The sequence below is a fragment of the Mastacembelus armatus genome, chromosome 10, assembly GCF_900324485.2.
Source record: "Mastacembelus armatus chromosome 10, fMasArm1.2, whole genome shotgun sequence".
NCBI classification, from domain to species: domain Eukaryota; kingdom Metazoa; phylum Chordata; class Actinopteri; order Synbranchiformes; family Mastacembelidae; genus Mastacembelus; species Mastacembelus armatus.
In genome coordinates, this window is record NC_046642.1 from 8,537,937 (window position 1) to 8,610,025 (window position 72,089).

Consider the following 72,089-nt stretch of genomic DNA (forward strand, 5'->3'; position numbering starts at 1 on the left):
GATATAAATCTCACCATAATGAAGAATGACCATGACCACCATGAATCAGAAGTAATTAAATATACGTGGACAAGCACCGTTTTGAGGATTTACACATACGGTTTCTGCATTGCAAATAAGGTTAGACCCAGGGGAAACTGTTGATTTGAAAGACAAAGTTTTTAACATACACAGTAGGTTTAAAAGAATTAGTGCAAAATTGTACTACTAAGTCAGTATTTGAGGTTAATGATAAGGCAACTGATTTATCCAAATAGCTCTTCAAGTGCATACTCTGGCAGCAGAGCGAGAGTCAGGTTTGTTATGGAGACTTATGGGTTGAAAAGGCATGAGTAATTCGTATTAACTGGGCAGGGCTAGAATAGTTGCATTGCCCATGAGAAGAAAACTTCTCTGGAAGAAACAAGATCCTCCTTATAGACTAATGGATGTGTTAGCAAGTGCGCTTTCAGCCCAGCTTTCATGTTGGCTCCACCAGAGGGTGTAGAGGGAATGGCAAATTAATTATAGAAATGAAGCCAACCTCCCTTTCTTATCATAGTGGGCAGCTGTGTGGCAGCTCCCTGCATTTGTTTCCCTTCTTCTGTGTCTACAGCGCAAGAATGTGTCCTGTTCTACATCATTTCTCTGCTTCTCTTCATCAATCCATACAAACTTACTCAAGAGAAAGATCTGCTGTGTATGGGGGAGGTGCAAAGTGGAGCCGGTATTGAGTGAAACTGTAACAGAAATTGCTGCAGACTAGCAGAGAAAAAAAAAAGCCTCTCAGTCTTGTCTTTGAACTTATTTCAGAGCTTTTAGATGCTTCTACTCAAAGCCAACTAATAAATCAATATTTCAAGTGGGATCTGTGTTGTAATGACATCATACTGCTGTGCTGCTGTGAAAGAACATTAACCACCACCTGAATGTGAGTCTCAATGACAGGCTACATGGTCCTGATCACTGTCTGTATTGTGGTGTTTTGAGAGACATTTGAGGATGTTAAATGTCTCAAAAATGACATGTGCAACCCACTCTAGCAAATGAAAAGAGCACTACCATCAGAAATAGACACTAGCACACACTCACCTCACTTGTTGGACCAATCCCAAAGGTCTGCTTTGGAAATAATGGGAAAGAACAACAGTGAAAGCAGGGAATATTAATGCAGCGCCGGAGCCAGCCTCCACTCAAACTGTTAATTTCCATTTTATCATGGCAAATAGACCAGACATCACTTCAGGTGTTATCATGCTGTTTTCAAGAACAGCTCTCAAACATTCACATTAGATTAGATTGTTAATGTATTATATTGCAAGGTAAAATTTATTTCAAAATGGAAAACTTGGTTTCTACTGTTACAGCTCACATTCACATCCTTTTTCATACCTTTAAACTGATCAAGTTGATTATCATTGCATATTAAACACAGCTGTTAAAGTTGACCTGAAATTAAAGCCTGATTTTCTAAGAAATCAGTAAACATTCTTTGGTTGTTTATAACTGTAATTTCCAAAGGAAACAAATGTAAGCTTATTATTTTAACATTGCACTGCTTCCTACATTAATTACATTAGTAACCTGATTGGTATCAATTGACACTCTGATATTCCCATAAATTAGTCACAGTAGTCAAAGTAGCCCTAACACACGTGGTCTAAATCAACAGATTAAAACATCCTGGCCACCATGCTGTGGTCTTTTCTGTTTCTGTTAGTTGGGATCGTCTTTTCTCTAATTTTTGTAACTGCTAAATACAACAGATAGTAGACACCTTCTTAAATGTTTGCCTCACAATGAGACGACACAACTGACTAGATGTTAAATAATAAACGTGTTCACTGACATGAACAAAACTGATTGAACAACTTCCTTGTTGATTTTATCTCATGCGCCAAATTCAGAATTTTATGTGTAAATGTCATTAACTTTGTCAAAACAGAAAGACCCTAATACTTACGCATTTCAGTAGTCCCACATGGGCATCATGTGACGTGCGTCACGTCGCATCGCGATGTTTTGCCCTTTAGCGCTTTGTTCGCAGTTTGAAGTGTAGACTCAGTTCAGGACAAGACCAGTGATGTGTGTTATCTCACTTAAAAGAAACCAGATTATTTAATAGAATATAGTTAATTTCCTTTTGGGTAAATTGTAGAACTAGGTCTAAACGCTAACACAAAAGAAGAAGAAAGATTTCTCTCAACAGTTTTCTCTATGTCTGTTTATAATGGTTTGGTTTATGTAGGTTTGTTGTTGTTTTTAAATATATAAATAAATATATTTTAACTGGTATACATTCAGAGCATCTCTTGGCAAAGGCTGGACCCCTGAATTGTTCCCCCTATATTAAGCTGAGACCACATAACCACAGCATCAATGCACACAAAACACAAAACCTGAGGAGAATTTCAGTTCAATCTTAAAAGTAACTTCGGTCGAGAAAAGACAAGGAAACATGGCAGAGAACATTTAATAGTTTAATTATAAGCTGCTGTATACATTCAGTGATTATTCCGATTTTCATGTTGCCAGAAGCCATGGGTGAGACCAGCAAAACATTCAGCTACAAGATCTAGTTTGTTGTATGCAATTTGTCCATTTTCATTCATATGTTTCCACATTGTACATAGTTTACTGCAAAGCAACATAAAACCACATTGCTGATGTGCAACACGGTTCTTCTGAGGCCTTAGTTCGTTCAAACGTGATTCCACCCAGTCTGTTGTGTGGCGCTTGTAGGAAGGGAGAGCCTTGTATATAACACTCTGGTCTAAACCTCATCTTTAAGATCAACTGAACACAGATGGCACACGGTGACAGCTGTGCTGAGGAAAGCAAGCCGTCATGTCCGAGTGCCTTCAGCTGAATCTGAAAAAGTCTTCTTTAAACTTGATTGGGCTCAAAGGGAAAGCCAACTCATTAGACAGATAAAATAGGTGGAACCCTGTTACCAGCTTGAAGAACACTGGGAACAGTTCTTTCTCCTCCTTAGATACTAAGATTAAGCAACATCCTGCAATCTTTAAGGTTTTGTTTGCATCTTTTTTGGTTTCTTTTGCTATCTCACTCTAAGCTCATTGAACTGACACACACATGTTGGTGCTGAAATTGCTTTTTTTTTTTTTTTTGGTGGTTTTTTTGTTTTTGTTTTTTTTTTTTTTGTCTTTTACATTTTCTAGTAGCCCACACAGAAACTTGATGGCACAAGAACTGACCAATAAGAAACTCTTTACAACAAGGTAGACTGCAAGTCAACAGTTGCCAGGGGTCACACGGTAAACAAAAATAATCCAAGTTCATTTTGAAAATAAAAAAAAAAAACAAATTGGTTCAATATAAAAGCAAAGGACAAATGAACAAAAGCAAGTTAATTTCAAGTATAACTTACTCATAAAATAACTACACAGCATTAAATATTCTCATTATACATTTTTAAATTATTTATAAAATATATTTTGGCATATATGTTTTTTTTATTTTTGTGTTTGTGTAACAAACGCTACTGTAGCTTCAGTTGAACACCAATGTTTATTTGTTTTTTTCTCTTGAAACAAAACATTAAAGGGATTGTCACATAACAACAGGTTATTAAAAATGATAATAGTAAACCCTATACAGAGTTTCACATAGCAAGACATGAGTGACGATCCCTTCTATCCTAGCCCCATAGTCAAAAGTCAAAAAAAGTACAAGACCAGAACACAAAGTTCTAATTTGTGCTCCACTGGCTACAATCAAGGTTGGGCACAGGAGATTTCAAAAGCAGTAAGTCTCTTTTCATACAACTCAATATGAACACAAGGATCTGTCTGTCCCATTTCCAGTGTTCAGAGAGGCTGGGCAGATAGCGTGAGTTCATTTAGCTCCATCTGTGATAAAGTATAAATACTGTAAAGACCTCACAGTCTGATGACACTAGGATGTCCTCAGGGATACGCAGAGAAAGTTTCTCTTATTAGTCAGGGAGAGGGATGAATAAGGCCGAGAGGCCTCCCTTTCCTTCTCCAGAATGAACTAAAAAATTGATGGAGTAAGCTGAGCATGTTTCAGATGAATCCTGCGTATGTCTGCGTTGTGTCTCTGTCACTTATTATACATTTGGAGCTCCCTATACAAAGGAACAAAGAATGATTTTAGCAGTTGGAACAAACTGCAAAACCAAAGAAGGCAAACATCAGTTTGTGATAAAAAGTAGTTCAAAAGGCATAACTGTACTGATGAATTGGCACCTCAGGTGTCCAAACACATAGAGTCCTGCTTTGGCGAGAGGGCTGGAGAGCCCCACTGGCCACCATGTCCATGCAGTCAACAGCAACACACCTGTCCACTCATGGCAGACAGATAAGAAAAAAAAAAAAAAAAAACGAACAAAATGCAAACAAGGAAAAAGTACTGCGACTACAACAAAGCCACATCCACGATTTCAGCTTGACCACACAACTAACTGCAGCATACTACAGCTCATTATCATCAGCCCGAGCTGGTTCTTGAATAGTGTATACTGCAAATGGGTGTGTCTCTTCTACTTCCACAGCCTGACTTTCTTCTGTGTACACACTGCTATTGCGGGGTATATATATATGAGTTTACACTGTATGTGTGTATGCATGTGGGTGTGTATCATAGAGAAGCTTGCTAAAGCACAATGTCCTTCAGGCGCTTGCTGCTGGGGGATTCCTTGTCTCGGCCATCATGGAGAAGCGTGTTGATCTCCCTGACAGCAGGCTCACTGTCCTTCCCCTCTGGCTGCCGCAGCAGGCTGTGGTTGGCGATTCGCTCTGCGTCGCGGCATTTCAGTGTGTTGTAGGCAGATGATGGCTTGGACACCGGGCTCTTCAGGTGCACAGGGGAAGTGATGGGGCTGGCTGCCTCACGCCCGTTGCCAGCTTCACGGACCGCCCCACCATTGGCCTTGGGGCTGCACACCTGAGACTCCTGAGTCCGCTTTCCCTTTATCTCTCCTCGTTCCACATCCTCAGGCCCATCCTTGCCAAAGGTGGCAAAAGTTCTCTTGGTGGTGCCATCCTCATAGTGGGGCACATCCACTGTGGTGGCCTCGATAGACAAAGCGATGACATTACGAGTGTGCTCGGGTGACTTGGCACGTGCTGGGACTGGGACACGAGGCATCCAACAGCGGTCGGAGTGGCCTAGGATGCGACACTCGTCCTGGCAGTGAAAGCCCTCACTGGGATCTGTAGAGGCCAGAGAAAAAAACATGACTGTTAGCTTTGTCAGTAAATCCAGCTTGACTGGTCATGCAAAGTCTCCCACATGACATTCATTTGATTTTGGTATGACAAATCTGCCATGAAATAAATGAAAAACAACATTGCATTTGTGTTAATTCAAATGGCCCAAGTTAAATACAACTGAATGATCTGCTTTCATTTGTATTGCATTCCTGCATCTGCTCAGGACTACAGTCCTGTTTAACACTTCTGACTGATAACTAGAGCTGGATGTTTGGGGCACTTCTAATATGCCAATTAAATTATGTATTGTTAAATCAAAAGTCCATTTGCAGCTTTTGTATAATTGGGTTTTCTGTAGCAACACTAGATAAAAGGCAGGTTTAAACAGTGCAATCAGATATCTCACAAAGAGAGACACCAGACAAGTTGCGGTGTTGTTGCCTGGTTCATCTCTCTCTCTCTCTCTGTCTCTGTCATCTGGCGCCGAGTTATAAATATGTAATGATGTTTAACGCTGGAGTGAAAAAAAGATTTGTCTGAGTCTGTAGAACTGCACTCTTTCGTAGTTTGTTATGTTGGAGGGGAAAGGCTTTCAAGCCAATCTTTGCATCCTAACAACAGAAAAGTGCTCTCTTGCTCACACTGAAATGCTGTTATTTTGGATTTCCTGTTTGTTAGTAATTCACAAACACTTTAATTGCCCAAGCAGCCATAATTGTGTTAGAAATCTTTTAAATCTATACCTTATTACATTTGCCTTATATAGATTTGCTAAAAAAATATTTACACCCTTTCAAGATTTTTAAACTTTTGAAAATATATTTTCAAAATCTCTCTAGGACCCTGTTGTGTTATTTTCCACCAGCTCCAATCTTGAGGAAGAACCTGCCACACAGATACCTAATGACACATTTCTGTGCTCCCCTGCTGCTTGTTTAACTCATAGCAAGAGTCATCCTCTGTTTCAGAGGCCCAAGGTGACAAGAGCGAATTGTGAGAGGGATTGCTATCGACCCAAATGCATATGCTTACATCTGGCAATCGCAGCTTGACAGATCACCTAATTAAAATCACTAATGATCTGTTTTTCTCCCTTCTTTCTTGCACTCATGAGAGGGACCTCTGCTTACACCCTGGGGATCGATATTTAAAGATTGGAGACAGGCTTTTCAGTTCCAGATATGCCAGAGCTGTCTCTCATAAAGTATAATCTGATGAGACTGACAGATAACATGGTGATTAAATGAATGACTGAATGAACAAGTACAGGGTATCATGGGCTGTCTGAACCCAAATCCGGGAAGTGAAGCTCTGGAGTAATTATCTTGCTTGAGGGCAGAAAAAAATGATCAGCACCAAGAATGCAGTCACTGAGTGACCAATGTCAAGATGAATGCTTCATAGTGAAATAGAGAATACAGAAAATTATTATGCTAAACACACACACACAGACACTGACAGATATGGCATTTTATCCAATAAATGCAAATTTAGATATCATTTTTCTAACAGTAGAGCAACATGCATCTCAAATGTAGTCGCAACAGTCATGTTGCAACTAAATTTTACAGCATAATATTACAATATTACTACATACTATTATCCACATTAACTATAGAACAGCTTAAATAGGCAGCTTCATAAAACCTCTATGCATTTGATGATGGTGAAAAGTGAGAATGAGCAAATTACAGATTTTTCCATGAGTTGCACTTTCGAATGTATGTAACTTAGCATGAATGTTGATTAGTCAAAGGAACTGCACTGACGGCAATCACAGAGACAAAAGGAATGAGGCTCTTGGGTTTTGTTTAAATAGAAAGGATCCAATCAGAGTGTAATAATGTAATCACAACAGAAAGCCTTTGCCAGGTACCAGGAACATAATGCAGGGTGATGAATTAAAAAAAGACATCATGCCCACATACTAGATTACACTGTCCACTGCAACAGTACTTTAAAACTCTTTCAAATCCCATGTTCTTTTTAAATCCTATGTAACAGCTTTGTCTTCAACTGTATTTTATACAGACTCTTTAGGCTGTCAACATTTCAGTCATCATAGCAATGGAAATTAGATTTTTGACATATATTTTAATGTTTCTTGTCCCTGAAAAACTCAATGTGAAAAACTAGTAACATAAATGTCAAACTTGTACACATGTGCTAGACTTCAGCTCTATATTTAGCAACCTGAAATTTCTCCTCAAATCTTGGTTGACATGTTTGACAAAGTAGATCTTTTTCTCCACTGATTAAAGATTTACAAGCATCTTGGTAATGAATGCAATTTCCTCTAAATACTTTGGCTTTTTTTCTGTAGCCTGAAGCACTTTCTAAGGCATGAAAAGCCTCGAGGCACAAAGAAATATACACAAGTTGTATGCTCTCTACTTAGCAGTGCACGCATATGCAATGAATGCCATTTTCTCTCCTTTCCTTTAGGGGTCTATGGGAGAGCAACTGGGTTGTAAATGACATTGTTATAAAAGCCAAGTGCCATTAACACTCACACATCCTGCCTCTGCTTGGAGCTTCGTAAAACGCAGATGTGGCTCTAAAAGACCCACAAAAAATTGAGCAGACAAAAATTTAAATAAAGAAAGTGACAGCCATTGACCTCTAACAAAAAAAAAACTAATGGTGAGAGATGAATTAGTGGGTTTTACAGCAGTAGTTTGGTTTAGAAGTCAAGCACGTACAGAATAGAAGACAGAGAAGGCGCCTCCTGCTGTGAATGTGTATTCAAAGTCATCAGGAAAATAATCTTGCCAATCACCTCCAGGAACAAATTTAAAATACAGTACAGAGCACAGAGTACAGGATGTGATTGGGAACACTTCCTATCTACAATTAAATACCTATTAATTACTGAGGGAGCTCCATCGGGAGGTGGAGGTTGCCTGTATTTTTTAGTCTTCCACATTTAAAATACAAAGAGTTTAATGGTAGAGGAGGCAAGAAAAATGTGTCTGAAGTAGCACAGCACTACTATCAAATCTGACATACTGCACTTTAGTACTGACTCAAGGTTGAAAGTCTGGCAAAGGCACTGGGGAGCACTTTAAATATTTATGTACTGATACACATGACATTGGAAAACAATAAATATTGCTACCTCAAATCCTCCTGATAGTGCTGGCCATGTTTTTTTCTGGTTGTAGTTACTGGGAATAGCGTCACTTTGCATCAGCACGGGGAGAAAACCCACGTTTCTGTCATTCCATCTGATCTGCAGCCTGCCAGCCACTGATTTAGTCCTGTCGTCAGATAGAGGCGTCTTAACTTCAAGTTACAAAAGCCAGCTTGAGCAATGGGGGATCCCACACCCCGATAGGCTCATTGCTTGATTTAGCTTTGTACACTTCATATAATGATCTCTTCATGTCATACAGCTGGAGGCACTATTTGTTTGTTGCTAATGTAGCAAACAAGAAGAAATCAGCAAAAGATGAAAATCCCCTGACACCAAAGTTAAAGGGATGTGTTTACTGAAAGAGGCAACTCCCTGAAAAACTCCCTGAGCTTTCGCCAGCTATTTTGCGTCCTGTTTGGCTAATACATGAAGCCTGACTTGGAAAGCAGATACAGTTTTCACTCCAAAAGTAGTGCAGTAGTGGTCGAAAACAATGATGTAATCTTATAAAATGAGCATAAGCAGCCACAAGAAACAGAAAGCCAGTTTGGAGGGACAGATAATTTTGGTAGTTGATGTGAACCTAGATTTAAGTGACAAAAACTTAATTCTGTAATTCTGTGTTTCTTAGTTTAACCGCAGTCATGGGACAATGAGACTTACAGTATGACACAATTCAGTCAGTTGGGTTTTACAGCAAGAAAAACCCTAAAAAGAATTTGGAACAGCAGTGTGGCATGATAAGTCATTTTATAAAGAATGTCTGCCACTTTTGGCTTAAACCACTTTTTTTGTAGTTCCTCTGTATGCTGACATTTTTGTTGTAGCAGTAACAATAAATGTTCTGATTTTGTTTGTCCTACGAAATTAGATACTCCTGAACATACAGCCAGGCAGTATAATGTAGACTTATTGTGATGTGGCTGTTCTGAAAGAAAATAATTTAGAGCAATTTAAACCTGGTTATTTTTTTTTACTTGTGGCCAGCATAGATTTGACCAACTCCCTTTGATTTTGTTTGCTTTCCTGTTCTTTCCACACTATCTTTGTTATTAAAACCTCAAAATGCAACAAAGCTATCAAATATGCCCTGTTTTTTGTCTGAAAAGACAATTAATCAGCTTCAGTGATTGAGACACCCAGCAGTAACTGTGTCATTTTATTTTGTGTCTCTTTTCACTGTTGTGTAAGGGGACTGGAATAAAATCCAAATGAATTAAATCTTTTGAAAGTTAAATAAATTTGACCACAGCTCTGCTGACCCTTGCTGAGAACAGCCTTGAAGCCAACATTTCCTGCCATGTCTGAGTGGTGTACACAAGGCTTTCATTTGCTGCTAAACTGCCATCCACTTTTCTGCTCTCATCTAGATATTCCTGTGTATCTTTGACAGTGAGATGGCTGTTTTCTAATTGCGCTCCATATTAATTTTCCATTCTGGCAGTCACATGGCAAAGATTGATTAAATCTAAATTGTGACTACAGTCATGATAGAGCATGTGATGCAGAAGCTGATGAAAGAATCACAGGGGAGGAAAATTCTGAAAAGATGGCACCAGCAAAATAGAGAGTGACTAGTTGGTTGGTGCTCAAAGTCCAAAGTATGTTCGAGACCTAACAGGCTTGGCCCCACCTGAGTCTTATGCTGGGGATGGAGCTTAACATCTAGTCTGCCCTAACTATAGCAGAGGACAGTTCTGCAGCCAGCTGAGGCTGAGGCCTGGCCAAGCAGCCTCCTGCACTACTCACCAGGGAGAGTGTCCAAGCACTGCTGTCATCCCAGCCAGCCAATTCAGTCTGTGGGCCATAAATCAGCCTGGAGGCCTGGCTCCTGCGGGAGCGGCAAGATGGAGTGTGATGGTCTTGTTTTTACAAACAGTAGAGGGGCACCCTTACTACGCCGTGCAAGCCATCATTTTCTGCAGAGCACAGAGTCCTCCTCTTCTCCCCACAGCATCTGGTTCAGTCACATCAAGCCATCCCTCCCGATACTGCTAGACTCAACCCTCACAGCTTCCTGCACAAGACTATCTTTTATGCTTCTCCTCCTTCTGTCCTCTTTCAACTCATCAGTACTGCTGCATCATGTACATTGGTGTAATTAAATAAACCCTTCACCAAAAAATCTCCTCTTTTCATTTCTATCTAACCAGTATTCCTTCTATTCTTCCATTCAAATATTAGTCATGGAGGAAATTAGACTCAATGGGCAGCCTTGTTCGTACAGTTGCATGGTTCATGTGACCCTGGTTCTATTTCGGAGCATTAGTACCAGTCAATTTATAAAGAACAAATTCACTGTCTAATCCATCCAGCACTGCAGACAGTGTCTGACAGCTTGTCACTTCCACCAGGCCTGACTTTGTCCTCCTAAAAGCTGATGCAAAATGGCATGTTAACTTTATTTTGAATCTTTTGTTTATAAGCATTTGTCAATAGTTGCTTTAAAAGCCACAGTTCAAGCCAACTTCTTCAAATGTTTATTTCCACTGTCTCTTTTCCCTCCATCCCGCCCATCCTCTGCATTCCACTGCAGCTCCTGGTATAAAGAATGAATTTCCAAACTGGTGTTGACAAACAATGCACTAGCTTCTAAATTGGTACAAACAGCATCTGTTTAACAGCTGTGTAACAGCAGTGGGAGGATAAAAGCTATCGCTATGCTGCTTTATAAATCACTATGTCATCGCAGAGCACTGTTTTGTTCAAAAGCAGGACCACTAGCCAATGGACTGCATGATGTAGTGGAAATGATGTGAGCTGGTTGTCATGATGACATACGTGGGTGGACTGGTTTCAATGCCCAAGCAACAAATACTATTATGCTGCAGGGATTCTATCACCTTATTGTGCCCTGCTGCCACCATCACTGACTCCTAGAGGTTGCAGTGTCTCAGTAACGTTTCTGTAAGACACTACAAGTATTACCCTTGGCTCCTGCCATGACATATGCAATGCTTGAAGGGGCAGGATTTAGAGTGGTCAGCATTTATGCCATCTGGGGGTTTTTTAGAACAGTCAATATCATAATGCATGCCCTGGTGTTCATACATTACACTGGACACTGGCTGTTTAACTGCTGAACTTTCAGCAGACACTTAAAACTGGATTTAACCCAGGCAATAAGGCACAGAGAATTAGGCCTGGGTGGATAAAATATGGCTAAACAGATAAAAAAGGTTCTCAAGATGGGAAACACGTGTCTAAAAAATTCCACCATCTCAATGAAGGTTGGTATCATTTCTGCCTGAACAGTGCTCAGCTGTTCAACCACATTAACAATCCAACAACATCCAAAGACCGAGTAGAGAAAAGATTATTCTTCCTGTGTTTGTTTACTACTGACATGGAACTCCTGATCACTGTGTAACCACAGTCCACTCAATAGATTCTGTTCAGGTTTAACTATCTGTGTTAAATCAGCGCTCATGGAGCAACTAGTTATATTGCTGCATGAAATGTTTTGTACCATTCAACCCAGAAGGAGTTCGAGATTGTCATTGTTAAAAACTGATTATACAGGTTTATGGTGTGTGGCTATGCAGTTGAGTGTGTTTTGGCAGCAACAAAAAAAGCAGTTGGGCTGAAGTTATTGTAGTTACACCTTTTAGAGTCACATGTTCATAAATAACCAAAAACCTGTGAATGGTGTTGGAAAATAAATCCATGTTTTCCCTGCAACATGGATTGTAAAATGTAAGATTGTAAGATGTCAAATGGAGGAGAGTCTTTCCATCCATCCATTATCTATACCTGATTATTCCTATTTAGGATCACAGGGATCTGATGGAGCCTATCCCAGCTCTCTTTGGGTGGAAGGCAGGGGTACACTCTGGACAGGTCACCAGTCCATCACAGGGCCACATAGAGACAAACAACCACACACACCCACACTCACACTCACTCCTATGGGCAATTTAGAGTCACCAATCAACCTGACATACAGGTTTTTGGACCGTGGGAGAAACCTGGAGAAAACCCACGCAGGCACTGGGAGAACATGCAAACTCCACACAGAAAGGTCCCTACTGGGTTACAAACTTGGAACCTTCTTGCTGTGAGGAAACAGTGCCACTGTGCTGCTCAGTGGAGGGGGGGTCATTAAGTGTATTTTGGTTAAGGAGTTGGGTTCATGTACATGCAGTAATAATAACTGAAATATGTATATGCTTTTCTTTGCTACAAGATAATGATCCCAACCATATCACATGTCATTTAAACAAGAATATCTGCTTTGTGGTAGAAAATTGGATAATTTCATGGCCACATATAACATTTCCAAGAAACTCTCATCAGGGCTGTAATTCAGTGAGGAAATTCATCTTTGGGTTAGATGTATTTTAAAGAGATAATTATGTTAAAATTTGAAAGACAGGATGAAAAAATGCAATTAAAGTCAAAATTAAACTGCAACTTGAGCTCATCTTACTGACATAATTTGATGTAGCTAAAATAGCAAATTGTGGTGAAACATCATGCAGGGAGCAATCATTGAGAAGTGTCCAAAGGCAAATGTTAAGGGTAGTTTTACTTAATTGGGGGGGCATCTTTTGTTAAAACACCCATTTTGATACTTTATTATTGGTTGTAACCAATTTCCACACTTATAACACAAGCTGTAAAATTTTTAACTCAAGATTTTTAAACCTTTAGGGAATAATATGTACAGTTACAGTTGTTTTGGTGCTTTGCAAGCCTATTGAGCTCTTGAGCTTCAGAATCCTTTACTGCAATCGTTAGAGTGGAGTTCTACAGCTAACAGATAACACACATTAAGATAAGGCAATAATATACGAGAGGATCCAAACTCAGACTTCTATTTATTCCAGAAAAACCTTTTTCGACTTCATGATTTGAATAAACTAATTTTGAAGTACAGACTATATCAAAGTTCATAACTATAAAAAAGTTTAACCCTTTATAACCTACTATAGAAAAAGTCCACTAGAGCTTCTTTGACATTGACCTTGCTCTCTTATTTAATTGTACAGGCATTTAAAAATAGATATGCAAATGAGATTGCACGCAATTTAAAAGGGTGAGTTGGGAGCAGTCGTGGCCTAATGGATAGAGAGTTGGACTTATAACCCGAAAGTTGCGGGTTTGAGTCTCAGGCCTGGCAGGAATTGTCGGTGTGGCGGAGTGAATAGCCATTGCCCTGTCCACCTTCAACACCACAACTGAGGTCAGACCCTTGAGCAAGGCACCGAACCCCCAACTGCTTCCCGGGTGCTGCAGCAATGGCTGCCCACTGCTCTGGGTGTGTGTGTGCACTTTGGCTGGTATGCAATGCAATTTCCTAAATAAGGACTAATAAGGGTAACTTAAAGAGGATCTTAAGACTGTAAACAATTATTTACATGTAAACATTTATTCATTATTTAAAATGTGATACTGCGCCAACATTACACTTTCCAATTTTATTTTTAATTAGGAGTAGTTCAAGTATTGTGTAGTACTATGAAAAGATGTATTCTGATGAGATGTATGACACAGCAATTGCCACTCTTGTCCATTCACAGCATCTAAATTGCCCTTCTGATGATGGGCTTCAAATTAACCTGAGTTCTGGCTCTCAGGCCCACAATAACAGTACAATGCAGTCCCAAAACTCAGCACAGCAGGCTACTGGTGTCCCAGTGGCAGACCTGCCCACTCCGCCATGTGAGCCAGCCAGAGCACCGGTTTGCCTCGTTTCCTCTACAATGCATCGGTGGAGGACATCTTTAAATACACTGGAACAAATTCAGCATTTCTGTGTTTAAGCTTGACCGAGCTAGCAAGCTAATTTGCTCCTAAACCCTTGAGTCTGGGAGAAGCAAGGGGGACAGAAACAGACTTTTAAATTACATCTGTGAATGGGGTTGAGGGTAGATGAAAGCTATACTGGAAGGAGAAGTGGCATGAGAATGGCAGTGCTATGGACCATGATCAGTAATGTTAAAACTCTGCTTATGTCAGGTAAGTCACTGAGGTCACTTTATCTCATTCCTAAGTAAACCAAGAGTAACAAATAGATATTCCTAAATCGAATCTAAAGGTGTGTTATGAGCTGGAATAAATCCCTATTACACAAGTGTAAAGTTTTAGAGATTTTAATGGGCAGGGGAGAAAATACAAACTGCAAATGTCAGAGAAATATAATGCTGGTTGATTGGAAAACAATGCTTTGTGTGGCATGGAGCTTTCCTTAAATAGGTGCATAATAAATTAAATGTTTCACCAGCACCAAGATTTCTATTTGTGAATCTACGTTTGTATCCCCACAGTCACAAAATACAACAAATCAAGTGAGTGGAAATAGATTTATGATTTAATGGTTTTGAACAATCTATAACCCATAAACATCCTAGAGTAAGAAACCATTATAGTTTCACATTTGCCATAAAGAGATATTTCTCAGAGTTTTGTTTTTGATTTTTTTCCTTCCTCAAGAGCCATTTCTATTAGCCATCTGAAATAAACACAATACTTCAGTGCCTGTCAATGTGTCGAGGTCCAAACAACTGGGGATGGCGCACCCGGCAGCATACTAATATCCTAGGATTTCCTCTGTCTCTGTGAGCTTCTGCTTTGCCTCAAAAGAGTGGCCTTACATAATTAATATAATGTGGCTTCTCATTCAGTCATGTTCACTTTGTGTCAGCCAGGACTGTGTGTTTTATATTCCATTTTATCTTCTCACAGAAGCACCAGAATAGTTCAGATTCTCATTTTCTTCCTTTTTTTTTTTTTTTTTTTTTTTTTGTTCCTTTAAAAAAACATTCTTACTTGGCCCTTTTCCCAACAGTTTTAACAACCTCTGGAAGTAGGACAGTGTAACATGGTGAGTGTGATGGTATGTAGCGTGATGGGAAGGTTTAGTTCACCATGCAGAAACATATGCAGTCAGAGTGGGACCACTGATCGTGGCTAGAAAAGATGATCTCCCTGTTTGCAACTGAACCAGATTGACAGTGGCACTCAGAGACAAGTAGAAAATAAAAAAGAGAGGAAAACACATGGGGGGCCCTTGCTGTGTAGAGATGCATTAGATGTACACCTACTGGGGAGAGGAAAAGTAAGAGTGATCCCTTTCCACAGCTTTTCACTGTCACAAAGGCTATTCTGTTCGGCCTTTGGGAGGTATGCTGATTCCCAAGGTCTCCATTTTCCACCACAGTAAGGCCTGCACCATACCACTTAATATCAGACAGTCAGAACCAATGTCCGTAGCATTAGCCACCCACCAGCCAGTGCTACTCTATCTAGAGGATTGTCAGCAGTGAGGCAGTCCATGAAAAGAGCTGCAGCTTGTATCTAAGACACACAGATTGAAATGGAGGTGGAAGCTTGGTCTGAAGAAAAGAGAAGGAACTAATAGGCACATCTTTTCTGATTTGAGGAACATGACTATGGCATACATAAGGATGATGGCAGGGGTCTGACACAGCGGTAGTAATTGGATTTCTCAGCCCTGTGCCCACTCATAACATGCTGAGCTGTGACATGAAAAGTTCCTATACGTGGCAAAGGAGCAAGGTGCAGCAGAGTGGAAGTGACAGGTGTCAAAGATCCCATTCCCTCGCTCCTCTCGATCCTTCAGTTCCTTTTCTCTGGAGACAGCTGAGGAACAGGCTGCCTTGTGGTAAAGCCAAACACCAGGCTCGACATTCAATTGCAAATTTAGTCTAGTTAAACCTATGTGGAGTGCAGTGAAAGAGGAGGAGGAGGAGGAATAGGAAGGGTGGTGGGGGTGGTGTGGGCTTGAAGCACTGTGGATATAAGAGGTCATGGCCTGATTGCTGGCTTTATATATTTTGTGATGCTAATGTGAGCTGAATACAGAAGGAGCACATGATTTGTACGATGTGCTGGAGAACACACAAAGGAGGCTGGGACCCACACAGCCGATCTTATAGATGTTGGGGGGTAGTGCAGTGTCTGGCCACAGTACCCTCCCAGTCCTCTGCAGGCATTCTGGCCTCATCTTTAACGAGGACTGCACAAGAACAGGCACATCATTAAAAAGAGCCATTCTGAGACTTTCCTGTCTACCATTAAACTTAACAGCCAACCTCTCCCATTACATTTTATCCTCCCCTTTAAGGAGGTGGGGGACAGTGGGGTTTGAAAGTCACATTTGGCTGGAAACATGTATCCATTGAGTTAATTCTGTCCCTCAGTCAATTGTACATGGGAGGAAAACCAGCAAAACTTTCTGGAATGTACTGAAAGTAATTGTTTTGAATTCTACAGCCTTACTTCTATAGACAGGTAAATTAATGTAACAGCTACAGTAATAGTATACCGCGCTTTAACTTGATTCATCATAATATACTAATCTGATATGAAAATTACGTTAAAACTCAGAAAGACGCGCAGTAAGCTAAAGACATCATATTAGTAGCACCAGAAAAAAATGGAGGGACATTGGGAGTAATGTTTTTAATGCTGATGAATTTAGTTTAATTTGATTATCCACCACCGCCAGCTATGCCACGGTGCAGAAACACCACTCTGCATCGTGTTCAGCTCTTGACCTTTAGCACACATAAAAAGAGTCAAAACAGGCTGAGTTAGGACCATAGAGTGTGTATGGCACAGCAGTGCAGTTGGACTCGTGAACTCTAGTGTTTAGGTGATGCACTTCACAAATTTGATCTGACGCTATCACACTCAGTAGCAATACATGTTTCCTCAATCTGAATTACTGATGTGGATGTTAATTTGTTTAATAAGGAACAAATAGATCACAGACATCTACAAGACTGGGAGGTTCTTGAATAAAAAGATAGAGTAAAGGACAAATGCACACAGGGTCTAGTGTTGATTGATGGCCAAGAAAAGGTCAGGGGAGGCTGCCTCAGTTCAAATACACTGCATTGGTTCCCCCTCCCAGTTACTGTGCCTTCACTCACATCTATAGTTTATAATCTGGGTTACTAACAGCCACAATGATCCCACTATGGAGACCTACTGAAAATTTTGCACTATGGCAAAGTGAGCTCATTCCTGCAAGGTCATCAAGGATACAACAAGGGAACACTGACATTAATTGGCAAATGAAAGCTAGTAATGGTAGTGGTAGTTCAGATGACTTCTCTTTAACCTCTGTTTAACGTCTCATGAGCAAAGAGCACATTTGGCCATGCAGTGTTTGACAGTATATGCACGGCCTCTAAGAGAGAAATTCTGCATTTCAATGGCTATAAAATGTTAGAGAATAAATCATTCTCACTGAATATACATGAAGAGAGCAAAATATGGAAATATTATAGCAGTATGCCTGAGGTAGTAAACTTTTGTTGCCACAACTGAGGAGGGCTGACACAACTCTGTATTCTTCCTACATATTCCATCTGGGTTTTAATGTCCAGAGAAACAAGGTGATAAGAACTAAGTAGTACCAGTACCAGTAAAACCAGGATGGGGATGACAAAGGCATTGGGGGGCACAGTGAAAAAAAAAAGGAAAGACTGAACATATGAAATCTCAAAAGGATTAAAGAGGATGCCGGTATCATGTTTTTCCCACAGAAAGGAAGTAATAGGGTTTAAAAAAGAAATGCACATTGGTGCAGCACAGGAGACTGCCCCCCCTGCTCTCTTCCTCCCTTACCCCAGCTGCAGTGATAAATGTCTCTTTGTATTCTGGACAGAAAACTGCGGGCTACAATGTACTTGTCAGAAGACAGCTGATTTTCCCCTTAAACAGAGCAGAGTATATTCTTAATCTTTCCTTTCACAGAGGCAGAAGATAAAACAAATGCCTTGTGCCAAGACACATAATGCCCAGAAAATCTCTCCCCATTCACCTCACGTTTGTGTTGCATGTAGCTACCAGTGTGCTCCTGTGTGTATATTCTATGTCTTTGCAGCAGGTGTAGCTATAGCATGTGCAGCTACATGCTATTTGGACTTTTCCTAAATTTCACAGCATCCTTAATCCCTGCAGTATAAGCATGGTTCCACTATGAGGGCTCCTAAATGGGAGTCAGTACTACAGGTAATGGAGCTGATTATAGCTATCTGGGCTATGGGCCAGCTGCCAGACTCTGCCCTGCCTGGAGGGAGCACAGGCCGCCTGGTGTCTGATATCCTGGGATCCCTGTAATACAAGCCGTGCTTTGGCAGTCACTCTGTGACTATCCTGCCCACTTCCAGCCACACACAGAAGGTCCTTTGAGCTGGTCTATGTGTATAGTATGTCCTCATCAGGTTGTTTGCTACCAGTCTATAGTCATACCATTCCAACAAAAAGCCTGTGGTAAGTCATGCTTTTGTAAAGGAGTATTAAGCGACTCATGTTTTTGACAAAGGATGGGGTCTGAGATTATCCTATATGCCATTTTGTGTCCTCGGGGCAGAGTGGCCAACTTTACTTTATCAAACAAACACAAATTGCATTCTGATACTTCAGACAACAATGGCTAATCAGATGGGGATGCATTCCCCTGATTGTGCTATAATTTTTTTTCTCTCAGTTGACCTGCAGACATTAGAGTTAATACAGTAGTAGTACTTGTAGTCACGCGTTTCCATTAAACTCTAAAATCTAGGAAGTCACGGTCAGTAAAATCTGACTCTTTACTCCTGGTCCTCTCCATAGATAATGCATCAAAATGAACAATACTCCAAACAATGAAATAACTATCACAGTAATAATATCATAAAAAGAAAAAAAAAAAAAAAAAATCAACATTACAAGTCACATTCCTTGAAAATAATGCAGTCCCATGAGTAAGGATAATAAGAGGTTTTTTTTTTTTTTTTTAAAATAGAAATAGCTTATAATGTATTTCCTCTTTCAAACCTGGATATATTTGGGCATCAAATTTAAAAATCCAATAGGATTCTCTTTGAAGGATTTTTTAAGCACTCAACCCGCCTGATGGATTGCTCAATAGCTTCAATTATTTCTATCCTCAAAAGACATTATTTAATTATTGCTTGCATGATGTTCAGCAAAATGTCATGGCATAGAATAATCTAGAGTTTTAATTCTAATGACATGTTATTTTTACACAGTCTGTCTTTGAGGCATGTCTTTTTAAAAATGTAATATACATCCAGGTTTGAATAAGGGAAGCGATAAGCCCTTTCTTTAAATAATTCTTACTTTTCTTCTTACTGATGGTACTACATTATTGTGATTGATATGACTTGCAATATTGCCATGATTTCTCTTTTCTCCTTTTCCTTTCTCTGCTACTAATCTTTTGGTGACAATATATGATAGTTTTTTTCTCCATTATGTTTGCAATATTGTTACTTCTACTGTATTACCTCTAAACAGTACCAGATGTAAACAGCCTGTTTTATTATTTATTGTTTTATTCACTGAAGACAGAAGGGATTGAAACGAGACAGTGTTTTAAACAGGTATGTCTGACTAAAGAAACATCTTTACTCTTTGCTTTCCCAACGAGTGCCTGAAGACTTTTCCTGGCTTTATTGTGATCAGATGTTGATCACGATGAAGGGGAGAAGTCACCTGTCATTTTTGTCAGAAAAACCATCAAAAAACACCAAGTTGGTGTGAGCAAATCACTATTCCCAGTAAGCCAGTAATGTCAATTATGACTATAATTTTCAGTATATTACTGTTACTGGCTTGGTTTGACTACAACAGGTCTACCACATTAAATGATAGAATATGTTATATGTGACAGTATAGCTCTTGTTTAGAATGACAGACGTAAGATGATTGAGATGTCCCAAATGGACAGTGCAACATCATTTCTCTATGCCTTTCAAAACCCTTACAAGGCACAGTTGTAGAATAAGCCTTTTTCGTGATGTGACAGTGCTATGGTTAAGGTTAGATTAGGCACAACTTGTGGTTTGGGTTCAAATAACTTGGTTCAGGTTAGAGAAAATCCATCATCATGGCTACAGTGATAAATGTAGTTGGGGTCATGGAACCACTGTGTTTATGCTTAACAAAAGCCAATAATGACTCTGAGTAGCAAATGAAAAACAACTAGCAGTCTCCGGTGTTAAAGTCCAATGTTTCCACCTCGGTTCACTCTCTGCAAAGACTCTGTCAGGTGTAACCAAGACTCTGTCAGGTGTAACCTGACTTCATCCTCTGATCCAGTCATAATTACTACATCTGCTAAACGGTTTGTCACTTCAACATAGGCATATGTCATTTTTGGGGCATTGGCTGAAACAAAATTATGCCCTCATTTTCCTTGGTGTGACATTAACTGGCTCTGTGTTTGTTTCATTACATGTAAAATTTCATTAAACAAGCCACAACATGGTGAATGAAAACATGCACCAGTATCTCTCGAAGGAAAAATCATTTGCATTGACTCATTGTTCCTTTTGCTGTCATGACACAGTGGCATGCAACAGCCTCTAAACTTTCACTCTTTGTGGATTACAAATAAACAAAACCATGGCAGAATAGGCTGTCACTATTTTGAATTTACATCTACGTGTAGATAGGATTAGCACAGTAAAATGTAAATTGTGTTCCATGGCAATTCCACATTAAACTGGACGTACCTGCACCTCTTGCTAATAAACATACATTAATGGAGAGAATGACTAAACTTTGGAGAAAATTGTGAAGAAGTGGGCTTTCTGCAAGTGGGCGGTGATGTACAGTGGGTACGGAAAGTATTCAGACTCCTTTAAATTTTTCACTCTTTGTGTCATTGCAGCCATTTGCCAAAATCAAAAAAGTTCATTTTATTTCTCATTAATGTACACTCAGCACCCCATCTTGACAGAAAAAAAACTGAAATGTAGAAATTTTTGCAAATTTATTAAAAAAGAAAAACTGAAATATCACATGGTCATAAGTATTCAGACCCTGTGCTCAGTATTGAGTAGAAGCACCCTTTTGAGCTAGTACAGCCATGAGTCTTCTTGGGAATGATGGAACAAGTTTTTCACACCTGGATTTGGGGATCCTCTGCCATTCTTCCTTGCAGATCCTCTCCAGGTCTGTCAGGTTGGATGGTGAACGTTGGTGGACAGCCATTTTCAGGTCTCTCCAGAGATGCTCAATTGGGTTTAGGTCAGGGTTCTGGCGGGGCCAGTCAAGAACTGTCACAGAGTTGTTCCGAAGCCACTCCTTTGTTATTTTAGCTGTGTGCTTAGGGTCATTGTCCTGTTGAAAGGTGAATCTTCGGCCCAGTCTGAGGTCCTGAGCACTCTGGAAGAGGTTTTCTTCCAGGATATCTCTGTACTTGGCCGCATTCATCTTTCCTTCAATTGCAACTAGTCGTCCTGTCCCTGCAGCTGAAAAACACCCCCACAACATGATGCTCCCACGACCATGTTTCACTGTAGGGATTGTATTGGGCAGGTGATGAGCAATGCCTAGTTTTCTCCACACATACTGCTTACAATTAACGCCAAAAAGTTCAATCTTGGTCTCATCAGACCAGAGAATCTTATTTCTCATAGTCTGGGAGTCCTTCATGTGTTTTTTGGCAAACTCTATGCGGGCTTTCATGTGTCTTGCACTGAGGAGAGGCTTCCGTCAGGCCACTCTGCCATAAAGCCCCGACTGGTGGAGGGCTGCAGTGATAGTTGACTTTGTGGAACTTTCTTCCATCTCCCTACTGCATCTCTGGAGCTCAGCCACAGTGATCTTTGGGTTATTCTTTACCTCTCTCACTAAGACTCTTCTCCCACGATTGCTCAGTTTGGCTGGACGGCCAGGTCTAGGAAGAGTTCTGGTCGTCCCAAACTTTTTCCATTTGAGGATTATGGAGGCCACTGTGCTCTTAGGAACCTTGAGTGCTGCAGAAATTCTTTTGTAACCTTGTAAACTTCTGTGCCTTGCCACAATTCTGTCTCTGAGCTCCTTGGGCAGTTCCTTCGACCTCATGATTCTCATTTGCTCTGACATGCACTGTGAGCTGTAAGGTCTTATATAGACAGGTGTGTGCCTTTCATAATCAAGTCCTATCAGTTTAATTAAACACAGCTGGACTCCAATGAAGGAGCAGAACCATCTCAAGGAGGATCAGAAGAAATGGACAGCATGTGAGTTAAATATGAGTGTCACTGCAAAGGGTCTGAATACTTATGACCATGTGATATTTCATTTTTCTTTTTTAATAAATTTGCAAACATTTCTACATTTCTGGTTTTTTCTGTCAAGATGGGGTGCTGAGTGTACATTAATGAGAAATAAAATGAACTTTTTTGATTTTGGCAAATGACTGCAATGACACAAAGAGTGAAAAATTTAAAGGGGTCTGAATACTTTCCGTACCCACTGTAGGTGACAGAGGGATATCATGGAAATATTTAAAGTAACTAAAATGACACAGATTGAGTAAGATAATCAAATCTAACCTGTCTTGTTAAGATCTACAGGTGATTTTTAATCACTCACTTTTTGCAAGTAACTTTCCCCAACACAGGTCCCTGTGTATTATTTCAGTACAAATGCTGCTGCAACAACCCCCTCTGTGCGAGCATTAGTTGCTTTTTATTGCACTGGATGAAGTGTTGTGCCTACGTGGTGACCTCCAAGAATTAAAAACACAGTGTTGCAGTTAGGCTGCCTCAGCTCCTCAGACAAGAACTAGAAACACTGTGAGCCACAGAAGGTGAGCAGATTCCAGACATTTCTATATATATGCTTGAATTTCATTCTATTTCCCCCTAGCCATAGTATTTTCTCTGGTGCTATCTCTACATCTTTCCCCCTCTCTCGCTCTTTTCCTCTCCTTCCCTGATTAACCTTTAAAGACACACACTTGCAGCCACACACACACTCAATATAGCGTGTACACACTCTCAGAACATTTAAAATTCAGGTACTCTCCTCTCTCTTTAATACACACCCAGACCCCATCAACTTCAGCACATTACCTGTTCTTAATCTCTCTCCCTCTGTCTGGGATCATCCTGATCCCCCTGTTTTCCCATCTGCTGTCGATTGGGGCCCAGCTTGGCTGGGTGTTCAACAAACAACTGTGATTCACTTGGTTTCTGCGGAGATTATTAACACACCTAGCATGCCATAGCGTCATGAATAAGCAATGGAGATCCGGAGCCCTATTTTCTCTCTGTCTCTATGTTTCCTCCCTCTCTCTCTGTCTCTCTTGCCCTGCCGCGTTGTGAACTGAATGCCAGGATTGTCTAGAAAATGAGCTGTCAGTGGAGGGTCTGCAATGAGATACATCAAACTCATTGTGAGCCCTGGAAAATAATGAACTATTCCCATTTCTCTCTCTGATATGTTCAATACGCTATCCATGACAAGTGCAGAGAGATAAGCAGTGCCCTCTTGAGCTGATTAAATACACTGGTTACATTCAGGAGAGCTTTGGCAGAAAGAGGGTTCAGGGGATGCCATTAGAGTATTATAACATTGCTATATGTTTTCAGTCTAGGCTGGAGATAAAGACCTCTTGCTTGCCTTTTTGTTTGTGTCTGTGTTAGTGAGTGCAGTTGAGGAAGAACAGCTAGAGGCAATGCTTGTAAAAACGAAACAGAGAATCAAAACATGTCAAGTTTGTTTAAGTCCTTCTTCAAATCTCTTAACTTTTCCCTCTTGAAATTAACTGAAGAACTTAGGGGGTGGGCTTGAACATGATTTTTAAAGAATTTTCTGTTTTTACTTATGTCAGTACTGCAAACAAATACTAGTAACAGGCCACAGACATGTTTTTAAAAATGCTGAACAGACATAAAACCATGGTAGCAGAAAAAGGTTTCCTTAAAACAGTGAAATATGTAAAAAAATAAATAAATAAAAATAAATCTTTTTAAAATCCCTTTAGGTGGCAGATGTCTCATCTGATATACTAGGGGGAAAATCAATATTGGTCAATTTTATTATTTTGGGTGTAATTTCAACGAGACAGAGCCAGAAACCTCACACAGTTTCATTCAGTAATGTAAGCACGTTAAAAAAAAGATGAGGCCAGATGGACACAGCATGAAACAACATTTATTTCCTTCTTTTTCCTCAAGTCTTTATCTCTCAGAGACAAAATCTGCATCTTGGTTGTTCATTACAGACATCACTACACCTGCTTGCAAGCATTCTCTAGTGTGTTTGAGCATGCAGTGTGTGCACTCTGTCTTCCTTAATGCTTGTACTGCACTGAGCTCTTTGTCACTGTCAGCCATTTTACCTCCACCAAGGGTTCCCCATTAGATTAGGCAAATCCAAATCAAAATGGATGGTCCTAGCATCGAGTTTGTATGTTAACCTAATCAGAAAATATCCATGCAACAAGTGTCGTCACAAGCCCCAAATCACAGGAAGAGTTTTGATGCTTAATTCAATCAAACGTTGTTTGAGAATCAGTCAAGTCCTCTGGCACATTCACAGTTCTCTTGGAATATGAGAGAGAGAAAAAAATACAGTCCTACCTGTCAGAGAGATTGTTTCCTCTCTTCCTCTTTTTATTTTGCCTCGCTAAGAATGCTTACTAGACTCTCAGCTCATCTCACCATCTCTGTCTCCCTCTCACATACACATACACACACACACACGCGCACACACACACACACACACACACACTCCCTTTACTCGTGTTGTCAGCGCAGCCCTGTTCCTGTTGCCTTCCTGATTCTGACACCTGTCAGCATTTTCGTTAGTAGATCAGAGAACTGCAAACTAGAAATGTTCCCCATGTTGAATTTAGGGCATAGTTTCAGCAGAAACATGTGAGGTGCCTTTACTCTTTCTTTAATTCAGCACAGGGAAGGAAGTGCTTGACTGGCACAAAGTTGGGAGATGTGGGTTGGAGATGTTTGCAGTCAGTGGATGAAAACAGAAGAGAAACACAGAAAGACATATGTAGGAAGAGGGAAAGAGAAAAAAAGGTGGGGGGAGCTGAAATCAATTAGGAACAGCGAAACCCTGTGGATCTGCTGATGGAAGAATGGAATAGAAGAAGTCTGCGGTCCACGGAGGGGGCTTCCATTCTTGGGCTCCAGCTTCAGGCACACACCCATAGGGAGCTAACAGATAGATGAGAGATATTCTCCAGAGGTGAAGGCCAAGGAATATGTCAAAAATAAAAGAGGCCTGTTCCCTTCTCTGGCTAATTGAGTAGTCTTGGATCTGTTTGAGTCTAATAAGACAAAAGTAAGGGATTTTTTTTTTTTTTTTTTTTTTAAAGAAGTACATTGACCTGGAAATAATTCCAAAATCAAGCCCAAAAACCTCAAATCAGACACTGTATAATGAAATCATGCACTCTCATGAATCTCTCCTCCTGCAGAGGCTAAACTGAGCGATTTAACAACACATGAATCTTGATCCCTAAAAACCACGGCTCATCCATATCAGGGAGGAATTAAAGTGTGAGCTACGACAATCAAGGGAAGTTGAAAAAACAGATTTAGCTCTCTTTGTCACCAGCCCCCTCGGAGTCTGTTCCTTGCTTCTTCCTTGACACTAATGGTTCTACAGAGCCAAAGCTAGCATGTCGCACATTTCAACCAAATCCCCCTAACTTCACAGACATGCCTATAAAGATAAAGAAGAATTCATTTTATATAGCTCTTTTTCTCAGTTTATAGTTACAGTGATATCATTCAGTTTTATTCTATTGACAGATATGAGGGAGCCATTATATAAAGATAGCTTTTCCTTTATAGATTTGAGGAGATTTAATGTAATTTGTTCTTCAGACTTCCCTAATCTAATCCACTGGGTGTGGATATTTCAGGTCAGATTTTCAAAAAGAGCTCACACGCCTCTTTAGATTCTTGGCAGGGATTCAACAGAGGCATTCGCTCAGATTTAAGTCTAAAATCTCTTCACAAGCACTTTGCTGAAAGTTACCTTGGTAGTGGTTGGTGCAGGAATAATGAAGAGCACTGTTCCGCATCACTGAAGAAAAAAGCATAACTGTGATGGACAAAAGCCAAATAGCAAACGCCAAAATGACAGAGGAAAAAAAAATGCCCACTGTGATATGGCGCTGGGTTAGTTAGCAGCCAAATCTTGTCACACAAATGGATTCCCACATGAAAGCCCACAACATGATGGGGATGTAGGGTCTTTGTGTAAAGGTAACGGCTTATCTCCTGGGCAAACATCACCTTTACATGGCACTGGGAATGGTAAACATTTGCACTGTAAAAGCCTGAGAGTTTAACCCTTCCTCCTTCTCCCCTCCAGCTTCCCTTTGTTCTCAGCACTTATCAACTCAAGAAAACAGAAGAATAAAAAACACACAAAAAACAAGGCCCTTCTCTCCTCAGCTTGTGTGTGTTGTTGTCCTTTGGCAATTGCAGTCTCTCAACTTGTTTTCTGCCTTAGCTGGCAAGAGAGACGCACTACACAACAGTTACTCCCAGAAGACATCTAAGCAGCGGGGTGTTTAGTGAACATGCCTATTTGTTTTCTGACAATTCCCTCCATTCACTCAATAGACCTAGCGGAACGTGTCCATTTTTGTCAATTAAGACACAAGAGTTCAAAGTAAACCACATCATCACATGACTGTAACCACTGCGGTTCTCATATTATACAACCCTCAACTGTTCTATTTCTGCCTTTGCACTCATGTTGGTTTGCACAAAAGAAAATGAAGCAGGGAAATGAGGAGGATAGTGTTCTCCCGAGGAAGCGCACACACAAAAAAATCTGACAATGTAAAACCCTCATACAGCAGAAGAGACAGATTCAACTGTGCGTCATGCTGAATCTGCCCATCTCCATCAGCCCACTATGCCCTTTAACTATGTAATTAGACCGTTGAGATGGTAATAGAGGGACGATTTCATTTGCTATGTCATTACATTTCTGCACGTGTAAGGATCTTTGGTCAATTCATTTAATAATTATGAGCAGCCTCTCATTACTCTCTGGTGTGACCACTGATGCTGACTGACTTCCAAAACAAAAGAAGGACAGATTCCAATGAAGCCATTTTGTTGTGAGAAACTGCTGGCCAGCAGTGAGTCTGTAGCTGACCGCAACAAAAAAAAGTTAAAAAAAAAAAAAAAGTTAAAAAAAAAAAGAAGAGGACCAATAACAAACCATCTAATTGTAATTCCACACAGATCGTTTGTTATCATCTATTCGTTCTGGTCAAAAGAATAGACAGCACTGTGAAATAGCCTCTTGCTCTATTTACTAGCAATGTGGAGCTGCATTACACATTCAGGAGGCATGCATCCATTTTGCTGAAACAGATACAATCATTGGTGGTGTTAATGAAAAAAAGAACTGCCTGAGAGAGCTCTCCCTACTTGTAATATTCTTCATGTACATCATTTCTAATTGTCTCAATAATGAGATCCCACCACTAGACCTGTCAGCATGCATTTTTCAGAGACAGACGAATTTTGGGGGGTTGTGAGGTAATTACAGCTGGCAACCAATAGTCAGCAAATTCACATTTCATTGTTCATTACTGTCTGCTGCTACTGAGGAACACACAGTACAAGCTGAATGTAATGGTCTAAATATTCCCTGACCCCATATATATATATATATATATATATATATATATATAAATATATATAAGTCTATTTGTACTTCTCAGCCAAGTCATTACAAAGCAGGGGTTCTGGCCATAAAGGCTGATCCATCTGTATGACGCCAAGCTTGATCAACATAAAGTGCAGGTTGTCTAATGTTATTATTCCCCAGTCAAACAACATCAACAGCCAAATTGCTCCAAGTGAAGCAACTGGTCCAGAAAAAAGAACCTACACATGTCCATTACTGCTTCTTCAACACCCACAGATTTCAGAGACCACTGACAGAAATGGACAGATAAATATAATTTTTTTTAAGAAATCACATAATCTTAATTCTTCTACATTTTTTTTTCTATTTTCTTGCTCATTAAAATTTTGCTCATCTATACCAGCTGAGTGGGTAGAAAGTATAGTGGTGAGAGAGCGCACAGCCTTACTGTGTTAGTAATAAGGAACCAAAATTATGTTGATGTTAATTGAGGGAAGAAAAACAAAATTTGGCACAAGTTCCTAACTTGGAGCACAATACAAAAGTGAAGTTCAGAAACAAGTGGTATCTGTAAGTGTTGTTGGTAAGATTGTGCGTTTAAAATAAATTTTCCGGCGTTTCCTTCACACTCAAAATAATATGAGTCATACTAAAGTGTTTGCAATTTTCACACATGCTGGTTCTCGGCTGAGCCGCTGCACCTGTGCATGTGGTGTTTCCTTTGAGCTCAGTAAATACCCTCAGGTGCATAGAGTTACATCCTGGTCTGCACCAACTTTATCCTGCTTTCTCTGCTCTCTTTCCCACTTTCTGACCCACTCTCTTCTTCAGTCTAACTGGCAGTAGTTAAGAATGAACGTGACCCTTACACTGACTTCTGCCAACCAAGAGGATGTCTTTTTAAACGGTGAGTCAGAAATGAAACATCAACATTAACTCCCTGCTAAATGATCCCACTGAATAATGGATGAGGGCACATGGAGATATGTAGATTCCCACCTTCTACCTTTGTGAGCCTAATTGCTGCCATTCAAACATATCTGATGTCCTCACATCAAGTGCAGACATGGCTGCTATCAGTCAATAAGGTTGCCTAAGCCTGTATCAAAGGGGAGCCTTGACTGTCAGAGATCCCTCACATTAGCTGCCCTAAAAGGACATCAAAGACAAAAAAGTGTGATGCTGTTCATACTTGCACATCTAAAGCTGATAATAGGCATAATGCACCTAAAAAGATCCTCTGGTGGCATTAAAAAACTCAGGTGCTTATACAAATACACACTGGGCTTATGTTGAAACATTCTCCAAATGATGCTGCAGTCTAAACACACACACTCGTGCACAAACACAGATTTTCTTACCTTGCTCTGGCAGCTGGCAAACATTAGGGGGGACAGTCATGTTCAGCACATCATTGACAGCCGTGTCAACATAGTGTCCTCTCTGGACGTCATGTTCACTGTCGGTCTGGTCGCTCTCCTCGTGGCCGCTGTCCTTCAGACTATTCCCCTCCAGGTCCTTGAATGTCGATGTGCTACATGGGGGCCAGGAGGGAGAAGACGGAAATGTTGATTAACTGTCACATCACCTTTGCTCACATGCACTCCCTCAGCCACTTGTGATAGTGCTGTCTGTTTTTCTAGCCCTGTCCTTTTTTATGTCCTTCCTCTAAATTCTTTGCTGTTTATGAGGTCAATTTCCAGGAGTTTAAAACACCTAAATAGTTCCTCGTTTTAATATAAATCTCAGTTAAAAAAAACAACAGCCTCACACAAGCCTCTACATTTGCAGTAACCATGAAAAACTAAGAACATTTCAATCTGTCTAAAGCCTTTGTCGGTTAAGTGGGTATTTTTTTTAACTTCACAAACACCATGGCAGCTATTGGGTGTTTCAGGCAGGAACACTTTGGATGGATGCACTGGCTTCAAGGACATCACTTTGAACAAACAGGAGGCATTCACTCACTACAATCAAACAAATACTGCAGTAATCAGGAATTCCTGGAAGGAAGATGGATGAAGGAAACGCTGGAAGCATACAAACTGAGCATCTGTCTTGTTTGGGGCTCACAGTCAATAAGGAGGGTGGGGTGGGGGTTACAATCAACAGCTGCACAGTAACAGCGTGATTTCCCTTCATTTGATTTCCATCCCACTGGAACAAATTCTGCTTTACAAACAACACTAAATAGGGGTGAATATATGAACATGTGTTCTTCCAGGAGAGGAAAAACATGATTGTGTGTAAGAGGAGAAAAGAGGTTAGAAAGGAGAAAAAATGAATAGACAAAGGAGAAAATAAGAATAAACAAAAGTGTGCAAACAAAAAGAAAGGTAAAGGAAGTGAAGGACAGTGCAAAGTAGCTGCATTCCCCAGCTCAAGCTTCATATTCTCCAGCTTGGGAGAGAGGACTGCAGTGGAGGTAATGCTGGTCTCTGATGTTATCACTATAATTGCACCTGTCCCAGACCATAGGCTCACTGGCTCCTGAGGGGATTTCTTTGTAGTGTGCTGCAGAGGCCCGCACTTGAATGCTCTTTGTTTACATTAATGCAGGGAATCTTTTGAGGGGGAAATTGCCATAATGGGTTTTCAAAATGCTGGGACTGCCACAAACAAAAGAAAGTCTGGAATGTCCCGTAGCTGCAGGTAAAAGGGGAGAATTGTAGTTTTTGATGTGAGTCTGGTTACAAAAACCACTATGGCTGGAGGGAATTATTGTATGACCCCCATCCTAACCCTCAACCCTGCATTCCTGCAACCCTTTCTAATATCATGGGTCAGGTGGACTATATAAAGATGCACAATGAAAACATTTATGCTTCACTTCTTTACCCAAGAATAAAAAACACAGAATTATTGATATCAGTTAAACTGTTGTTTGAAAAAAAAGACAAATCATTTCATAATTAAGTAGATATTTTAACCTGTTAATAACCAAATTATTAGAGTTATAAGGTTATCTGTAATTTATTACTTGCAGTTTCTGCTGTTCTGTGTAATCAAATAATCTGAAAACACATTTGTAGCTCATTTTAACAAGAATTTACTGAATGCATGATGGAGTAATTCTACTTATCTAAAGTCTTATCGTCTTAGTGCAATTAAACTGAATGAAACACATGCAGAAACACAAGCAAACTGCTGCAAGAGTAGCTGTGCACTCATTAGATAAAACAATTACAGATAACAATGGTAACGAGGTGCTGGTAACAATTCTTAATCAAGACATACCTTTTAATGAGGTGGGCTCTGCTGTTCACGTAACTGGAGTCAATGGAATAATTCTCCGTCTGTAAGAGAACGAAACAGGGGGTGGGATACATGTGCAGGTTGGGGGGGTTGTGTTTGTGGGATTATGACAGTGGGGGGGGTGGGGGCAACAAAGAGAGGTACTTTTAATAATGGATGCAACCAAAATAATGTTACTAGTAATTGGCTTTCAGTTAAAATGTTATTTTACACAAAGGCCCCGGTGAGCAGCCTCGGCTTTCAAAGGGCTGAATCCTATTCTCTTTCAAAGCACACACACAGAGAGGCTGACTGGGAGTTGAGAGCTAAGGAGAGTGCTGCAGTGAGCACAGCCTCTCTTCTCCTTTTCACCCTCCCTGCTCTCGATCCCTTGCTCCCTCCCTCCACTGCCAGTCAGCCCACTGTCTTTAAAATGTAGTCATTAGGGAGGACAGACTATCATGCAGACAGAGGGAGAAGAAAAGTTTCCCTTTTTCTCCTCTGAACTCTTCATTTTTACCATGTTTGAGAAGACATTCATGGAGAAATATTAAATAAATAACTGCAAGAAAAGTAGATGAAATTAAGAGTGTACCAGGGGAATCTTAACTCGGCAATTGCAGATGAAAAGGTTTTCAGAATATGCATACGATAGATCTCTGACCCACATTAGAGAACATAGTTCAAAGGCATCCTACATTCATTTTTTCAATATTTATTTAGTGAAGAGAATGTCTGCTGTGTAAGAGCACATGGACAGAGGAGTCAGTACACTGAGCAGATAGCCCCTCCTGCTTCTGCTAAGCATCTACTCACACTAGGTAAGATGTCAGTGGGCCAAAGGGTATCAAAGCCTCTCAAAGGACTTTCCCAGTCCTGCGAAAAGCCAGGATATAACCCTTTTGACAAAGTTTGATAAGATGCAGGTGTTTTCTGCAAAAAGAAAGCAGAACCTTCACTTAAAATTCCACCACGGAGATGCTGTATCCTGATAAAAGCTGTGTCGATGGCTCACTTCCATGGGAAGTCTACAGTACTGATATCAAAGCTATGTTGAAAAAAAGTCACCCATGTGATAAGAAAGGTTAATGCAGGCATTGGAGCACAGTTGCTGATTATCAAGTGGGCTACACGCTTGACACAGACCTGCTGTTGAGGTAGTAGCAGCCATGCACAGCTGTCATACATGGTGACCAAACAGTTCTGAATTAAAACTGAGTGCACACTTTTCCTTAATAGATGCTAATGGGGTTGAACGTTTTGAACTTTTTCAGTGTCTGCATGGAAGTGAAAACACAATGCCGCTGTGTGAGTCTTAATGAGAATGGGGGAGTGAAGAAAATGTCAAATAATAGTCCCAGTCTTCTTGGATCTCTTCTGAGGTAAATAAATAAATACATAAATAAATAAAAGTGATGCTGGCACATCACAGCAGCCAATGTGTGGTGTTTACCTCTGGCAAACAGCTCTCATGACCTGTTTGCAGTGTATGAAAAATGTAAGAGCTTGTTAATGCTACCAAATGCATGTCTTTGTTTGTCTAGATTCTTGGTATTGATGCCATTTTCTCATGGCTTCAAAGACAACATATAAGCTGTACAGCATTATTATCTGACTGGGGCTGGCACTGATCTTTTATTTTTACTAGCTGCAAACTTTAAAAAGCTTCTATAACAGAGGTGTAGTTATCTAAAAAAGTATATGGGTCTGTTTTTAATCTGTTAATCTGTTTTTAATAAGTCATTTTTTGCCATCTCTTCTCCTTCACTCATAATTATTTTTGCAGGAAAACTGTATAATGATATAATGATAAGCACCTACGCAATCACAGGTCTCTGATTGGGGTTTGCTAAATTATGATGCAATGCGTTTTTGCTGAAGGTTAGCATTATTCCTTCTCTTTACCACTTACCCCTAATGAAACCTTTACTCATTACTATAGAGAAGATAATTCATAAAAAGGAATTTAATTAACATTTTATTATAAGTCCTTAATTTGGAGCACACCATGTTTGTTCTCTTGTATTACCTCTGACTCCTTTTGCTCTCATTCAGCTTGACTTCATTAAACATTAAAGGTAACAGCGGTGGCAACATACTGCAACTCAGATTAATCATTAATTAAAGATTAACACATACTATTTGATTAATTCATAAATTCTACCATTTAGAAATATTTATGTCTTATCAAAGGATAGTATCATTCTTTTAATAGATATAAAGAACTATAAATACTTCTACTATAGATTCTATGGCATACATGTTCTGTATATGCATATGTTATGCACATGTTTTGTGTTTCACCTGTGCTCCACTCTGGTCCCACTGAACATGAATTAAACTGCCTCATCTGCTACAGTGGCTGCGCAGTCACTGAAAAGCTAATGAAAATGCAAGGCATGAGTAACAAGGGGAAAACTTCATTTAAAAGACAAGATAGAAAATTTCTTGTGAATGTCACTCTGGCTGCTGCCGTAATTGGTTTGGATGGCAGGTTCTGTGTGCGCACGGCCTGGAGAGGAAGGCAGTATGTTCCTGCTCTCAAGCTGTTACAGTCCTGAAATGGAACTGTACTTTCCATAATGCAGTTATCTCTCAGGATTTTTACACAGAGCCTTTTTAAGTGTGCAGTATATCAAACCAAAAGATTTTTCATAAAATTCAAGTGTCTCAATATTTTTGGGTCACCATCACATCCACTCCAGCTCATCTACAATAAAGCAGCTTTTCATTAATCAAAGCATTCAGTGGAGTTAACCCTATTTCCTAGGTTTATCAAATTTTCTGTGGAAATAAACAAACACCCACTATCTGAGGGCATAACCTTGGCATTGATGAGTCACTCAAGAGTGCCTACTCTGAAGAAGAATCAGATGCATTTGCTCAGGCTTCCTGTAAAGAAATTTAATGTTCACCCCCACATTTCTGAATGACCTCAAATTGGAGGACATGTCAGTATATCTTGCTGAGAGGTCAAGTTTCAGGCAAGAGGATGAGGACTGCTTAACTACAGCAAGGACGCCACAAATGGATACTTAATCAGGTTGGACAATGTGTTGTTGTGATCTGAACGGCCCCAGTTTGGCGGCCAGAGCCATTCTATCCCCATAATTATTGTTCCGTTTCATCTGGAGGACTGGAGGGAGGAATGCAGCCCCTGGTGTCACTGAGTGACTGATAGGCAATGTCAGGATGAGTAGGGAGGGAAGTGGAAAGTGAGTCGTGGGAGAGAGGGCAAAGATGGGAGGAAATGGGTGAGACTTGACCTGCAGCAGACTTGCAGTCCAGCTGCTGCAGCCCAGTAACTTTCGTATTTTCACCCTGTGCTTTTTTCTCTCCAGTAAAACCTGAGGCACAGGGACAATGGGGCCGCTCCTCTGGCACTGAGAGGAAAAGCAATCTCCTTGCCTAGTTGCTGCTGTAAGATTTGATTTGCCTTTCTCCCAGCGTGACAATTGGTTCTGTAGTCTGAATGCAAGTGTATTCATTGTGTGGGGGCATGGGGAGCACCAGGGAGAAGCGGAGGGGTGGGGGAGTGAAGACACCAGTTGTTACACCAGTAAACACCCGACAAGTTCAGCAGATGTCACACAGATAGGAGCGAAATAGAGAAAAAAATGTCACAGCTGCCATACTGTATGTATTATTGAGGCTGAAACAGCACGGTATAATATTTAAACAACTAAGCAAGTTAGAAAAATATAGACAGATGCAGCAACATGCACTAACAACATGCTATTCTGTATCTTTGTCTGGAATAATTATTAGTATTAAACTATGATTAAACTAAACCTTGCTTAAACTTAAGCACATACAGTCAATTTTTTTTAAGTTAATGTTAAATACGAGTTGCATTTAAGGAAATGTAAGCAAATTAAGTGTTTCATGTCTGATATGAATGCAGCTCTTTGTCTCTTATCAATTTAGCTGACAAAAAATGATCTGTATTTGTTGTGAACTATCACACTAAAACACAGTTTAAACATACAGAACAAAAGAGAGAATCAATTAAGTTGTCAGATCAAATTTTGCTGCTTCATTCTCTGTTTGAGCAGTCTCAGTCTTCCTTCATTGTTGCTGCAGCTTGCTCATGAACTCCCTTCGGTCCCGGAAGGAAATGTTACACATAATGTGCCTTGTTATTGATATCCCATTGCTAAAGGAAGAGATGAGAAGAAATCCAGGGGGGTTACAGGGCAAGACAATTACAAAACAAAAAGCTTCATTATAAATCTAGGAATGCTGTGGCTACGTTAAAGGAGTAGTGATGGGTACAAAATGTGACAAAGAGGAGGAAATTAGTGTAAACAATTCCCTGTAAAAAAAGATGGTCAGTGTCTGAAACTGGCTGTTTACAGAAGCATGCATTCCCCTCATGTAATTTGGCAGTGAGGATGCAGAGGAGTGTTATGACTGTGTGTGTGTATCTGCAAGTGACTTTCTCTGTGGCTATGAAAAGAAATGGTTCATTTTGTGCCTCTTGCACATTCACATTCTTGCACACACAGACTCTCTTTTTTGCTCCATTACAAAAGCACTGCTCCAACAATTCCTAGATTGCAGGCCTGTGCTGGTGCCCACCCACCTCGCCTCTGGGTCAGCACCCAGCAGCACCTCTAAGCAGCTCTTATTCAGAGTTTATAACACCAATGACAAAGACATGGAGCACCATGGCACCTGCTCAGAGTGGGTTTATATTTTGTTTACTATCTGTGAAGTAAGAAATGCTCTTCGGCCCCTGAACTGCCTTAAGCCTCCTCCACCAACACCCTTTTGCTCTCCACCCCGAGGACCATCATCACCACCTTCTTCCCGATTATAGAATTTCCCATAGATCCTCTGCCATCTGCTAGATTATAGATTTCCCTCTTCCTGTAGAGAGGGCAGAGCCCCTAAGGGAGGATCAGCAGTAAAAAGGGTGAAAGAGTGCCTGAGGCACAGCCATGGTTGTGGATGAGATTACATTTTCTATTTCTGCCTGCTAAAGGGGGCTTGCCATGATGAATACAGTGACTTGTTACCATTTAATATCAACTGGCTCCCCTGCAAACTCAAATTATACACAATCAATTGTGACAGAAGGGTACATGCGTGATAAATAACCTGCCACATTCTCTGCATCATTTCACTTCATCACCCATCAATTCACCCCAAACCCAGTAACCCATTTGGGAATCAATCATGTTGTGAAAGTGAATGATTCTGTGGAAAGAAGGTTTTTAAAAGCTTCTCTGCGTTGCTCTAGTTTGCCTGGACAAAGAAAAAAAGAAAAAATACTGGGTGAACTAAATGTTATTATGAGGTCAATTGTGTCCTTGTGCACATGTGTTAAGTGTTGGGTATTGTTTAAGCAAACAAAATAACAACTACCCTGATACACAATGAAACAGATATGTAAACACAACACCACTTCCTGCTTGCATTTCCTCCTCATTTTTCTTGCCTTCCCGTGTGAAATGGAACAAATATTTGCCCATTCTAACCAAAACAATCACCCCCTGCTCTCATCAAGTGAGGAAAATAGCTACAGCACTCAGACTATTGCTTGCTCTACCTGTTTCACCCCCACATAGGAAACTGCAGATCATGTACCTGTCTTTTATTCTTAGTTCAGACCAGTCTCCATGTCACTCAGGCCTACAGGCTCCAAAGAAGTCCAGTTAGTAGAGATGTGATTAATTATACATACACTGATAGAAACAACATTCATTATTCATAAGCTTCTCAACGTCAAAGCTATTTCCCTTCCTTTCAGCATGATGAAAAGATTTTAAATAATAGGCCTCCTTTGCAGACGTCTGCATTCCAGCGGAGTCGGCTGGCGCTAAAGAGGCTTAAGCCAGAGCTGTTGTCTTACAGGGAATCACTGCTTGGGCCCAGCACAGAACTGTTGGTGGCTGTGTGGCTTCCAGGGTTGGTGTTTTTGTTTTGTCTTTGTCTTAAGAGACAAGTCTGGTGCTTTTAAGCCTTTCAGACAGAGTTATAGTGTCCATTTACAATAAACAGAGCTCTAACATGTCATTCGGCACAAAAGGAGGGATAGGGTTTCATTTAACACCTGTTCGGAGTTCAGGGCTGTGTTTTCAGACTTATTCTATATGCAAGTAAGAAAGAATCTTCTCTATGAGATTACGATTCATGGTTTAACATAGTAAAAAGGGGGGAGGGAGGAAAAAGACTCGTCTATCTACACTGTTTCCTAAAAGAAATCGGCTTACGATTCTTAAAACCTGTGGAGCCCAATCAGACTCAAATAGGGGGAACTTCCCCTTTAGGCAAGTCTTGAGGGATTTTCTTTAATTTGGATGTCAGACCAAAAAGTTTTCACACTCCTCTCATCCCAAAATCCGTTAATGTGCGTATGGCTCCACATGAAAGAGGTTTGTGGGGATTTTTCTGATCAGACTGCGGAAATGTTGAGGGTTACATCTAATCCAGGTATAGTTTGTAGCTTCTGGTGGTTCTGGGAAGACACACTGCAAATGTATGTTTTGGTAATCATTTAATTTTTCTGGGAGAGTTACTCGATAGCATTTCCTCTCACTTGTGACCTACATTAGCCAGTTTTGAGGGGGAAAGGGGGCATACTAAATTAGCACACATCAAATTCCCAAAGGTTTCTCCCAGCTCCCCTGGGTTGGGCCTTCAAAATAAATTAGGTAAACACATTTCCCTTAAATGATTACATGAGAGCTGTGTCTAAAGCAGCATAACTTTGAATCACTTTTGTAATCACTAAAGTTAGAATTAAATTTTGGCAGAATTTAGAGATGTGCAAAGATATGAGGAGAGCTGATCTGATGAGCTGATTGAGTGCCTTGCACTTTACAACATGGTGGAGCACGACTTGGTACATTTTCTGTGAGCAGCTTAAGGTGGCTGTCAGCCACATCGATGCAGCTGTAGTCTCTCTGTCTCTCTCTCTCTTTCTCCCTCCCTATTGCTTTTTCTCTCGCTCACTGTGACAAGGCATCTTTCCAGACATTTTAGTTAGATGGAGATTTGCAGCAGCTCATTACAGACTGGGAGGCTCTGTGAGCGGATGCAGTCACTCGGAGATGGATTGAGTGGGTCTGTTTATTGACATGCCTTAATCTGACACTGGGTAAAGGGAATGAGTCACCGCCTCCAGACACACTACCACATCACAGCCACTCCAGCAAATAGGGAGGCAGCACCCAGGATACAAGTGGAACTTCATCAGCGCTCATTAATCCAACTACCCCAGGCCACTTGCTCAAACAAACCATGTTTACACTGTGTGTTGGCTGGATGGAGGGGTGATGGAGCTTTCAAAGGGCATGTGTGCAGGTGCACGGATCAGCAACACACACACTCACAAATGCACATGATGTTGCCACACACACATACAAACATGTGCTGCAGACTTCACCTCATCAAAATCCCACCCACCCTCCTAACCCACAGGCCCCTAAACACAATATCTGTGTACACCAGCTGCTGAAACTCAGACGGTGCACTTTGTCTCACAAATCAGAATTGGTGCGCAAATCACGGGTGGGTGATCAGGCTGGATGCCAAAGTGCGAATCATAGAAATGGGCTTTTTATTAAACAGATGGGCATACGAGATATTTTAGCCTGTGTTAGAACAAGTCTACTATGATCAGTGATTTAACTATGAAAGCCTAGTTAGCTTTTTGATCCTGTTTACCGGTGCTTCAATGTGAAGCACATCTGCTGCTAATATTTGGGATGGTCTTTCTAGGCAGATGTTAGCACTAGGATTGACAGCAAAGTATTAGCTGCTTGCACATCACCACCGTATCTGTAAATCCTGCTTGTTAACAGGACTGTGACTGGCTGCTATCAGGGCACAGGCGGAACAAAACTAAATCCAATGGCATGTGGCCTGATGCTGTTGTTTGCTTTTGATTACAAAGCTGTTTAGTATACTGTCTCAGAGACATGAGGATGTTAATTCTCTATATTTTATATTTAACTGTAAATTTACAAAAAAAAATCGAAACCTCGGCAAAAACAAGAAATATGTGTGAAAAGTGTAAGCTAGTCACAAACAAAAATAAATCTTTCTTGAAGAATGCACACATGCAGACACACAGGCACACAGGCAAAACAAGCAAAAGGGAATAAACATGGTGTGAGTCAGAAAAGAAATAACACAAGTTACAGTGAAGCACACATGCTCCTACACAAACACACATACAGTTGCAGTGGGGCAGAAAGTCGGAGCGGGGCCTGCTGTCGTCTCCGTCGGGGACTGGGAGCCTAGCAGCTTGAGAGCAGCGCCAATGGAGAGGGGGCCAGATGCAACGGGCTTGACCCACTCATTCGTGAGCGAAAGGGGGGTGGAGTGGGGGGTTATTTCAGCAGCTGAAACACAAGGATTAGCTGCACTGACTTCATTTAATTTAATTTGTATTAGGGCCGTCTTTGGGGGGCAAACATCGTTTTTCACTGCGGGGGAATATATGGGGTCATGGAAAACAGCAACAGACGGTGGATCTCTGTCTCCTACCCCTGCAGTGGATCCACAGGGGAAAGTAAGGCACTGTATTCCCAGACCTCAGACACACACACACACACACACACACACACATACACTTGTGCACATATCTTGTTACCCCCTAATTATGTCTATATTATGAAGTCAAATTTATCCAATTGAAATGCATCTTAGACCTTGCATCCACCTTTCCACAGCCTGATTTCTTGAAATGAAGACCTCAAATCCTTTTGTTCTGCCACCATAAACAACATGTAGTAATTTTCTGTGCTTATCAAAGCTCTGCTCTGTGTGTCTGTGTTTGTGTGTTTCAAACACACACACATACACACTAAGCTGTTATCTACCAAGAACATATCTTAGGGGTGGATGTTTATCTGTGCTGATGCAGATTGGAGGAGTTCTCTTTGTCTCAGTGCAGAAGTACATAATATTATTTATCTTTTGTTTTTTTTTCACTATTTATTTCTCCTAGGCTGATATAGTTTGATACCCTATAGTGAAGAAATCCTTTTAGTTACCCCCAGTCATCTAATGTGCTTTTACTTGTAATCTGGGAATTTAATAATGAATAGGAGAGGAAAAAAATCTGTACAAAATCAAATAATTCAACTCCCCTTTGTATTCCATGGAACATGACTTACACTGTTAAGCAGAGGAGGAAAACAACTGCAGTGAGTGAGGGAGTGCGCTACATGCCTCCTCACAATTTACAATAGCACTGTGGAAAAATATGGCAGCGATCACCCATTAAGTCTGCTGTAGCCAAAGCCTGCGGACATATGAAAGCTTCTTTCTGTCTTATGCAGGTGACAAACTCTAAGAGGAAGCTAATGCAACATGCACTGCAAGTGGTTTTATTACAAACACATCCAAAAAACAAAGGAAAAAAAAAAAAATCAGTGAGCTGACAAAACATTGTTTTGTCTCTGGTAGACAGAAAAGACTGTACTGCTGGAGCATGTTCAAGACTATCAGGCACACACCAGCAATCGTTTTTTCCTCTCTCCCCCAGCCACTATCAAAAGATGTTACTCTGCAAAATGTCAAAGAAAAAAGAGGCAAGAGAAGTAATCTCCTTCTCCTTTTTGATCGCAAGTGAAATAATTGGAACCCTCTTAGGCTCATTACATGAGTTGCCCGCCAGCCAAAAGACGGCTCTAACTGCCCCTCTTCATTCATGTTGGTGCTTTGAAAAATATTGCTTCCGCAAGTAACAACTCTTTATAAGATGCAATGACTAGAGGTCCTGGTACCGACATTAACGGGTAATCCCACAATGCCTTTGAAAATATATCTTTCAACTGCCACTGTCAAACATCAATTCAGATCAATGGAAAGGAAACAGCAACAATATGATTCTGTAATATTGTCATTATGCATATTGCACAACACTTCTCAACCTCGCCCTTTTTTGCCGATGCTATTCCTATGTGATGAGGTATTACACTCATTTGGATGCCTTTTATTAATAGTGTGGTCTTCATTGTTATTACAACTATGCTTGTAATTATTGTGACTCTAATTACTATTACTGTATTGCCCAAATTAACCTTATTCTGAGTTTAGATCCACCACACTGACAGTAGCCAAGCCTATGAAGAATGGCACCAATGTCCCTTCAGATAAATCCAGTATAATTAGCTGTGTGCCTTACAGGGCTTGTGTGATGGTAATAATTAGAGCTACTGTAGCAAAGGTCATGCAAAACAATTTAGAGAGGATGCTGGCAGCATGGGTAATGGGAAGATAGCGGGAGCGCCAAAAGAAGGAGAGAGCTTGGATGAACATGGAGAACCCGCTCCTCTTCCATCTTTCAGAGAGGGAAGGCATATGATTGTTACTTTGCCTCTGTACATGTTTCATTTTTAACCAATGCTCTCAAAATAATAGAAATTGAAAACCCATTTTAATGGTAAGTAGACTCCCAGCTAACATTGTTTAAATGGATCTGTGATTAGATTTGAGGAAAGTGCTACAGGGTGTATCTCTGAACTACTATCAGCTGAAATCGATTCACTGCTTTTGAGGTGTGATAGCTGCCCTGTCACCCTGTTGTTGCATCTGTTCATTATCTTGAATTTAATGTGTTTACACTTAGACTTAGTTATATTATTAATTGTGTGTGTGACAGACAGACCTAGTGCAAAAGATGTGTTGCTTCACCCAAGTGCACAGGTTAATGAGTTGAGTCAAAAATGGTGACACTAAGGTAAACAAGTACTCACACTAAGGTACTTCTATTTCTACATCCCCCATGTGACTCGGCCCTCTCCGTGTCTCCCAGACTGCTCCTAAGCTGAGAGCTCAGGGTTCACAGGGAGGATCCACCAGGAATTCGCTCAGCTCCCTCACCTCACCACCATCACACCCCGATGAGATAAGTAACAGTCTCACACTCAAAAATAGCATCTCAAACAACACATATGCTTATGTGCCCTAGACTGGTCTCTATTCCCTACTGCAACAGTGATAGCCCCTTTCCCCACAACTCCCAACAACACTTCATTAGCAGTGAGTGATACAAACAACCCTAAACTGGTTGGATAAACTCACCTAAATGGTGTCATAGCTGGTGAACATAACAAACCAGTGTTCAGCTCATTTATTTTTAAAGCACTTCCATTACTGTCAATGTCGTTTGACACTGGGAAATATAATTTCATGTTCTTGCTGAGATTGAGATGAAAAGACTGACACCGCTCATGTCTGAGCCAGGATGCAGTTAGCTTAGCTTAGCATAAAGACTTAAAGCAGGAAGAAATGGCTAGTCTGTTTTGAAAAGCTCCAAAATTGACTAACAACGATTTAGTTAAATCTGTAGAAAAAAGAAAACATACAACTAAGGAGGTGTTGTTTTATAGATGGCGATGTTCTTTACTTCTTGGCGAGGAGCAATGACTTCCTGGTGTTTCTGGTGGTTGCCTAGCAACCTTGCAGCGACAGCAAAACTCAAATCACCTAAAATATTCCTTTAAATAAAAACAAAATGGGGAATAAATCAAGTATGTTGGTTATCTGGTTGGATATTTCAGTGATCAGTGAAACTAGAAACTGGGATGACCCTCTTTTTGGCGGAAGATGAACTATAGCAATTTATATATGGGCCATTTGCACATTCTTTACACTGTAGTTTTGATCTGTTCATATTTGACACATACACATACTGACAGTGGACTGAAGCCATTGAGTTATTAAATGTCTGTCTTGACATGACTAAAAAGCAGCAACAGGTCCTGTCTGCATAAAGAGCAGCTGGACATCTGATTCTGCCGCTTTCTTTCTAGATTCAACTTACTGATGAATTTCACTGGAGTGGGGGTGGAGGCATATGCTAAGATCCATATGCCTTTGTGACTGTGGGGGTTTAGAAACTGTATATTGTAATTATCATTGATCTCAGTTGTTAAATGCCTAATCTCTATGACTCACATACAAACTTGCCACACTGGGTGATGATGAACCATCCTCCCCCACATCTGAAGCCCTGAACAAGTGTTGAGGGGAGCAGTGATAAGCAGGTCCTTATCCTTTTAAAGACACTCCCGTAATCCAGCAGCGGTGGGAGGAGGGAAAGGGCTTCAGCATTAAGGACTTAGTCTGGATTATAGCTAGTCCTCCAAATTAAACCAAAAGTCAGCTTTCTGCAGTTGCTCATGCAAGCTGGTGACTGGCTTGTTACCAGAGCTACTAACAAGGCATACCATGATGGGCTATTTATAGAAAACGGTCTCACTCAGCCACTAGGTGACACAGTGGCAAAACTCATTCCCACCTCAACTGAATATTCTCCCCTGTCACCTCCCAGTTGACCTCCTGTGACTGTGCTCAAAATGTCTGCTGTGTACCTGAGTTACACTGCCAACCAGCTTAGCCGCAGACAAGCTTCTCAGCCAGGGCAAGGCTGCTCTGTCCCCATTGATGCTGCTTCCCACAGCAAAACAAGGCCAAATCTGGGGCTTAGAGGCTAAAATAATCATTACTGGGTAGCAAACAAATGAAAAGTCAGAACACTATTCCCATGACTATCCTCCCCCATTCACTCTCATTTTGTTTTCTATCCTATCACATACAAACAAAAAGGGGGCAGCCACAAATTAACATTTAGGACAGACAACATTTTGGCCTGATAATAAAAACCAAAAGCTATGAAAAATAAGACTGGAATCACTAAAAAATAAAAAATAATTAAAGGAATAGTTCCACATTCCCCTCATATCTGTGAATTATCAGTAATCATCAGTAGATAATTAGTCTAGCTTAGCATAAAAGACTGATAGCACGAGGAAACAGTCACTGCTCCCATCTAAGAAATCCATCCAATCTTAGGTGACATTGGCTGAGAGTGGGGTACACCGTGGACAGATCACAGGACTGACACATAGAGACAAACACTCACACCTACGAGCAATTTAGAGTCCCCAATTAGCCTAACTCCCAAGCTGCATGCCTGTGGACTGTAGGAGGAAGCCAGAGTACCTGGAGAAACCAACACAAGACCCACAGTCAAGCAGGATTCAAACCCAGAACCTTGTTACTGTGAGGCAAGTGAGTGAAAGTGGGTGCAAAGAACTGCATCACATAGATAAATTATTCCCCAATCAGGAAAGTTTTATATTGAATAGACAGACTGGTATATAACTGTGCAAGAAAGAGAATTGGCATATTTTAGGAAATAAAGTATTTCTGCAAAAGTTATATTGTTTCCATATATAATCTTCAGCACACTGTCAGCTGTTTCTTTACGGGAATATTCGATTATTTTGGGAAGCTAACTGTCACTCCCCCGATTGTTTGCGCTAAGCCAGGCTCAACCCACCACAAAGCAAAGTTCTCACCTAACTCCCCTCAACTCTCCTTTGATGGCAAACAGAAAAACTTCTAAAGTGCTTTATCACAAAGAGTGTGTTCATGTTCGCACATGTGCATATGCATCTATGTATGTATGTATTTTATGGTTGCATATAAAATGCTCTTGCAGTTTGTTTTGATGTTAAAATCCTGAACTGGATAAGAGCACCTAAAATACCCTTAACATATACAATCATACTGTGTATTCACTATTTCACAAATCTCAAATAGAGAACAGGTACAGAATTTGAACTCAGGAGGTTACTGGGGAGAGTATTGAACTCAGAGCAGTCTGACAGAGGCCAAGTGCTATTCATTCATTAACTTGGCTGCTTGAGCTGTGCTATGTCAAACAGTCGACGTGAGAGGAAAGTCAAAACTGATGTCCCATTGTGCTCCACAGCCAGACACAGACTGAAGCCTGAATATTGTATTCTGATGCCATAAGAGAGCAGAAAGAAGCGAGTGAGGTTGTTATCAATTCTCTTGAAAGGCAATCACAACTATTATCATTACTAGTGTTTTTGTCCTCCACACTCAGACTAGCTATCTAATCTATTCCCTGGCACACAGTCTTATCTTTCCAACTTGACCCAGTATCACTCAAGCAAAGAAATGGTTTCCCTCCCCCCCTGGAAACTCGATATAGTTGTAATTAATATGCCAGCACTCTCACTAAAAAGACCTAATCCCTGCAAAACAAACCTGAGCGAAACAGGCCCACCTGAATTGCTTCCAGGAAAACTAGATAATCAAAATGCAAAACAGCCTCTGATAGAAAAATGAGCCAACTTTTAACAACAAATCCCTTACACCTAACACCAGCAAGTTCTCTTCTTGAACTTATATTTGTATACTGTCTTTGAGCATTTAACGTAGTCACAGTGCATACGGCACTCCATGAATGAGGTCCTCTGATTTATGTCAACTTGAATCAGACTGACTGCTTAGAGCTTTACAGACATCACGAATGAGAAAAGGAACCACACACTGAACACATTAGGGGTCCCACCATCTACTCAGACAGCGGGACAATGGGTAAGGGAATGGAGATAAAGGAGGGGGATAACAGGGGTGAAGGAATGGTTGCCACTGATCAGGCAGAGAAAGAGGGGAGAATGGGAGAAAAGAAAAGGCCCAAGACACTGGCCACACAGGGCAGAGGGAATGCAGGGCTCTGCAAGGCCTGTACTCGGTCATAGCCCATTAGGTTGGCTGGGTGAAAATGCTACAGCTCATTACATGCTCTGCCTCTGTTCTGTGGATGAACAATGCACAATTACGCTACCCTGCTGCTCCTCAAGCCATACTACTGCATGCCTCTGAGGCAGCTGATATTGCTGCTACAGTGGCTCGCCTGCCAACAGCCTCTGCGCTCATCAAACATCCCATACATGTACTCCCTAATGCAAATCCAGGTTTATTTCTCAGAAGCAAAAGCACTATATGAATTTGCTGAAACCAAAGGAAAGGGGAAACAGGAAAGGCTGCTCCACTGTGGGAACAAACAAAACAAAGGTATAATGCAGCATTTGTGTATGTATTACAATGATGTTTGCTCCCTTTTGTCCGCTCTGCCTTCTTTAAATTCCTGTTCTCTGAGCTTTATAAAGGCATACATAACAAAGGGATAATTCTGTTGATTTAAGCTGAATTATGTTTCACTCAATATAATTATTATTGTAAAAACAGGTGCAGTGCTAACATATGGATCCAGACTTTAAAATTAAAACAGTTATGTGCAAGCAGATTGACACTGAAAGTACCATGACAATATCTGCAATGCAGGGAAAAACTAAGCTCAGGCTTCAACTATCCACCAGCAAATTGGTTCACTTCATGTCTTCCTACTTTCCACTCTACAATTATGCATGCAGAAGTTGACATTTAATCTGGTGGGGGAAATGCTAACTAACATCCTTCTGCTCCCTCTTTGTTTTAGGCAAAAAACGGGACACTTGGAAAGGTCATTCTTCCCTGGTGTCAAAGCTGGCTGCTTGGAAAAGTTTCCGTTCGCAGTGAGTATTGTTATGTTTCACAGAATCCCTCCCCCATTTCCCTGTCACTCAAAAGGAACAGCATCAGCACTCAGTAGAAAACCCTGGGAACTCTTTTAACAATGCAGCCCGTGTAACCCGCGGTTCAACTATGACAAGGTAGATAAAAAAGTATCACAGACCTGACGCCCATGAATTTTAATTATTACCTTTTCTCTCTGCACATTTGGACAAAATTAGTTTTTGGCCAAATCAAATCATAATGGCCATTACTAGCAAATCATAATTACTTTTTCTCTCAATTTGTTTACTTCAATAATATTCTGGGTTTGTTGTTCTATAAAAGATCAGTAAAGGAAAAATTATCTCCCCAAAGACTGCCTGTGGGCCTCTTCTTATTCTTATCTATAAAGAGGGACAAATATATATTGAAAGAGAGTTGATGTTTTCTTGATGCCAATACACATTATGCACATGCTCCAGTTTTAATATTCCTAAGCCAGAGGGACAGAGGTGGGCATATTACTCTTGACATACACTGGAGACGACAGAGCAAATAGTGTTGTGAGCTTCCAACTGCACACAGATTTTACCCCTGGTCATAACAAGTATTATCATTTGTGTTTTTAAATATGTAGGCTGACCTTTTCTATCCTATCTTAGTGTAACTACAGGCATTTTCCACCATGGCCAGCAAATTCTGCATTAATGAGAGATAGAGTTATTTTTCTGTTGACACTCTCCTTGTCAAAAGTCTTCCTAAAGCTTAAATTGTATTATTCTTTTTTTATCATTATTAAAAGTCCACTTTTGTTCGCTTTACACTAAAAACTGCATGACTTAGACAAACATTTCAAGACAAAGCACGTTTATCATTGCTTCAAAATGTCTTCACAAATGCATATTTCTCCTTATTTTTGGGAGTCCAGGATTTCCATGAATGAAAGCACAATGTGGCATAGTTGTGTCAGAGAGTTCAATTTGAGAAATGAAAAAACAACGCCACAGGAAACTCATTTAAATGGGTAATTACATCCATGCAGGATTGCTTGCAAGGCTTAACAAGGTGCGTAATGTTGCCCCCCTCCCCAGAGATAAACATCATCACTATGTCCATTTCCTTCACTTCATTTAGCCTTCTCTCATTTACGACTGGACCCATCAACCTATGAGCCCAATGCCATTATATCCCTTTTCCGCATTTACGTACATGCTTTAACATAAACTGTAGGGCTGAAGGACTATTTTGTAGAATGAGTATTTTTGGTTGTTTGCCTATTTTTTGGCTCCACAAAAATCTCTTTCCTTTGACGTTTAATAGCTTTAAAAGATAATTAAAATATACTTTCCTTCTCAGAGTAGTCTTGAATCAAGTAAACCAAAAGTACCTCAAAAGATGGCTGAATGATTAAGCAGATTATTACTGCATGATTTCACTTTTTTATTTTGCAATTGTGTGCTTGCGTGGATCCACTCGTGTATACTGTTTACTGACGCTCTGATGTTCAACCGTTTGAAGATTTTATTCTAACCTGTCAAGATTTTAAGGAAATTCTTTAGAGATAGATATGGTTTGTGCAATAAAATCTCTGCCTCATCCTAACACCACACTGTGCAAAGAAAAATATGTTTCAGGCAATGGCAATACAGGTTGAGGAAAATCATTGGCATCCTATAAATAGATCTCTCTTTTCCTTCTTTTCTTCCTCTTTATCACTCGCTTCGTTTTTCTAAGCCTTCTAGTATTCCTTCCTCTGTATGCCCTGTACCAGTCTCATGTTGTTAAGGACACATACAGAGACGTGAACATCAGATGCCGTCGCTCATGTGTTTTGACTCTTAAGCTCTTTTGGCTGGGTGCTCCGAGGCTGACGAGTGGGTGGCAACCCGGTGGGCCTGGATGCTTCTGACTGGCTGCCTGGGTTTGTTATGTCAATTCACTGTACCTCTGTAACATCGAGAATGACGTGAAGTGATGGGGTGTTGCGGGTTGGGGGTCAAGGCTATAAAAACCCAGCCAAGTGTAAAACTAACCCTGGTTGTGCATGAAATGAAAACCATATTGCTGTGTGTTAAACATGATGGGAGGAGCCAGCAGAGGAACGTAATAAAAGGGCACTGAGTACATCACTGTCACACTCTTAATTTATTTCTCACACACAATGCTTTATTTCACCTTATAAACACTGACACTTGAAAAGCAGAGCAGTTCTGAAGTCTCTGCCTTACAAACAACCTCTCTAAATAATTAACAGGTTCATCTGCCACTCAATCAGTGCGCATCTGAAGCGTTTCGAGATGAAACAATTCTCTTTCAAATCCTTTGAAAGGAGGAGACAACATACACCTCCCACTCTCTCGAAACATCAAAAACATATAAAAAAAAAACTGACTTTTTTATGTATTTCTTCCTTCATTGCACAATATCTCAATATCCATTGTTTCTTTCCCACCATGATTAGTTTTTGACAAACTGAAGAGCTCCTGTTTACTCCCCATAGCTTTTTGGTTGTAGTTTTGTGTATTATACACTGAATTTAAAATGATTACTCTAAATATTTAATCATTATTTTTGAAAGAAATATATATCTGTAAAAGAGCTCATACAAATAACAAATAACTTTTTGAGGATTTTCATTTATGTAATTCTAATGTTCATCCCATGTGACTGAGGACATTTTTCAATTAATTCAATTAAAAACCTTCACCTCAATCACTTAATTTCAGATGGCATTAAAACTGAGAATACATTGCCAATAGCTGGCAATGATTTTTTTTTTAGAAAGAAGTGCTGGCCAGAGGCTCCACTTGCAGTAATGCATGCATTCAGCAACAATTTGAGAGCTGAGACAAGAGGACGGAGTTTACTTCCACTTTCTGCTTCTCTGATTTCCATGTTGTCCTTTCCCAATTACACTTTCAACCAGCAGTTGATGCTCTCTGCTTTCTGTCAATCACAGCTTGTTTAGGTCAACAAACAAAGCAAAGCTAAATGATCCTGCCAGTTAAAGCCTGTACTGATGAACTGAAAATAATGCTTGAATTCCCATTCTATATATACACCATAATCTCGACTAAAAAAAGGCTCTCAAAATGTTAATACTGTATATAGCTTTACTAAAAACTGAAAAGCTGCTAAATATGAGGAAAAATATGACTTATTTCCCATATGCCAAAAATCTGTATAATAAGGAAAAAGAGGAACAGCATATGTACTTTTTTTTTTATAAAAACCAGAACTATCCTATAAAGTCTAGCACTAAAATGACTATTACTAAACTATAAAAAAATCTTATTAGCAACATTTATAGCTAAGTATATCTTAAACACCAGGGAATGGTGGCAGTATCACAACGACATTAAAAGAGTTATAAATGCAGAATCACATCAGTGTTTGATTATCAAAAATGTTGGGCTATGCCTCTCATTTCTCCATCTCCAAGTCAATCACAAAGATGTAAATGATAATGTAACAGCGCATATTTCAAATAAATGTAATGCTCCGTATGAAATATTATGTGTGTGTGTTCATTAGAATGTGTGTGGGGGGAGACTGGCAGTTCAAACAGATGTGTAGTATGTGCTGACAGTATGACATCTACTGTGCATGCTCAATATGACACGTTTGAATGCTCCCTTGTATATAGTCCTGATGTGATGTGATAGCGAGGGATGTACATCCTCGTTGGAACCACTCCCTGTTGTCTCTCCTTTATCAATATCAAAACGTCTTCCTTACTAAGAGAAAAACAGCAAGACTTGCACCGTGAGACACCTTGTCAGATGTTTTGTTTCATTTTTCATTTCCTCATTTAGGGTCATTTGACTGACTGTGAGAGCTGAAGAGACACATAAAATGTGCACCCATTGGTCATTTGTCAGAATCTGAACTCGACACTCATACATGACACACACCACAATACAGCATCTCTGAGACTCATATAACTATAGTATGTTTAAGAAAACAGTGCAGAGAGCATCTGGAGGATGATTGCATCGAACATCAATTAACTTGTTAAGCGCACTCTCCATCACATACTGAACGTTTTAAACCATGCAGTGCAAAGTGAAGCCCCTTATTTCTAATTCACTTATTGCCTTTTTCAGATTCATTTATCATCTGTTAAAAAGAAAAATCTACAATCTCTTACCTGAATAAGGCCAATCAATAAAGTAAGATAACTTATTTTGCTGCTTTGCTCATTATCTGAAATCACAGGTGTGAGGTGCCTTAGTACACATTACAAATTCAAAAGCACATTCTAGCCAAAGGCCATTCCTTTACTGTATAATTGTCTCCCCCACCAAGTGATGCACTATAATTAAGCCATGGAAGACAGCTCTATTCTCCTGTGAGTGTTCATATTAGTGCTACCACAGGCAGGTCTAACAAACATCTCACAGCTGATGCTCTTCAAAACAATGGACAGCAATGTTCAGGGAGGTATATACTGGTACATGTTCTCTCCAGGGAGAATACAATATACACAATGCAATTGCAGGTATGAGGCCTTTTGGGAGACCTGTCACTGTTATCTTGGTCTGCTGCGTGTGTTTGTATGTGTGTGTGTGCCAGTGAGCTTTGTTGGAAGCAGGAAAAGCTCAACTCCAGCTGCTCTGACATAAGCAGGATACTCACTGCCCCACATAAACTAACAATGGAGGAGAACTTCGCATCTATCAAAGACATAATTTACAAATAGTCATGAGCCCCTATTCCTTTTCCCTACATTAGCAAACCAAATCTGACCTTGTATCCACATTCTGATAGTTATAATAATTTTAAACTACATGTTTGGAAAATAAACAAACAGAGCGACATCACTGTGCCCTGGTGTAAAAACAAAATGCTCTTCCAGTAAGGATAAATGAATCATGGATAATTATGAGGTTGCCCTCAGGATGAAAGCAATTTTTTGAGACAAAGCAGTCTCAGTAATCACAACAGTGCAGCCACTCGTGTGTCCTAGCCAGTCAATGGGACATGAGTTGAGGACTTGTGGAGTCAAGTGGTTTCAAGCCCAAGCTTGTTCATTGTACCAAAGCAATTATCAGTCATTCCACTGCTGTTTGTTTGTGCTATAAATGGCATTGTAATTATACTGAAAACATTTTTTATTTAAGAGCAACATTTGAACATACTGTAGAGCTTCTGTCTCCTCCAAATGTCACAATAGGGAGGAAGGAAAACAATGATAACTGCCATTACACTGGGGTTATTCCGGGGTAACGCACACACTTGCTACCACTCTTCCACATTCGCTTCCTCAATCACAAACACACACACTTCATTCAGTTCAGGAAAAAATATGCAAAGGCTGGGTCAAAGAGATGTTTGTCAACATCATGTGCAAGGTGTAGAGTCATGGAAGCTGCATGCTAATGAGGCCTGGACTCTATTGAGCCAATCAGCTGCCTCTAAGAAAATGAGAAAAAGTAGTCAGGATTCAGACACCTGGCACAAAGCCTCATTCACCCTCGCTCACTTCTTCCATCCTTATCTCACTATCTGCCTTCACACAGCTCTATCAAGATAAATCCAAGCTTTGCATGTGGAATCATCAAAATCAATCTTCAACCCTATTTGTCTCCCTCTCCACTTTTTCATTAGCTGAAACAAATAAAGGCTCTCCTAATCCTGCGGCAAATGTGCTTTTATTGGATGGTTAAGCCACAGAGACAGGATGCTGCCCGTGCTTTTTACAAAGGTGGCTGATTTCCCTCTGAAGCCAGAACCACATTTTTTGGCAGAGGAAAGGGTGGTGATGACCTGCATAGTGCTACCTACCAGCAAATACAATCACAGCATACGGGTCACTGCATGTACCTGCTGAATCCCCCACCTCTGCCTCCACTGACTAGATAACACCACAGGACAACCCCCCTAAAACATTTCTCATTCTATCCACCTGTGTTATTCTCTCATACACACACAGTCAGAACCAGCTCAGACAGGCACAGTAAATCAGCATGCCTGTAAGTAGGGCTCATTGACCCCTCAGGATCCATCGGTGCCTGAATCTTTCTGGATCATCCAGTCAATACATCAATATCCATTTTGCGTTTCTTGTTTTAAGACCCCCACACCGAAGCCCACACTACCACGTTCTCCTCACTGAATGTCAAATGAAGATTGAAGTCATCAATACGTGTGTGTCTGTGTGTGGAGCCAGGGCTTATTTGAGGTTATCCATAGGAGTGAGCTTGATACACATTCTTATACAAACACACACACACACTAATGCACACAATGACTCTCTCTCTCACTCACTCTCTCACTCACTCACTCACTCACTCACTCACTCACTCACTCACTCACTCACTCACTCACTCACACATACACATACATATGCACACACAATGTCCCTTTCTCACATGGGACCAAGGAGAAGTGGGTCATGAAAAGAGAGAGGGAAGTTGCACAAAGACCCCAATAGACCAGTTCATAGATAAGAAAATCTATAAACTAAAGATCAGCTGGTCAGCATACACTGTCAGCTTGAATAGTCTTTCAGCCTGAGCTATGCATAGGATGGTAGGGAAATTCAATGGCTGGCTGTGCAGTGCAGCCATGCTGGAACACTGCAGCCAAATGGACGCCATACAAATAAAGCATTTAAGCAATAATTATTCTTTCTGATAGCACCTGAAACGACATGTGCTGGAGCTGATTAGCTGGGTCAATACAAGTCCTCAAACTCCTGTTCTTTTTGCAATAGCTCAGCACACACAAATAAAACAGGAGAGTAAGAGAGGCCAAATAATCCACTTTGTCAGGCCTCCAAATTCTGCTTGGCAAAGCGCTCTCAGTCACAGGTCAGCTTCAATGTCTCTGCACCTTGAAATCCTTTAAAGGTTTCCACTCAGCTTGACTGACATAATGTCACATGTGCCGTTTCAAATAACTCAGCTTTTCGTCAGTAGCAGACAAGACATTTCACTGACACTATAATCGGTGGTATGACAAAATGTTAAATATCACAAGATATTTAACGCTGCATCTCTACATCTCATTCCTGTTAATAGGTACAGAAAAAGGAGCTCTAACATGACTACATCTTTTCCTATACTGAAACCTCACATTTATTCATGGGAATCAATTTTAAAACCAGATCGCCTTCATTTTTCTACCCCTAACATTTAAAGCAGCCCAAGCGAGGATTTAGAACAGAGCACAGTGGATCGTATCTCACCTCTGGCAGTGGCATGCCATTGATGATGAGGTCTGGCTGCTGGTGGCCCTGCCCAGTGAACGGGTGCTGATAGCCATGATTAGGAGCTGCATTGCGTGAGTTCTGGTTCTCCACGTTGAGGAAGGTGCTCTCGGAACGCCTGCAGCCCAGTGGCAGGCTCTGTTGGTGGTAGTCGAAGTAGTTGAGCGAGGATGTGAGAGACGAGCAGCTCACCACATTCATCTTGTCTGTCTCCTCGACGTCTCGTGGAACCAGGCGGATGTCGTTCTTGCTCAGCTTCTTCTTCTTGCTGGACTTCTTCTGGTTGCCATATGAGTACTCCGCCACCCTGCGCAAGTAGAAGAAACTGAACAGACTCAATAAAGCAGTGTTCTGCCTTCCCCTCCCTGTCCACATGGTCAAAAAGCTTTGCCCGCCATGCCAGCTAGGGCGCTGTTCGACTGTGGGTGCCAGACAAAGGCTCACTGCCCAGGTCCAGAGGTGGAAACACACTTAAGTGGCTTCCCACTCCTGGCTTGCAATGGAGCTGACATCCCTTGTTTGTTTGGATTTGCATGCACAACAATGGACATGTCACAAACAGGCAGACTATATGCAAACATGCCAACACCACAGAAGCAAAGCAAAAGAACACACTGGTACATAGAAGCACTACCGGTATATGCAATTATATTCAAAGCACACAACCCACACTAATTCCATTTTTTCTTTCATTATCGAGCAAGGCCACTAGCAAAACTGGGTGCAAGAGAACTGCAGATTCAAATTTATTTAGCTACTCTCCATAGCTGCTGCAAACTTGAAATGAGTATTTTGACTTTAATAGGAGCAAATGAGCAACACAACCATGTTTTATCAAAGCATCATCAGACTGGGGAAAACATCCATTCTTTGCATAGCCTTGCAGTTTTCCAGATAAGAACAGATGCTCTCTAGTCTATAGTGATGACTACAAACTTCACTAGATATATTCAATAAAATTTGTGATGTTTTTTACCATCTGCATCATTTCAAATGCTGGACGAGGCCTTTTTTTAACCTTACAGCTGAGAGCATATGGTTTATTTCCCATTAAAACCCACAACCAAACTATAGTTGCCCATGAAATTGCAATATCTGGAATGTCTCTGTTTCTGCCTCGTGTCGAGCGTCTCTACTACACTAGCTCAACACTGGCCTCTGTTCCTCACTAAAATGCAGCTCTAATCTTCTGTCGCTTCTAAAATCACACTGGCTAAAAGGCACTATTGTAGTTTGTCTTTTTCATTTTTCTTTTAGATTGCATCTTGAAAACAGCTCCCACCCTCATTCTGCTCCCCCTTGATTCAGAGGAAAGAAAATGGGCAACTGTGAATGTAGAAAATATTCCATCTCTTTTTCATTTATCATTTTAACATGTTGTCTCTCTACTCTGTGCCCAAATTGAAATCTGGGAAATCTTCAGAGTCAGACAGACTGACAGAGGACAAGCAATAAATTGGAGATAACTGCTCCTCGTAGTTGAGGTGGCGACTCAGAAACAGAGCATATCAATGCTGATTAAAGCACCCAGCATGGAGAGTGGCTCAGACTAGGAGAGCAAAGTACTGACAGCAGTTTTGGATTTTGAATTTGTTGTTGTCTATCATTCGTTATGCACTGAAAAAAAAAATGTATAAGGGATATTAAACATACAATACTGTAAAATGTAAATGTTTGAATTAAGATGTCTGCACGCTTGTTTCTTTGTTTTAAATCAGGCTTAAGTAAAAACACTGAAGTTTAAGTTTCTCCTAAGAGGAGGAGAGAGCTCCTCTGGTTAACAATCTGGAGGTAATGTCACTCTTGAAACAAGAATACTTAGGCCTATGCTTTGTGACAGGATTTTCCTCAGAGCTATAAAAAAGACAACCAGATTTAATTTTCATATCCAGGAATGTGGCGATCATTTCAGCAAAACATTACATTGAACAAATAACCACATTTTATAATGTATACTGAGAAAAAAAAAGGATATTAGGCATTTTAGATATTTTTCATGACAGCATGCTTAAAATGTCCTAACTTAACTTCAAATCAACAAAATTATGTTTGGAGAAACGTATTGTTATAGCTTCTGGTTAAATTCTCAAATCCAATCTATATGTAAATTTATAGCAGTAATATAGCACAGGGAAATCAAAGTGTTGATGTTCAGATTGATGAACAACACTGGGTCTACAAAACGGTTCAATATGCAAGTTCTAGAAAATAATAATCTGCTCCTTCTCAGGAAAATGGGTAGTGAATGAATGTAATGTGCCTTACATGCCTTTATAAAGTAGAAACAGCAATATTTTTGAGTATTAATATTATTTCATATTATTGTGTTTTATTAGTTAGTTCAGATGATATTCCTTGGTGCAAAAGAAAGCAGAGGTAAATCTGGATGATAATGGAAGATTGTCCATAATCACACAGGTTTCAAGCTAATAACAGCCAGTCAGCCATAGTGGACTTTAAATACTAAAAGTCTTGTACTGCTATTAAACAAGTGGGACGTTAACTGCCCATCAACCCAGCTGCAAATTGGACATGACAGTGGAACCGTCATATTTATGAGTGAATTGGTCACAATGAAAGAATTAAATCAATCAATCACATTGTCCTAACACAGTGTGTTCATTTCGGTCTACCTCAGTTTCAGCTGTGTAACCAAATCTGCAGTCCTCACATTCAGGCCTCTGCATGCTGCATGACAAAAGCAATGCACTGAGATCTCGCAGTTTCAGGCACGATCGCGGACAAACACACAGACAGGCGCCCCGTCTTCCTTTATCTCATATGCACACACACCAACACACACGCACACGAGATTTAGTCAGTACCTGCAGTTGTATGTCCGGATCTCCTTGTTATCCCTCTTGCACTTAACCGCCACAAAAATCATGGTGACAAACAGGATAGCTGCAATAGAGCCCAGGGCGATGATGAAGATGAGAGACAGGTTGACAGGTCCAATAGGCTCCTGTGCGTTCAGGTCTGGTGAGAGGTACACCACGATGTAGGCCGAGGCAGAGAGGGAGGGCTTGCCGTGGTCCCTTGCCACCACTGTGATCTCGTAGGTGGATTTGGCATTTTCTCCAAACATCCTGGTGGAGCGCACCTCTCCGTTCACCTGGTCAATTTCAAAGAAAGCCCTGTCCCCCTCTGATATGGTGTAAGTCAGCCGCCCGTTCTCCCCCTCATCATAGTCATCTGCTTTCACCTGGGTCACCATGTATCCCACCCCAGCATTTCTTGGGATGGAAACCTCTGCTGTGCCATTAACTAAAGGAGGGTTTGTCATAACAGGTGTGTTGTCATTTACGTCCAAAACCACAATACGCACTGTGGCATTACTCGATAAAGAGGGATTACCATTGTCTCTGGCCAAAACTTTGAAATCAAAGGTCCTGGTGTATTCATGGTCAAATGATCTCATGGAGTAAATGCGACCTGATGGGTTTATGCTGACATATGTGTTTACATCCATGTGCTTAATCTCACCAGGGACTATAGAATAGGAAACTGTGCCATTCATACCCAGGTCTGGGTCTTCTGCTGATACTGCTAGCAGACATGAGCCAGGGAGGTTGTTTTCCATCACCATCTCTTGATAGTGTGGTTTGAGGAAGTGGGGAGGGTTGTCATTTTCATCTGTGACTTTGACTACCAGGGATTTTGTGGCGCGTAAAGGAGGGATGCCACTGTCCTCCGCTTGGATAGTCAGGTTGTATGTGTCCTTTTGCTCTCTGTCCAGCCTGCCGTCAACAAGTATAGTAGAGAAGCTTTCGTATTCTTGCAGTCTGAACGGGACATTACCCTGCAGTCTGCACTGCACTTTTCCGTTTGCCCCAGAATCCTTATCTGACACCCTCACTAGCGCAATGACATATCCTCGCTGCGCGTTTTCACTAACTTCCACCATCTCTGTGTTCAGTGAGAGTAAACTGATGACAGGTGGGTTGTCGTTCGTATCCATCACATTCACTGTGACTTTGCAGTGGGCTGGAATAGAGTTGGGACCTAAATCTTTGGCTTGGACGTCGATCTCATATATCTGCGTTGTTTCATAATCCAAAACACCGTTGACAGTGATGATCCCGGTTCTGGGGTCAATTTTAAACGCATCCCTCGTTTTCTCAGTGACGTAACTATTGAAGGAATATACAACCTCTCCATTTGTGCCCTCGTCAGGATCCGTTGCATTCAAGTCTATGACTAATGTGTTGATGGGGGAATTCTCCATCACATTGACGGTATACACCGGCTCGTCAAAAACAGGGTTGTTGTCATTAGAATCAATTACCTTTATGTTTAACTGGACCGCGCCTATCTTTGGAGGGTCTCCTCCATCTTCTGCGCTGATTTCATATGTATAGTGGGACTGTGTCTCTCTGTCTAATGATTTTTGCACAACAAGCTCAGCGATTTTGGACCCATCCCCTCTTGTCTTTATTTCTAGTCCGAAAAGCTCATTTGGGGTGATGGAATATGATTGCACTCCAAAGACACCCGAGTCCGGATCGCTTGCCCCCTCTAGGGGAAATCTGGTACCAGGGGCGGCATTCTCAGAAATTTCAATGTCAATGTGGCTCGTTGGGAATCTGGGTGCGTTGTCGTTCAAATCCTCTATTTCAACTTTGATGACACAGATCTCCATAGAGTTTGACATCACTTCTAGTGAAATAATGCACTTTGGATTCTGTCGACAAACTACATCCCGATCTATTTTCATTTGGGTTGTAAGGATTCCGGCTGGACTCAGTTCCACCCATCGTGGTTCTGAATTGGAAATAACCCTTAAGTATGGGGGCTGCGGTGCAATCTGAAATCCTTGCTTTAGTGCGTCCTTTGTCACGTTTCCAATCACTGACCCGGGCTTCATCTCCTCGTTTATTCCATATTTTAGGTTTATAACAGCCTCAGCACCGACCCAGAATAAGAGGAATACAGCAAATAATTGTATTAATTCCATTTCCTTGGTTTGCATTGTACCTGTTGAGTTTTTTTCTCTGCCTAATAAAAACCTTGATATTTACGCACAACAATGCTCGTCAGAGAAAACAGCAAAAATGTTCCAAATGAATCATCTCACTCAAATGTCCAGAAAAGCGTTTGTCTGACGAATAGCTCTTGTGTATGCAAATTATATCATGGTGTGAAAGCTCGGATTCTAACAAGTGCCTCAGCCTATTTGACTCTTCTCAGGCAGAGCACATTCTCCGGTCTACTGCAGCGGACGGAACATTGGGGACGGCAGATTTGTGAAAACATGCTGAATCTTCTCACAGCACTCAGTTATCGTGTAAATCCGTGCAGCTCTTATCAAGCGGCAAACTGGTCTTAACACACGACTCATGTGATGAACTGTTCATTTTCAAGTGAGCTGAGAGAAGGAGAAATACTCGGACTGCATAGACACAAAATGAAAATTCCCGTGAAGTCTACTAAAATATGAAATCTTCCGTGCAGATGAAGTAATGGGGTTCAGGAGTCCGTGTTCAATTCTCTGCCTTGACGCCAGCTGATATTTAAGTCGGGTTTTGCCTAAACATCTTGCTCTGTGGTATATATTAAGGCAGTGATAACATTTCCTCTTCAGGCAGATACAGGCTTTCAAACTGCACACCTGATGGAAAAAACTAAAAGGATCTGCAGTCACAAAATTATTCAACAGCTTAAGTCCGGATATGTTTGCCTAAAGAACAAGGGTGCAATTGGAGGAATGTCTCATCACATCACTGAAGTCCCGATTACCTTGTTATTTCCAGCAGATTTAGTCTTTCGTCCCCTCCGAAAGTCTTGAAGCGTTTACTTACTAATTAATTTCCTCGTATCTCACTTGGAAACAACTGCACATATCCAGATAATTAGTCCATGTAAGAGAAAAATCCGTTGAAACTGTAGGCAAAAGCCCGCGGGATGAAACGAAACAACAGCCTGGACTGTAAGTACAAAACGCGTTTCATATTGGGCTGCAGCAAAGTAGGAGCACGGTAGCCTATATCCAGCCTGGCTGAGGCAGAAAAAAAAAAAGAAATCACCACTCGTTGCCAGTAGGCTGTCTAGTTGACTCCAACAAGCGGTCCTCTCGCTTCACTGGTGCACACTGGCGGATGCGCAGCTCCGAGCCCAGCGCTCAGTCTCAGGACCCGCAATCCCTTCAGCCAATCAGGGGTTACACAGGAGGGCTGGAGCTGCTGGTGGGTGGGGCAAAGTACAGCAATGAAACAGGGCCAACTACCTGTTCTCCTACAGATGGACGACTCAACGGGCAATTATAGCGTACAAGTTGAAACATGAGGCTGTGTATTAGATGATCGTTAGATCCGCGGTTCAAAGACTAGGGTCTAGGGACCCATGGGGGTCTTACATAGGGCTCCCATGGGTGCAACAGAAAAAAAGACTAGAGTCATTTTCCCCAGCAGAGGCAGAGAAGGGATGCTTAGGGCAACTTCCCAGAGATTTATCCTTGTTTTTCTCTTCTGCTACAGTGACCAATTCGATGTAAAAAGTCCTATTTAAAACACACATCTCGTCAGTGGGGATCCTGAGTGTTATCTGTGGACTTAACAAGGATCAGTGTGAGCCTCAGTGGCATGTCAAAGTGAGGCAGCCCCTGTGCCAGCGCAGGTAACATCACTCTAAATCCAAATAGCTTTTCCCACAACCTTACACTGCATATTTTAAAGTCAAGCGTGGGCCTGTTGATCAATGCAGCCGCTGCAGCCGCACACACTGTATCATTTACACTCTAACGTGGCTCTCTTTCCTTTTTCTACGTCTGAATTATGGGCAATTCCCACCAGCGCTTTTCTAAAGGTTTTCCGGTTAAATATTGCTATTGAGCCCCCTCGTCAATAACACGACACACACTGGGAGTCGATATATTCACGTGTTTATTATGATTATGTTGTTTAGTTGCTTGTAGTGGTGTAAGGATCGCAACCACTAGCCTGTGTACTGTCAATGAGCTGGATTTTACACCCAGTAGCTCTGAATAAACTCCTGATCAGTAGACGTCAGCCTATAATAGAAAAATGTTTTTTCTTATGAATAAATAATAAGCTGTCTTCACTGCTATTAAACTGTTCGTGTTTGTCAGCTGAAGAGTCCACAGTTCTAAAGGTTAATAATGAGGTGGGTGGACTGAGACCTCCAGTGTGTCGCTAATCATCATAAAAGAGGCATCAACAAATCCATTTTAACCATTATTCACCGCGTCCCTTTTCCTTTATCCCCATGTAATCCAGGCGGGCATCATACTGAGGATCCTTATGATGTGTACAGTCCGCTGCTGTCACACATCAGCCAACACAAGTATGAAAACTGCTGTGCCACAGAAAGAAAAAAAAAAAAAAGCTGTGAATAAAGTTCCTGTATAGCCCTGCACATACTGTTGAGTCTTCTCTCTCCCTGAGATCTCACTCTTCTCATTCAGCATAGAAGCGACACTCGCTCGCGGCCGGTGGCGCGCACCAAAACGCACACGCACACAGCCTCCTCCTCCCATGCAGCCAGACTACCTGCTTGTCTCTACCCGGCGCGCTCAGCCGCCATCACATCCCGTGGAGCGCAGGCCGGTTTCAAAGTCACAAGGGTGACACCTAGCGTCCGCAGTCGCATCTCGATTCTGCTTCTCCTGCTTGTCCATTTTACCCCCAGACTCTTTCACCCCAATGAAAAACAACAGCGTGCCACAAGAATAACAATGAAACGCGCTGGCAAATCAATTTCCTCTTTATATTGGAATAGAAGTCGGCAGTTTGACCACAATTAATATGCTGTCCAAGAGGTGAATGAGTTCTGAGCTATATCCAATCAATCAAAAGGCGGTGGTTGAACTGCATATGGAAAGGAGAATAAGGTCACTGTTGTGCAATATGAGCGTGTAATTAACGTCATTTATTTATATTTACACTCATTACAAAAACCTAAGTGTGCCAATCCAGTAAACAGAGGAGGATCAAGAGGAGCAGCCTCACTGCGGCGGTTTTAGGGCACTTGATGAAACATTGCTGACACAAGAATGTTTATATTATTCAGAATATATGTATATAAACACTTTTGTGACTATATCTTTCAGCTTACAAAGCATATAATTAGCCTTAAAATGTTAGATTTACTCACCACCATCCCTGAATACACTGTAGTAAAGGAGAAAGATGAATCTCCTAAAAGAAGCATCATTAAATGTGTGCTGTGTGATATTGTAGTGAAAATATTTTCTCTTCTCTTGCATAATGTAATTACATCTTGACAAATATGTAAGTATCAACAAAACAACTTGTTTGCTCTTCCATAACACTTCTCAAGATATGACGCAATCGCATAAGAGGCGCACCAGAAGAATATTTAAGCTCATAAATACTTAATGTCAGTCAGTTAAACAACCGCAGGCACTGGCAGGGGACTGTCTTTTCCTTGGGGCTTTCTGATGACCGCATGTACAACATAGCGTGGAGTAGGTTTCGTATTTTTTATCAGTCTGAGACGATGTTACAGAGCCTTACATTGCAACCGCCATAGAAAGATGAACAAGTGCAAGTTCTCCCTGACAGTGTCACTTAAAGTACTGAACAATATGCAGTAAAATGTGCGTATGTGCTTTTATTGTTAACTGATATTTGTGAGAATATAAGAGACAGACAAGTAATTTTCTACATGCACTACAGTCCCATTTGGATTGCTATCAGGTGCAATGTGAAAAAAGACAACAGCTTTGCCTCAAACAGTGGGGATTATGATAAAGTTAACTAAACAAATGGTGGCCTATCTTGATGAAGAACACAGATTGTTTAGCATCACTGTTTGTTTTCACAGACATTTTGGTGGTGAAATATAAGCAGGAATGTGAGAGTATGATATGAATAAATGTAACATGAATATGAATATGTTTCTGTCTGCTGATTCATTTAGCTGTCAGTCAATCAAGCTGCTGACCACTATTTTCTTCCCTCATTTCTATGTTTTCATCACTGTATCTAACTCAAAGTAGATGGTGGCAAAGCATTAAGTACTTGCCTAAAAATCAGGACATTGTACATTAAAAAGAAAGTGAAAGCTAATGTTCATTGCAGCGTTGTTGGGGCATTCAACAGCACTGTCAGAATCACAGAACTGTGACCTCATCCATCTGACGTTGAGGTCAGATGGATGTTGGAATAGCAAAAGATTAGAATTTCAAACACAGTAAACTGCAATGACATGTTATTGTGATTCTTTACTATGCGTCTACACAGGTTTATAGTTTAAAATAAGGATCCAATCTTACAACCAAAATATGATTATTTCTTCATTTACTGTGAAGATATCCACTTCTAGATGTATTTTCTGACATATGCGTAGCATTGTACTCTCTGTGCTTTAGGGCTGTGCAAAGAGGTTTTTTTCTTAAACTTGAAGACAGAAGGCAGAGCTAGGCTATTTAAGTCCATGGGAATTTCACAACCTCACACCGGTTTTGAGCATATTTGAAGCGTTTGTGGTGGAAAGCTTGAACCAGTGCAGTTGAAAGTACACAGAGAATCACTGATTTTATTTCATATCAGTTTTTTCTCTGCTGCCAAGGAACGGCACACGTCTGTAGTCTGTCCCTGCTGCTTGCTTGGAAAGGAATATCTAAGCTCCTCTGACAGATGCTGGCATTATCACCCCCATGTCCTGCCCAGCACTGGAATTTGGCCCATGCACAGACACAGACTTAGAGAAGCTAGCTCAAGACAGCAGAGACAGACAGCGGCACATTGATTCTGAATGGGCAAGATGGCTACGCTTATTTTGGCTGGGGCTAAAGATGACGTTATTATTATGGTCCTCATCCATACAGCTTCTCAAAAAAATTGATTCCTCCCAAGCACCCCTTGCCAGAGGCATAGAAAGGAAGGGGAACTGACAGGCTTAATCTATGGGCCTCTCGTCAATGACGATACGCCCTCCACTTCATTCCACACTGTGCCTGTCCATGATACATCAATTAGTATCAACTCCCACCATCCATCTGAGAGTCATCTCCTGTGTTCACCAACATGGCTACAAGCACAATACAACAGCAAAATGTTTTGGGGTTTTTTTCTGCTGTTCACCAACTATTTTTGTTGTGATGTTGTGCTACTTTTAATTAAATCCTGTTTTTAATCCTAATTTCCCCGAAGCACTCATCTGGGACCCCAAGGTTGAGTTGAAAAAGGAAGGGTACAGTGGGTACAGCCTGGCTTTGTGTCACTCAGTCAGTGTTAATACCACTCAATGCCATTTCTTTCCCTCCCTGTCACTTCTCGGTGTATCCATGAGTGGAAATAAAGTGGCAGTATTGTGTACATGCCAATTCTGGGTGCTGTGCTTTCTTCTTTTATCTGTTCGAGTGTTACCATAGAACAAAACTTTACCTTTTTTTTTTTACATGCCTATGAAGATGCCCTTGTTGGGCATAAATGCTTCCCCTGCTTTTGATTTTCATATTTTTCATTTGATGTGTTCTAGTGAAATGTTTTGCTAAATATCCTCTCTCAGGTTGAATGAAATTAATGACATCTCCTGGTTTTACCTGACACAAACAGGAACTACACGCAGATGATCTTGGACTTGAACTGATGTGGCCCTTGTAACAGTGGAGATGCAAATGAAGGACTTGTCAAATGCGGCTGTTTGAAGTTGCATGGTCGGTGGGGCTCCTGATCATCAAAAGCTACACTGATTTAATATGCAGTTTGTTGATATTTGAACAATTAATAATTAGTAACCCAATGACCCATTTGCTTCTGAAATGAAACATGTTTAAGAAAACCTTGTTCTATTTGCGCATAATTAGTTTAGCTATTTATGCTGTTATATGGCAATTAACAGAATTTGTGTACAGTCCTCTCACATTTAGAGCCAAATATTCTATTGCTGTTTCCTTTAGAGTGTATGGATAACAAATAGCAATTTAAACTTTAAATGCCTATTTGGTAAAGTATGCTCATCAAAGTAGAATTACTGTTTTAGATTATTTTATTTTACATTATTTGCAATGATGCTTGTGTAATTTGCTGATTTTCAAAATGGGCTGAAAAAGTTTTGTGTATGAAAAATATTGCCATGACAATTTGTTCAATCATATTTTTTTTCTTTTCATGACTTATTTTGACTGTGAAATAAATGTAGTGTAATATTGCTCTGCAAAACAGTTTATTTAATCTATAGAATAAAAGGCAGAAAACCATTATTAATGACCAAATGATAAATTCAGCTAATGATAAAAGCTCTACAGTACAGGCCATAATAAAAAAATGTTGGTTGATCATTGATCTTTTCTTTGCTTCAGAGATTGTTTGGATCCTCACATCATTCTTGACATTTGCTGTTTATATAATTTCTTCCAAATCAAATAAGTGCTCCTTTTACCACATTTTATTTTCTCCTTAAACAGAGTGAACTCTGAACAGCATTCCTGAATTGGGAAATCAAACATTGTGCAGTAGCTATGAATGCTTCAGGCAACCCATGCTGGTAAAAAATATTTTTTGAGTCCGGGTGTTTTGGTCCAATTCTGCTACATTGATTATAGATTTTGCAGCTGCATGTTTTTTGAATGCTTGACTGTTAAACCATAATATTTAACATTCCTTTCCCGTTTCCATAACATGAATCATAATAGGTGTAATCACGGTCACAATACCGTGCCAGAGATTTCATTTTGATCTGATTACCCCGGTGTGCAAAATCAGATTTCTTTGTCAGGAGGCCGGGGCTGTTAAAGGAACTAAACAAAAAAGCCACATAATCCCAGAGCTCTGAAAAGACAATAGAATGAATCTGTGAACACACAAGTTTCCGTTCACCTGGCATACGGTCAATTAACTATGTGATGCTGTGTTTATTCAATGTCAGCTCTGATTAATAGGCACGACATGGTGGATAGAACACCTGAAAATGTAGTGTGGTGCCTGGGTGGGACATTGTTGCCATCTGATACCATCTCCACAACACGGTGCTTATCTCGTCGCCCCCTCCCCCCTTGGGGGTGTTTACAGCTGTTTTCTCGTCAAGACAAATTAGTGCGGCTGTGTACCTCTTTCACCCCCTCAGAGTGAAGCAGCAAATGGAGACACCACGGTCACTACTTCTCGCTGTGTTTTTGGATCAGTGCTTTCTTGGCCATGTATTTAAAAGTTGTTGACATATGTCACTTTTAACTGAATGTGTTTGTTGATCTTTACATTCATAACCTGGGGAACCAGTGGGAGGAAAGCATATTGTTAGAGTTTATATTCCCTCTCTAATCTGTATATCTAATCTAATATCCAGTTTTTTTCCACTGGATGTGGCTGATTTAGCCGTGGTAATACTCTAAATCCTGACTAGCCTGACCGGGCTGTGTACTGTAAAATGAGAGAATGAGGTTATATTCAGAGGATAACGTTCCTCCAAACAACACACACACCCCTCATCCTCTGTGCTCGCCACTTCCTCTTTCGCTTCTCCCAAACAGGCGAAGCAAAAGAGCTACCCCCATTTCCAATTAAGCCCAAAAAATGTAGTGACACCATTAAAAGTGTTAGAGTTTCACCCTAACAAATGTTAACTTCCTGCTGATGAAAAATTAGGCTTTGTTGAGAACATTTCATATTACACTGGCCATGACACTGTTAGCAAACCCCAGGCAGGCAAACACAGCCACCCCTGTGGGCACCCATATGTTGTCTGTGTGATAGATGCAGCACCATGAACGGGATCTCATGTTTATGGCTTTTCATAATGTGCCACCAGTGCATTCATGGTAATGAGGACTTTGCCCTATGATCGTGCCAGTTTAAAATGTTACACTTCATCAACTTAATACTGGGCTCCAGCAACACTGATGGCATAGGCTCCATAAGGCTGACCACCAATTAGTAGGCCTTGTTATTTCAACATTAGCTTGTCAACACCTCATCTTAATTTCACTGCTGAACCACATCTGAACCATATAAATGGAGGCTTCAAATGCTTTGTGTCGATGAGAGATGGGTAGTGAGAGTGTGTGTGGGTGTAAGCACACAGGCGTATTTGTGTCTATGCTGCTATGCATGTATGTGAGCATGTGTGTGTCAGCATGTGCCGAAAAGGCATTCTTCTCCTCAGAGAGATGTGAATTCTAAACAACAGACACATAGAGGGAGAGAGACAGTGAGAATGAGTGAGAGAGAGAGATACACACAGAGAAAAAATAATCTCATGCTATGTTATCCGTGCAAAACCTGACAAACCACCCCCGAGACTGATCTGGCTTAGCATTCAGTATGGTTAGGGGCTTGTTTGTGCTCCTATGATTGGAGCAGGCTGGCTAAGTTGGCCTCATAACAGTCCAGTCACAGTGGAGCCCCAGTGGAGTCGCACTGCCTGGGGATGGCAGACCTGTCTCTATTTGGCCACAGATATCAATAAAGGCAGCAGTGCAGTCTTCTGGGAGGCTGGACAGTCCAAATTTTCTCCCCTGAAGGAGGGTTATTAATTGTCCCGATGTTGAATGTGGTCTGCTTGCACAACATGCTTTTTTGTTGAACATTCTGAATTCCAGGCATGTATCCCAGAATGCAATTAGTCTTCCGCCATTAGATCAAGCGACACATGTCTTCTCGCCTCGTGTCTGGTCTGGAATTAGGGTGAGAGGAGGGAGAAAAGAAAGAAATTAGTATGGAAATTAGCTGTCTTCAAAGCCTTTGGCGTTAAAGGTGATGTAAGGTGCAACAGCAAGGTGGCAGTTCCTTTTGCAGATCTCTGAGTAAGAAAACGCAGAGATACAGGAGGATTGATTTCCTTGGGAGACTCGTATCCTTCTGTGCAATGTGGGATTAAGGAAATGGCACATGAAAGGTAGGCATATCATTCTGTTTAGTATACACTAATTGTGCATCCAGTACGGAGTGGTCTAGGGTAAGCGGATTGTATTTTCGCGTCATACACTGATTGCTGATCCATGGAGTGTTGGAGGTTCTCAGCATTTCAAAATAAACACATTAGTGCTACTCGTCCTTACTCAAGCCCAATGGAATCAAGCCCAGGTCAGAGGGACAAGGCCTTCTGGTCTTTTCTTCACTTCCTCTGGGTGTTAGGACTGGTGACAAACGGACACAAGTTGATGCTCCAGTGCTGTAAACATCAGGTCATTAAAGGTGCAGAAGGTTAACTTCAATCAATACATTTTGACACTAAATTCAATATAGCAATATATTTTTTTGAAAACAGCTGACAGCATGCTTGTAGTTTGCCTGTAGCAAATCTAGTAAGTCATAGCTTCATGACTTCAGCCTCCATGATAGTGTTCAGAGCAGATGGGGACAGTTACAGCACACACACGCACACGCACGCACGCACACACGCACGCGTGCGCACACACACACACACACACACACACACACACACACACACACACACACACACACAGAGGAAAAACTGTTCTCTAGCTCCGAGAGTGTTTAGTATTCACATTGCCAAAGTACGACACATTAAAATCAGGTATTTCTCTCATGTTCTAACTATAAGCTTAAGGTCATGGCAAAATAAATTCCCAATCACATTATCTTTTGGTAATCAAGTAGGAAATGTATTTAAAATGTGTGTTTTATATCTATACTGTTCAGTTGCATGCAGGTTACACAGTGAGGCCAGTGCTCATTTGAGATGTGATATCATACAGTACATGCACAAATGATCTGTGAGGTAATTCAGGTATTAAATCAGATTGGTTGACCTCTGCATGCATTTGAATTGAAGTGGATATATTTTTGAAAATTTTTGTGGATCCATTTTCCAACCTACGTCATGGTCATAGGTAAGGGAAGACACGATTAGGGATAATTTGCAGTTATGATTAAAAACAAACAACAAAAGAATGAATTCAGTAGGACTGCAAACGCAAACAGTACCCTTCTGTTTCAAAGCCACACACTTTATTGACCCACCACTCCATGTCAACATACACCCAAACAGGTTTTGCAGCAATACTACATCATATTATTTTCACTTTTGCACTGCACATAAATGTTAAATTCTATATCACTTTCTATTTCTGTTTCTGTCACATATTCCTTCAGTTACACTTGTATTCCATATACCCTCAAGGCACGATAAGGTCCTTAATACCAGAATATTTAATTGGTCTTTCTGGCACCTCCTGGTTTCATTATCTCTCCTACTAGGTAGTGAGGTGGTGATGCTTATTTTGGCAGGAAGCAATTTGGCCCTGAGGCTATGGGGATTCCTTTCACCCATGTGTCAGCTAATGTTTACAGAGACCTGAGGACTCAGGATGGATCACAGGATTTCATAATCCACTGCCTGTAAAATGGTGCAAGGGCAAAAAAATAATTCTCTTTGTGTCAACAGTTGTTTCATTCATGGATAATTTCGCCATAACCAGCCTCATGCTGCAACCAGAGACAGAGACACAGAGAAAGTGAGAAAGGCAAAGATAGCAAGAGAGATGTCCACAGTCATGTGCCCTGCTTCCCTTGAAATCGCTTCATGATTTGGTTGTAAAGACAAGCTATTTGTATTCCACCTGGGTTTTTCCTTCTCCTTCATTTTTAAACCAAACATGTATTTAAATTTAGAGAGCTATAAACTGCAAGTCAAGGGATGCAGATGATGTCAGCAGTTGTCTAACTAGTGGGACATCTCTGGAATCACTACTAAACAGTTTTCTTCTTGCTCCTTGGATGTTTTCCAAGATGTAGTTGTGGATCAGTGCACTGTGGAAGTGAACCCTGAATGGCAGAACTGAAGGTGAAACTCACTCAAACCCGAGCAGTGACAGTGGAAATCTAAATTTAAGAAATGTGATTTTTCATATGGTTTGGGCAGCAGTGTCCCATTTTCTGGCTCTTCCTCTTCTGTTTACTGTCTCTAATGGTTGATGGATTTTATCACACAGTAGAAAAACATGTCCTGCAAAGAGACTGTTTGACAAATGACACCTGTAAACATTTAAGGTTATTCACTAAACCACACAATGTGTATCCTTGCTGCCTAACAATGAATCATCATTTCCTACTAAACCTTTTTCTTGTTTTTTTGAATGAACATTTTTTACACCCTAATTTACTAGACTGCACTCTTCTTCTTCCTTCCCTTTGATGCATAGCTATGTTATTACCACTGCCAGGTGTTAACCAGAAGAATAATTTAAGAATGTGTATTATGCATAATGTACTTGTATGATGCCAATAAAACATGGGTCCATTCATGAAAACATTCCTTCATAATGCTACCAGTGCTCAAAACCTTTAAATTATGCACTCAGCAACTCTCACGTATGGACTGTTTTTCCTACCATTGGCCAACTTATTAGGTCTAGTGAAACAAGAGAGAGGCTAGAAACAGCTTCTTCCAGCTGCTCTTGCTGCTACACTATTAAACCTCCCCATCAATATGTGTTTATAGTGCTGTCAGCAGTGCAACCTGGCTCCTCCTCTGCTGTGTCCCCTAGTGATCACAAAGGTGGAACAACCCCACACTGATTGTGGGTGAGCCATTGTGGCCTTTTGCAGACCTCATGATGTACATTTAGCGCATACTTTTCCTCTACTCGGCTCCTGACCAATATCTGGGCTGCACAGACTGCAAAAGCAGGATCATCTTAAGGTGGATAAAGAGCGACTTTCACTATCATAACCCAGTGGATTAACTGGTCCTTCTCTATGCTGATATGAAAGTACACTGCATTGCAGGCACTGTATATGAGTACTGCAGACTGAGCATATGAGTCAAAGGTGCATTATTTGGCATTGTATCAGTGTGACAAGGTGACTCATAATGCTTTGTTAGTTGACTTTTATGGTGTTAGGGGTATGCATTTAGTAGACTGTTGTTAAACCAATTTAAATATATAAAATATAAAGAGAAGCAGAGTCATGGCAAAAGAAATGGAAACTGTGAAATTACCTCTGTTACATAAGGAGCAACAACAGCAACAGCAATGAAATAACAAGAAAATGAAACAGTACAACAGTTACACAGACGCTGAAACATTAAAGCATTAAAATCAAACTGCACCATTTGTGTCCACCAATTACAGCTACTAGTTCTTACAATTTCTAGCACCAACTATACGCAGCATTCATGTCATATTGAGTGTAAAACCGAGAGAGGAAAAATCGGCCACAGCAGCATCACAGCTGTTATTACAAGTATGAGAAACGTAAAATTTCTGACAACAGTGATATCCTACTTGCTAAAAACTGTTTAAACGTCAACAAGACGGTGTCAACGTCACAGCAAAGAATAATTGTTGATAGTTCAGTGTAAAAACAATCCAATATTAACACAATTTGATTCGGTTCATTTAGAAGCTACACAGTTTGTTTATATCTGGTTTAACTTGTAAATTATCAACTAAATACATGTGAACCATTTACAACAAGTGATAATTCAGGCTTCTAATCCATTTATTTGGTGTGACTACAGGGCTGGAAAAGTGTGTAAGCATTTTTTATTAATATGTAAATGATCCTATATAGTAAGAACAGGATGTTTTCTGTTCCCATTCTCCAAACACGCTATGAATGTCGCAACATGCACTTAAAGCCTCTAAATCTGCAACTGTGAGATATTTTACCATTCCTGTAGAAGGTCCTGCTGAGGTTTGTGGCCACTTGGAGGCAGGGGGTCAGGTTTACTATTCCAAATTCAAAGTACTGCAGAACAAAATAGGAAGGTGACTCAGCATAAGCTTTCTTTTGCGGCTTGGAATTAAATTCTCTGTAAAGGTGACCTGATAAGGCATTCTTCCAGCTGGACCTTGTTAGGTTAAAATGCACCTAATAACTTTTGGTGTGAATGACATATTACACTGCTTGACTTCACATGCTGTATTACTGGCCGTAGTGTTTAAAGCTACTTGACAAATTCCAGTTTAAGCAGTCAGCCTGCAGTTTATCACTGCAGCAAGTTTTATATATTGTCAATGGCAATACTGTGGCTCTTCCTGTCTACATGAGATAGTTGTGAAATATGCACAGTCTGTTGTATGGCATCCGAGAGCCTTCCATGAGAACATATTCATTGATTTAACTGCTGTGTTCTCATATGTTTCATTAACTTTTGCAAGAAAGTGATTGATTTTAGCAGTGTGAGATCTAGTTCACCTAGGGGCAGTATATAAATTAAATTTAGGTCTCAGGTTGATTGACTATTTGTTTACAATATTTACACTAGGTGTGGATTATTACATGGGTTGCATGTGTGTGTATGTGCACACAAACAGATTTATACGAGTCACAGTCAATAGATATAAAACTTTCACACAACAGGTCAACAAAGCAATTTGTTTTTCTGCCAGTGGCCTTCAGATGACCAATTCCCATTCCTCACTAAAACTAACTCACGTCAAACCATCAGGTCACTGATGAAAAAATGGGATTTTTGCTATTACATTGTAAACAAAAGAGCCTGTAACTTTGATACATGAACAACTCTTCTCTTTTAGAGACTAATCTCAACGACTAGAAGAACACTAAACCCTTATTTCTGCATTTTCAAATCAAAAGGGAGCGAGGCCACTGCCCAGAACAGTGGCTGCCCCCACCTTACTGAAAGCTCACAACCCCTCAGTGTTAGATAAGGTTGTAATAAGATATAGTCAAAGCCT

General features: G+C 40.7%; 1 protein-coding gene across 4 annotated transcripts; it reads right to left on the reverse strand.

Moving 5' to 3' along the window:
• Positions 1–2,445: 2,445 nt before the first annotated feature.
• On the reverse strand, positions 2,446–59,598 carry pcdh19 (protocadherin 19). 4 transcript variants are annotated; one of them, XM_026330217.1, is made up of 5 exons: positions 56,323–59,598; positions 53,477–53,804; positions 30,952–31,010; positions 29,076–29,248; positions 2,446–5,177 (listed from the first exon to the last, which is right to left on the reverse strand). In XM_026330217.1, the coding sequence occupies exons 1-5, from the start codon at positions 58,467–58,469 to the stop codon at positions 4,618–4,620; spliced, it is 3,267 nt and encodes a 1,088-aa protein (XP_026186002.1). In that variant the 5' UTR covers positions 58,470–59,598; the 3' UTR covers positions 2,446–4,617. The 4 variants fall into 4 exon arrangements, with proteins under 4 accessions (XP_026186002.1, XP_026186001.1, XP_026186000.1 ...); XM_026330216.1 differs by having other exon boundaries at positions 29,076–29,260; XM_026330215.1 differs by having other exon boundaries at positions 53,477–53,822.
• Between the last annotated feature and the right edge of the window lie 12,491 nt (positions 59,599–72,089).

Bases quoted from the DNA above. Each gene is read 5' to 3' on its own strand.
- pcdh19 (XM_026330214.1), bottom strand. From the start codon at position 58,469: ATGCAAACCAAGGAAATGGAATTAATACAATTATTTGCTGTATTCCTC. The intron at 31,011-53,476 runs GTGAGATACGAT...GTTCTCTTACAG, and splicing joins ATGGCATGCCACTGCCAGAG to ACGGAGAATTATTCCATTGA. The intron at 5,178-29,075 runs GTAAGAAAATCT...TGGCCTCTACAG, and splicing joins TTGCCAGCTGCCAGAGCAAG to ATCCCAGTGAGGGCTTTCAC.